General features: G+C 38.9%; 1 long non-coding RNA gene across 1 annotated transcript; it reads right to left on the reverse strand.

The window, feature by feature from the left end:
- Positions 1-27,274: 27,274 nt before the first annotated feature.
- On the reverse strand, positions 27,275-38,097 carry LOC118880669. The gene is made up of 3 exons (XR_005016362.1): positions 38,013-38,097; positions 27,975-28,092; positions 27,275-27,824 (listed from the first exon to the last, which is right to left on the reverse strand). It is a non-coding gene; the product is annotated as an uncharacterized LOC118880669 (long non-coding RNA).
- Between the last annotated feature and the right edge of the window lie 33,992 nt (positions 38,098-72,089).

Raw genomic sequence — 72,089 nt, forward strand, 5'->3', positions numbered from 1 at the left:
GCCGGGGGTGGGGTGTGGGGGTACAAAATTACACACTGATTCTAATGTGCAAAGAAATATAGCTCATTTTCTCCTTAACTCTCATGAGTTTAACTATGAATGAGTTTCCATCTCCTAGACAGTTGAGGGGTCGGGGGGACTATATCCTAATCCAGTCTGCTGCACGTACATCCTGATGCAATAAGTCAGCAGTCCTTTGTGGTTAGTTTAGCTTCCTTTGGGTGAAACTCAGTCACTCATATTTGGCCCTCTTCTCCTGCTTCTGTCTAGGGTGCTATCTGGGGAGAGGACCGAAGACAGCAGAATGGCGATGAGGGCTGTATCCCTGGGGACCCTCAGACCATCGCCAGCCTCTTCTGTGGAGGGGCCATTGGGAGCTGCTCACTGGACTGGCCACCGCTATTACTTCTGGCAACTGCTCCTGCGCCTGGGCATTGCCCTGTCCTCTGCCACCAAAGGAGGCACATAGGCAGCTCAGGGTCTCTATTTCTCTCTCCCAGCCCCACCCTACCTCCTCCCCATCCCCCCGGCCAGCTTCTGAACGTCCTGGGGTGCTTGCTAACAACTCAGCCTTGTCTCTGACACCTCAGGTTCTGCCGGCACCTCACCTCCAGTCCATAGCACCGTCTCCATCCTGCCCCTGGCTCTCCTCACTCGCTGCAGCAGATCCTATGGCAAGCTTGCTGACTCTCAGCTCAATCACTTTCCAAGCCCAGGGTCATGTGGGAAATTTAGGTCACCTGATCATAACACACAGGAAAAACAGGTGGTTTGGAAAAGCCTAATTTTGGTTATCTCTCTCTCTATTCTGTACCGATGAGTTTGCCTTTGCACCTCCTTTCAGAGTCCTAAATATAAGGCCAAGAGCAGTGCCTCTTTCTGTTATACCACTCACATAACACCTACTGCTCTCCCTACACTGGACTGAGATGCAGAGAGGTAGGGCACAATCTGCCTGCCTCTCCTATTTCTCTCTCTTTCCTAGAATCTTTCCAGGTGGAAGGCATAGGCCTCAGGGCTCCCATTTCCTGCACATGTGTTCTTCCACATCAAGGCAGCCAGCCTCAGGGCCTGGTTGCCACAGGTGGAAGTAGTAGCCTTCCTACAACTACAGAAGAAACTATGACCTAAGAGGCTCAGGATTTGTTCTTCATATGACAAAGGAATTTTAAAAATTTTCTCTGTAGTCACCAACCCAACATGTTCTTCCTTACTATAGATCCCCTTTTTTATTCAGGGTCAGAGTGTGCCCCAGACCCAGTGGTTGCTAGGGCTGGTCATGTGACTGAGTCCTCCCCAGTGAGCTACAAGTGGAAGGCGCTGGAAAGAGAACAGGCTTGACTGGTGTTTGTTTTGGGTTTCTGTCCTTTTTCTTTTCCCCTTCTTCCTGCCAGGAATGCAGGCATGAGGCCTAGCAGTGCAGTAGCCAGCCTGCAAACACTAAAGATGGTGACAGAGAAAGGTAGCAGGAGCCTGGATCTATATCAGGCACGGTTCCGCTAGAGAAGCAGAACTAGTTTGGGGGGGTGGAGGTGGGGACCGTGACAGAGAGAGAGTTGGATTGCAAAGGACTGATGTATGTAATCAATCATGGGGGCTGTCTAGTCTAGGCAAGTCTGAAACCTGTAAGGCAGCTTATCAGGAAGGGCAGGCTGGAACTCTGGGGCACAGGAGGAAGCTGAGATCCACAGGTGAAATTCTTTTTTCTTCAGGGGAGCCTCAGTTCTGCTCTGAAGGTCTTTCAATGGATTGAATCGGGGCTACCCAGATTATCTAGGATAATCTCCCTTACCTAAAGAAAACTGATTATAGACTTTAATCGCATCTATAAAATACCTTCCCAGCACTAGATTAGTGTTTGAATGGCTAACTGGTGACTACAGTCTATAGTAGTCTAGCCAAGTTGACACATAAAACCAACCATCACGGGGTCCCAAACAGCATTGTGTTGCCACCACACTAGCTCTGGACTACCTGCCTCTGCATTTGTTGTTATGTGAAAAAAACAGAAACAAAACCACAAAACATGAAACAAAACCCTATGGATGAAGTCTTGGTAGCCAGGTTTCTGTGACACACAACCAAATGCAAATCCTAACTGCTGTATTCTTCCTCCGCAAAACTCACCTTTAAGCTTCTAGCTTGCTATGGACACAAACAAATATCTAATGTTTAAGTCATAACTGAGCAATAGCTCTGTTGTTTTACGAAGATACTAGGCTTCTCCCCAAAGCTCTGAAATTCATTGTTTCAAAGAGTGAGAAGGCCCGCAGGCAACAAGATTTATACGATATGAAAATACAACTAAAAATAAGTAGCCCTGACAAAAAAAGTAGCCCTGTTATAATACATATGTGGAAAATAAGTAATTTGATCAAGGATGGAACTCAGAACTACCTGGGGCTAAAATCTATCCCCTTTCTATTCTGCCAGGATCAGAGCGAAACTCTGTGTTTGGTTGTCTACGGGAAAGAGAATCACCGACAAAGCTGCAAGGTGAATTTCTTTAGAACTCCGTACTCATAAGAATGATCATCATAAAATTACTGCCAGTAATATTTAGCTCAATCAGATTTATTCTATATTAATTTGCTCTCACCATCACTATTAAAATTGAAATTTCGGCCTTCATATCTTATTCAGAATGACAGATGTAGGCTAATCTATGGTTGTATGGGAAAAAAAGAAAGAAAGAAAATTAAGCTGTCGAAAACCACAGATATGCACTTGGAGGAAGCAGGACGGGGCAGGGGTGAGCAGGTCAGCCAGCATTTTGGTGTCTGTACTTGTTTTTGACCAGTGAGCATGTCAAGATGGGACTATTAATTTGTATGTGTCAACTTGATTTTGAAAATATTGGTGCTGATCTGAGAAGACAGCACATACCTTCCTTCCCTTCCCTCCAAAGACCCCTGATAATAAAGAACCCTTATATTTCCATAGAGTTTTAAGGGATCTTCTCTCTCTTTGCTGATTCAGTTCCACAAACAACTTTCAGAGGTAGGCAGGGTAGAGATTTTGAGTTCCATTTTCTACATGAGGAAACAGCTTCAGAGACACGAAATGACTCACTTGAGTTCGCATGGCAAGCAAACCACAACACCCTCCATGATCCCTGGGAAAGGAAGAGAGGAAAAAACAGCCTCTTAAAGTATTTAGAAAAATCTTTTGAAAATTGAATAGAACTTGAGCCAGAACGTCCTGCTGTGACAAGAGACCAGGGAATGTGGAAGAGCATGGTCCTCTGTTCCCCTTTTAACTGGAGGACTAAGGTTTGCAACATCTGCCCAGACCAATGGACTTCCCACTACCCCAAATGTTAATTTCTTAAGAGGTCATTGAGAGGCTAGGCATATCTGCGTGGTTGTTATCCTTTAAATGCCATTAAATTCATGTCTGAATTGTTCTAAGGACGTGTATTTTCAGACCCTATTACTTCTTGGGCCAGGTTAGGGGTGTGGCAACTTAGTCACTAATGAGGTCCCCTGTGGTTGGCCATGAATGATGGGAAGAAGAAGAAAAATTCACCCTTTTCCATAGGCTAAAATTAAATTAGACCTAACCCGAAGATATGCAAAAGAATATCTTATTTTTATTTCCCTCTGATCATGTCCTAGACAGTAGGTAATAATTATTAGCATTTGTGTGGCACTTTATGACTTATAGAGCCACAATTTCAGTCAATACACTTCTCACGTAACAGGAAGCCTGACCTTGTGAGTGGGATCAGGGAAGAGTTCTCTGAAGCCGTAACTTTTGAGTTTGACTCTAAAGCAAAAATCCATCTCCTTTCTATTCTACCAAGATAGCAAAAGTCTCCACTTGGCTGCCTATGGGAGAAGAATCAACAGCACTTTGAAGTGGATTTGTTTGGAGCCCATATTCATAAGAATAATCACTATAAAAACTGCCAGTAATAATTACCTAAATTAGATTTATTTACTATTCATTTGCTCTCCCATCTCTATTGAAATTGAAATCTCAGCCCACGTATCTTCTTCATAGTGACAAATGTAGGCTAATCTATGGCTATTTGAAAAACAAACTAAAGTAAAAGCTGAAATAAATAAACAAAAATACAAAAAAGTGTGTGTTTTAGGGTAGGAAGACTGGGGTGATAGGGTGTTCAGGATGACAGAGGGAGACTCCAGAGAGAGGTTAGCCCAATTTTGAGGGTATAGTAGGTATAGTAGGTGCTTTTAGAATATATGTATATATGAATATATGTATGTATAAATAAACAAGTATGAATACATGTGTGTATAAATAAATATATGTATGTATATATATGAGTATATGTATGTATGTATTGATAGACACATCAATTCATTTTTGATTCAATTGAATACATATATTCAATTGTATTCATATAATAATGTGTGAATTCAATACATATATATTGATTTGAATTGATTTATGGCACTCTCATCAATTCCATTTTATCTACTTTTCTCATACCCCTTTGTTCCTAACGCCTACCACAGTGCTCGGGGCCATTGTACTTCATAAATATTTGTTATAGAAATTAAAATACTTCTCCCTCATTTTCTGCTTCACATGGTCTACCTCTATAGCCTCCTCCATAATGAACACAGATGTCAGCACATAGTAAGTAGCTTGATAAGAACTTGATCAGCTGAACCGGATTGACCCCTTCAAACTTTGTTTTCTGAGTTCAAAGGGCCGCACTGTCAACACCACTTAGATAACTCAGGAGCTCACCTTCCCATTGCCGAGAAGGGGAAGGTAACACGATCCAGAAAAGTCCCCACTCTGACAAGTCTGTGGGAGGGTCTGATTTCATGGTTGGAGACCTAGCAATCAGTTAGAGAAAGAGAAACAGTTGCTATTGGAAACCTTGAGGCCCTGTAGCTGTCAGAGGGAGTGAAAGGCTGGAAGCTAATCAGGCATAATGAGCTTACAGTACCATAGATCATGTCAGCTAGCATTCTTATTAATTTCCTGCCCAACGGCCATGCACAGAGGACCGATTCATCCATCAGTCCTTCCCCAGCCTGGGACACTAATGCACTTGTCAAATCAGGAATGCAGTGATGAAAATTCAGGAGTGACATAGTGGCAGAAATATCATCCGTCATCCTGCTATACCTCACCTTTGGAGAGCATCTTACCCACACTTCCTTCTGAATGGGAAGGACCAGACACTGAGAATGTGAAACTGTCAAAGACCAGAAAGAACATCTAGCCCAAGATGGCAATAAGATTCATCGGTTATAGAAAAGGGTGGACTAGATCAGGGATGGCACAAATACGGCACATGTGCTGCCACTTCCCCTTTTCTGTGTCCTTGGAAGCATTGCAAATCAATTACTCCATTCCATCTTGGGAACAATTGCGAAATCCTTCTTACTATAGCATACTTTGAACCTCCTACCACTACAAAGGCAGATTATAGGGGAAGAATACTTCCTTATTGGTAATGGACAAACAAAGGAAAAGTTTAATGTGCCCCATCTGGCTCCTTTTTTTTTAAACATCTTTATTGGAGTATAATTGCTTTACAATGTTGTGTTAGTTTCTGCTGTATAACAAATTGAATCAGCTATATGTATACATATATCCCCATATCTTCTCCCTCTTGCGTCTTCCTCCCACCCTTCCTATCCCACCCCTCTAGGTGGTCACAAAGCACCGAGCTGATCTCCCTGTGCTATGTAGCTGCTTCCCACTAGCTATCTGTTTTACATTTGGTAGTGTATATATGTCAATGCTACTCTCTCACTTCGTCTCAGCTTACCCTTCCCCCTCCCCGTTGTCCTCAAGTCCTCGCTCTATGTCTGCATCTTTATTCCTCTCCTGCCCCTAGGTTCATCAGAACATGTTCTGGCCTGGGCAGTCTCCCTTTCCATCTATAACAGTTTTCTTCTTCTCAAATCTAGGGGAAATCCATTGGGTTAGAGTGAGGCAGGAATGAGTATCTCACATAGTGGATAAGCCCAAGTATGAGGATTTGAGGTATGGCTTATCCTGAGAGGGGGAACTTTTGGGGGCCAAAGGATACTTTCACAGTCTGAGACCTGAAAGTTTAACTGGGGGATCATTACTGTGCAAAGAAATAAGATGCCATGAAGCACATCCAGGTGCGGTTCAGGGGGAACCAATCAGTGTGTGGCTTGTGAATGGAAAATAAATATCCCAGGGTCCCTTTTTATTGTATTCAGACAAAACAGAGATCTGAGGGGCACAATATGTTACTTGGAGGCCACAAGGTGATATATGAGTGGAGTTCTGAAACGGAAGGAGGAATTTGCCAATAAAGAGGCAGCAGAGACCAGGAAAGTTCATCTCAGACAAATGGAACACCAAGTAAAGTTTCAGAAGCTCCAGAGAGTTTCAAAGTGATTTCAAGTAGGTTATCTCATTTGGAGCCCAAGATGTCTTTGGGTCACAGGTGTTATGATCTCTATTTCAGAGTGAAGGAAATGAAAGCTCAATAAGGTTAATACCTTACCCAGAGTCACACATCTAGCTGCACAGATTGGAAATTAACCAGGTCGGTTAGTCACTTGATCAAGAGCCCAGGTCCTTTCCATTAGATTTATTTTATCTTTGAGCATAGGGGTTCTTAATGAATGAAGAACCAATAGGAAAAACAGCACCATATCAAACTAATGGTAAAGAAATAGTAAGGATATGAGATCAGAGTTGGCAGGCAGCTCCTGCAATGGGGGAAAACGTTTATGTTAAGTTCCTACATGTCAACAATTTAATCCACATTGATTTGGCCTTGCTATTGCAAGACCCACAGTAGCATACTATGAACGTTAATAGATGATTTCCTTTTTGCTAGTTGGAGCTGGTGTCCAAAAAAGATTGAGGCAGATTGGTAGAAACTTAAGCACTGTTTTTCTTTCTTCCATTCATTCATGCTTTTAACAAGGATGAACTGAGTTTCCCCCTTCCAGCAGTCACTGCACTAAACATTGAGAATATAGAGATGAATCAGACAGTTTCCTAATACCCAAGAGCTCAAAATCTAATGTGAAAATAGAAACAAACAAGTAACCAACAAGAAACATGTATAAGGAGAGGAAAGTACACAATCCAGAGGCACACAAAGGAGTGAGCTGCTTACTCAGCCTGAGTGGACTGGACCACTGAAAGAAGTGGTTTTTGAAACAAATTTGGAAAATGATTAGAGGTGGCCAATGGTGCAATATGAACAGCAAAACAAATAAATATAGTAAAGATTATAATTCACTGAATAAAAAAGGAATACATACATGAGTCTGTATGGGTCTAAGCAAATGGTGGAGAGGGGAAAGATCTTTCTTACAGTAGAAAGCCAAATAATAAAAGTAGACAAAATATTGGATTTAAAAGATCACCATTTGGCAACCATAACAATAATCGATTCAGGCAAGAATTATCAATGAGTGCTAAAACTAGTGGGTGAAAGTTTGAGGAGTAATGGGATATTGGCATAGTTTCAAAGTATCTCTCCAAAATTTTTAATTACAAAGAGGAAAATAGGAACTTTACAGTAGAGAAAACTGGCAGACACCACGTGCTTCCTGACATAAGGCACTGAGAAGACCATAACATCACTCTGTGATATTTTTGCCAAAAATGCATAATCTGAATCTAATCCTGAGGGAACATGAGATAACCAAATTGAGGAATATTCCACAAAATAACTTACCTGTGCATTTCAAAAATGTCAATGCCAGGAAAGACATAGAGAGACTGAGTGAAATTGCTCCAGATTAACTAAGACTGAAGAGGCATGACAACTGAATGTGATGCATAAGCCATGATTTTCTTTTGTTATAAAGGCATTATTGGGAAATTGGTAAATTTTGAATAAGGTCCATAAATTAGATAATAGTATTCTCTCAATGCTAATTTCCTGATTTTGCTAATTATACTGTGGTTATGGAAGAGAATATCATTTTGTTTTTGGAAAAACACACTGAAGCATTTAGGGATAAAGAAATATGTCTGCAACTTATTCTCAAATATTTCAGAAAACACAGAGAGGAAAAGAGAAAATAATTTTTTAAAGTGTAATAAGATATTAACATTTGGGTGATCTAGGGAAAACGGCATAAAGGATGTTATGGACTGAATGTTCGTGTTTCTTCCAAAATTCATATACTGAAATCCTACCCTCTAATGTGATGGTATTAGGAAGTAGGGGTCTTTGGGAGGTAATTAGGATTAATAGATGGGACCAAGAGGGTAGAACCCTCATGAATGGGATTAGTGCCCTTATAAAAATCATGAGATAGGGGGCTTCCCTGGTGGCGCAGTGGTTGAGAATCTGCCTGCCAATGCAGGGGACACAGGTTCGAGCCCTGGTCTGGGAAGATCCCACATGCCGCGGAGCAGCTAAGCCCGTGTGCCACAACTGCTGAGCCTGCGCATCTGGAGCCTGTGCTCCGCAACAAGAAAGGCCGCGACTGTGAGAGGCCCGCGCACCGCGATGAGGAGTGGCCCCCGCTTGCCGCAACTAGAGAAAGCCCTTGCACAGAAACGAAGACCCAACACAGCCAAAAATAAATAAATAAATAAATAAGTGAAATTCTAAAAAAAAAAAAATCATGAGATAGCCCACTTGTTTTCCCTCTCCTTCAGCCATGTGAGGATACAGGGAGAAGTGGGCAGTCTGCAACCCAGAAGAGGGCCCTCACTAGAACCCAGCCATGCTGGCACTTTACTCTTGGACTTACCAGTCTCCTGAGACGCGAGAAACAAATTCATGCTGCTTATAAGTCCTGCCAATCTATGGCACTTCGTTATAACAGCCCAAAGTAAGGCACAGGGATTCTTTGCACTATTCTTGCAACTTCTCTGTAAATCTGAAATTATGTTAAAATAAAAAGTTAAAAGAAAAAATAAATTAAAAACTTAATATAATATGATTAAAACCAGGTAAAGTTTGTAAGTGTGAATTGTCTAAGGCTACAAGAAAACTTGGGGAAAAGATGGCAGACAACTTGATGAAGTAATGGACCTATAAATGATTTATCCTTATTTGTATTACTTTATACAGCTGTTTGTATAATAAATTAAAAGGGCATCATGGTAGAGGGAAACAATGACCAGAGTTTCATTAGATAGAGAAAGCAGAGAAAGATATTAGAGAAAAGAATTTAGCGTGTGCCATACTAATTTTTAAAAATCTGGCATTACACAGCATTTACTATGCTTTAAACACTGTTCTAAGTACTTAATTCATATTAGCACACTGACCATCACAAGCACCCAGTGTGATAGGTATTACTATACACTGACCATCACAAGCACCCAGCGCGATAGGTATTACTATAACCACCCGCATTTCATAGATGAGAAGACCGGAGCACAGAGAAATTAAGGAACTTCCTCAAGTCACATGGTTAACAAGGGGCAGAGCGAGGATTTGAACACAGGCAGTCTGGATGTAGAAGATTGTAGAAGTCTGTGCCCATAATCATTATCTTATTATTAACTTATAGGCTTGCAAAGTGTATTATGGGAGGGAAGGGCCAGATACTCCTCAGCCACTTCCTGTTCCACTTTTTACAATGAACTGATTATAAAGAATTTGCAGAGAGATCCAAACTGCTGGACAATATACTCCATGAGGACAAAGAAGGTTCAAGCATTTGTGTAGCCCAGTATCTAATAAAATAACAATGCCCATGGTTGGAACCATGAAGTAGATTGATTATGACAGCAGAAGGGAGGCAACATTTTCTGAGCCCTCACTGAGTCCCACACATGCTCTGAATACTCTGCATGCTTTAAGTCATGAGCTCTCTCTCTCTCAATAACTAGGAGGTAGATATACTATTACCCACACATGACAGATGAGAAGTGACCAGCCTGTAGCAGAGCTGGGTCTTGAACTCTGTAATCTCATCCTAGGGCTTGGACACCCACCTACCAGGCTAGCATGTAAGGAGTGTGACATGGAGAAACATGAGAGCTGGCCTTCTGCTAATTGTTGGGTGACCTCTCTTCTATGTCCTATTTCCGCAGGGATAATTGAGGTGTTGAACTATATGAACTTTGGGTTCTCTCCAACACTTTGCCTCTATGCCTCTTTCAGAGATGTCCACTATCACATTAATATGAAAAGTTCTGTCTAAAGCAGGTCTGCCTTGAACACCTTGCAAGAGAGAACAGTTACTCAATGACTGAAGGAACCTCCACAGAAGATGGCAGCTAAATGGACCCTGGTGCTTGTTATAATCAAGACCATAGAACCACAGATGCTTAGAGCTACAGGGATCATGCAATCAGTTGTCTCAAAACAGGAATATCTGAGAGTGAAAGGGGACACTTAATAATTATGTAAGGACAAGTAGAGAAATTGGGACCATTCAGGACCAACCAAAACATCGTCACCACACTCAAAGCTGAAAGGCACCTGACACACTCAGGGAGCCAACTCCACATGTGCTGTAAGCTATTTGAAGTGCAGCAGATATAACAGTTCATTTGACCTTCACAGTAGCTCTGTAAGGTAGTATTTTTCATTCCTCTTTACAAGTAAGGAAACTGAAGTTCAGAGAGGTCAAAGAATATACTATCTGCTTCCAAGGAGCAGGCTCTTTCCAGTGGGTCAGACTGGGAGGGCCTCTAGGGTACATTAGGCCAGTGATACAGAACTGGGCACACTGAATAGAAACAAGAGATGAAGTAGCAACAAGCATCTAAGTTATATATAAGAGTTTTAAAAGCCTAATAGAATGGGAGAAAATATTTGCAAACAATGCGACCGACAAGGGATTAATTTCCAAAACATACAAACAGCTCATAGAGCTCAATAGCAAAGAAACAAACAAACAGCCCAGTCAAAAAATGGGCAGAAGATCTAAATAGACATTTCTCTAAAGAAGACATACAGGGACTCCCCTGGCAGTCCAGTGGTTAAGATTCCACGCTTCCACTGCAGAGGGCATGGATTTGATCCCTGGTCAGGGAACTAAGATCCCACATGCCGTGCAGTGTGGCCAAAAAATTAAAAAAATGAAGAAGACATACAGCTGACCAGTAGGCACATGAAAAGATGCCCAACATCACTAATTATTAGAGAAATGAAAATCAAAACCACAATGAGGTAACACCTCACACTGGTCAGAATAGCCATCATCAAAAAGTCTACAAATAATAAATGGTGTGGCGAAAAGGGAACCCACCTACACTGTTGGTAGGAATGTAAACTGGTGCAGCCACTATGGAAAACAGTTTGGAGGTTCCCTAAAAAACTAAAAATAGAGTTATCATACGATTCAACAATCCCACTCCTGGACATATATCTGGAGAAAACTCTAATTAGAAAAGATACATGCACCCCAATTTTCATAGCAGCACTATTTACAATAGCCGAGACATGGAAACAAATATCTAAATGTCCACTGACAGATGAATGAATAAAGAAGATGTGGTATATATATACAGTGAAATATTACCCAGCCATAAAAAGAATAAAATAATGCCATTTGCAGCACCATATATGGACCTAGAGATTATCATACTAGGTGAAGTAAGTCAGACAGAGAAAGACAAATATCGTGATATCACTTATTTGTGGAATCTTAAAAAAATGATAGAAATGAACTTATATACAAAACAGAAATAGACTCACAGACACCAAATATATATATATGGTTACCAAAGGGGAAAGGGGGTAGGGGAAGGATAAATTACCAGTTTGGAATTAAAATATACACACTACTATATATAAAATAGATAACCAACAAGGACCTATTGTATAGCACAGGAAACTATATTCAATATCTTGTGACAACCTATAATGGAAAAGAATCTGAAAAATAGTGTATATATATATATATATATATGTATGTATATGTATAACTGAATCACTTTGATGTGTACCTGAAACTTTGTAAATCAACTATATTTCAATTCAAAAAATTAACTTAAATTAAAGTCTAACAGAAAATATATTCTTAAGTGGAAAGAAAAGAAACTATCCTATTGTGATCATGGCTACTGAAATTATCACATTGCTTTGATTTTGGCCAGAATGCTGTCAGTTTAATGTGATCACACTACTTTGTTCATTCTTGTTAGAGGCTCTAGATAGAAGATGTATATATATATTTTTTCTGTGGTTATTAAAACTGGGAAAGCCACTTGATCATGATTTAATTTACTGAATCAGTGGGGACAGGCTAGATTACACTATGACAACAAACGACTTCAAAATCTCAGCGCTTTAGAGCAACAAAGATGTGCCTCTGCTTCTATGGCACGTCTGCTGAGCCAGCTAAGGCTCTGCATCACTGTCCTCACTGTAGGACCCAGGCTGACCAGGCAGCCCCATCTAGAACATTGCCTTCTTCCTGTGGACAGCTATGGAACGCTTGAGGATCTTGCACCGGAGACAAAATGTTTAACTTTCTGCTCAGAGTTCACTGACCAGAACATGGCTGGTGGCCTAGCAATAGCCATGAGGGGACTCGGCAGACCCAGGCACCATGTGTCTGAAAGAGGTGGGCACTTGAACAGTTGGTGAAGAGTACGAATGACTACCAAGCTTAAGGAAGTTTTGTTGACTCTCATCCCATCAGCAAATATCTACTAAACATTGGTTTTGTGCCAGGCATTGTATTAGGCACTGAAGATAAGACATGGCCCTTAGTTTTTTTTTATCAGGGTGTTTGAGATCAATTATTATACCAAATGATGTCTTTGGTGATAGAAAGTTTTAAAAACTCAGCTCTAGACCAGCTTCTTTTGCAGAGGGAAATACTAAAGCCCAGAGATGTGCCCAAGATGACCCAGCTGGAAGACTGGTTTCCAAACCCCAGCACTCCATTAAAGCAAGTGGGAGAAAGAAGGTTTACAAACATCTCTATGTTTAGAAGCCTCTCTTGAAAGTTGCATAAGTGGGCTAGGGTGTTCTGTTTATTCAGAATGACCAAGGAATTCAGACAAAGCAGCCACTTTGAGGGGTATAACACAGACCAGGAAGGCCATGAAACATAAATAGGGCCATGAAAGCTGGGATCAGCTGCTCTGACCTGGCACCAGGCCACATGCCAGGCTCTTGACAGAGTCACTTGTGCTAATACTTAGCCATGTGGGATGGATGATTCCCCAGTCTGCAGGAGTAGAGACTTCTCATGAAACAGCCTCAGTTATGTGGTTAAAAAAATAAGATGTCCATTCAAAGTGTCTGAAAACAAGACTGGCACATACCAACTTATATGATGCTTTCTTTGCCCCCATGAAATGTCTATGGACGAAAGCAATGTACTGAACATCTCCCCAGGGGCAGCATGGGGTGGGCAAAAGAGCTTTGGACTTCATCAGGTTTGCCTTGAATCTCAGTTCTCTCACTTACTTGGGCAATTTCCATTACCATTCTCTATTTCAGATCTCTCATCTGTTAACAGGAATTATAGTACCTAGCATTGTGGGCTTCCAAGACAACTTATGTGGGAGGAATTGTGCAATGCACCTGCCACTTGCCAAGTATTAGTTCTGGTACTCAGTGAGCCCAAAAGGAATGTTAGTTTCCATTATCCTTCACTTCGGTAGCTCAACCGAACTTGTGGTCATAATTTTCTGGACCAAAAATTCGATTTGTTTATGTACCCAATATTGTATTATGCTAGGCTGTGGTAATAAAGAGACAAAATTTCAGTGGCTTAACACAATCAAAATGTATTTCTTGCTCACTTAACAGTCCTGAGTGTGTGTTGGCAGGGTCACTCTCCTCCATACTGATGGAGGCTTGAAATATTTACTTTGTGGCTTCCAAGGTTACCCTAGGTGTTGACATCTCAGTGGGCTGGAAGAGAGAATGAGCGTGGAGAAGCAAATGTGGGAAGTTGATGTGGGCCAGGCCTGCAGGCGGAGCCATCACTGTGCTCACAGCCCCTGGGAGAGAAGTCTGACATGTGGTCACACCTAATGTAAGGGCGATTAGGAAACCTCATCTAGCTGTATGCTAAAAGGGAGAAAGGATTTTTGTGGATAGTTTTCAATCCTGATTATCAATTAAGAGCAAACTGTGTTCCACTTATAGCTTTTACCTCCAACCAGGCACATAGAGAAAGATGAGATAGACTTGCCCTGGGAGAATCTAGAGGCGCAAAGGTAGATTTGATCTGAGCCTTGAATTTTAAAAGAAAGTACTAAACTATGGTTCTAATTATGCTGTTAAACAACATTTGTTTAACTTTTATTAGACGTCACACACTGGGGATACAAAGACAGAAAAAGAGATAAGTGATGCGAGCTGGAAGGATCAGAAAATACTGATAGGTTAGCTAGAAAAGCATGCAGAAATCCAACTATTTTATTAAATCATGGTTAACAACAAATGAAACCAGACTTGTCTAACAAATTTTCCATCAGCAAACACTGTTATGTGTAAAAATATCACCTATGTTGTTTTTTCACACCTCAGCATTTAGGAGAACTGCCTAAAAGATTGTACATAGGATGTTAAATCTAAGTTAATTTTTTTCTTACTCTTGAAAGGGGCACTTCGTAGTGAAAGCAGTTATTAACAAGCTTTGCTTTCAACCAGCTAAAATTTTTTAATATATTTCTCTAGACTGTTGCCCGCCACATTCTATTGTCCTAATTATACTGTTTTCTGCTTTGTATTTATGTCTTGAGACAGTAACATTTTGAAAAAATTCAAAGACCCTACAGTGAAAGAAAGAAAGAAAGAAAGAAAGAAAGAAGAAAGAAGAAGAAGAAAGAAAGAAAGAAGAAGAAGAAAGAAAGAAAGAAGAAGAAAGAAAGAAAGAAGAAAGAAAGAAAGAAAGAAAGAAGAAGAAAGAAAGAAAGAAGAAAGAAAAAGAAAGAAAGAAAGAAAGAAAGAAAGAAAGAAAGAAAGAAAGAAAGAAAGAAAGAAAGGGAAAGAAAAAGAAAGAAAGGAAGAAAGAAAGAAAGTTGAGCTGGACTGGGAGCAAGAATGAAGAAAAGGAAATACTTTGTCTTAAGATAACTCTATGAAGTAGGTTTATCATCACCCATTTCATAGGAAAAGAATTTAATGATGATGATTATAGTGATAGCAGACTCTTACTTAGTGTTAACTATGCACTGAGCACAGTTCTAAGTGGTGTATGTGTGGATATATTTATATAAGTGTATATACAATAAATAAGTGATAAAAATAAATATATCTCTACATATATGTATATATATACTTATCACCTATTTAATGTACATATATACATATTAAATGTTTATATTTAATATATTTTATTGTTACCTTTATTCATTATTAATACATCTTATTTAATCCTTGCAACAAGCAATGAGAGAGGTGCTATTGTTACCCCCATCCTAAGTATGGGGAATCTGAGACTGAGCGAGCTCAGTAACATGTCCAAAGTCACAGAGCCCACTGGCAGTTGGGATTTGAAACCAGGCACTCTGGTCCATGCTCTAATCATCATGCGTACTGCCTCAAAGAGATCAAAATAGTTAAGTACATTCCCGAGGTTCCAGTGTGAGACAGTAGCAGATACAGGACTGAATTCTGGTGTGTCTGGCTATGAAGCACCATTTTCTTTTCTGCTCCACACTGTCTGTCAGTAGGATCAAAGGATGAAGCTGGGAAAGGATATTTTCAGTGAGGGGTCAACACAAGCAATCACCAAAAGAAGGCAGAAAACATCCTGAGAACATACACCCTTGCATTTTCTGACCACCAGTGCCTAAATGCTAGCAGCTAATTTTGCGATTCAGGGGAAATTCTTCCTTCGTTACACAGGTCACAACACCTGGTCCAAGATATATACATACCACCAACGTGTTTGTTCACATGGAGAGAGGCTCTTCTCAAGTTGGGGCCTGAGTTGTCATGGCAACAAGGAAAGCCTTGAGAAACATCAAGAGGCCAAGAAAGGGGTGACTGGTTGTGAAAGCAAACAGCCCAGAGCAATCCTGGTACTGCCATGGACCCCAAGAACATCTGAGCCAGAAGGGGTCCTACATCACACCTATACATGAAGGAACGGAGCTTCAGGAAAGTGCCAGGTACTGTGCTAAATGCTTTAACTAGGTTATATCATTAATTTCTAAAAAAAAAAAAAAAAAAAAAAATTAGTCCCCAAGAGTAAGATATGATCCCCATTTTCAGGTGAGGAAACTGAGGCCCAGATATAGGATGCAACTTGCTTAAGGTGGAACTATGATTCAAGCCTAGAACTAATTCCAGGGCCTTGGTGCTTAGCTGCAAAGCCATATTCCCTAAGGACTGTAACTTGCCCAACAAGCACAGAGCTATCCAAATGACAGATCCAGAACAAGTCCTGTCCCCTCTGTCCTCCAAGGACCTTTGATTTCCCCAGCTATCAAATAGCAAGACGATCACCCACCTAGAGATCAGCTATGTATTTCATCAGCACCTCTTAACATTCTGCCCTCCATTGCCCTGGAATGGATTTTTTTCAAACTTCCCTTCCACAGTTCAACAAATAAGCAAACAAAAATAAAAAGTTTTGCTTTCCATGAAAAGGCAGTGTAAACATCTGGCAGGTTTCCTGGGTCTCGGCTTCCTCTGGCTGGGTCTAAGTGCACAACGTGAGTGTATTTGGGTTTCAACAGAAGAGGCCTTGCTAGACATTACTCACCCTGCTGCAAAAGCAAACCAGCCCAAAAACTTAGTGAAGGAAATATAAGTGCTCTTGTTTGTTGACCAAAAACTAAACAAACCATTTGAGGTTTGGAGTTCAAAAATCTTTCAAAAATGCAATTTCCACATATTCAGTTGGGATATGGGTGAGTATATGTGGGTGTTTGCTTAAATCTTGGAGGAAGATGGAGAAGAAATATAAATACGTGCAAATAACTTAAATCAATCCAAGGAGAAAACCATTTTTTTTTCAGTGTTATGAAATGGGCCAAACTGGATCTCAAATATGGACCAGCCTTTGACAAAACCATCCAGTTGGTTAAGCTTTCTCGACCATCTGGGTAACTTGGCGAATCACTTAGGCTCTCTGGGATTTAATTCCTCATCTGTAAAATGAGGATAGTATTAGCATAGTGTCAAATCGGCTGTGATAAGGATGGATTTAGAAAATGACATGAAAGACTTATAAACTGTAGAGTCCTTTGCCTAGGTGAGAGGTTGTGTGTACTCCTGTCTCCTCTGGCAGGCACAGGTCCCATTGTGGCACCCTCTCCTCCATGACCCACCACTCAAGCTGGCCTCATACTGATCCTTGACTACTCAGGGGCCCCAGGAAGACCTCTTCTCCATAGACCTCCCCTCCCCCTACAAATGCCAGAAATGTTGCAATATATAGGTGTCAGGTGAATTTGGTTGTGGATGGGAGGAAAAAGAAAACTGAGATCTCTAGATTCAAGAAAGTACAAGTTAATTAACCACTCATAGTCACAGTACTAACTAGGTTTTCCTCCCCCCAAGAGGGGAAGGCCTTTCTAAATAGCAGAGCAGAACATTCATCTTTCTGGAGGGCATGGAAAGAGGAAATGTGTAGCAGGCAGGTGTAAATGGATAGCACAGGTAGCATGGGCAAGGGGGAGGAGTAGTGTAAGCAAGACTGAGAGAGACTTGATCAGCACTGGGTTTTCTAATAGCAGCCACCTGAACCCATGCCTCAAGAAGCATTGCCTAATAAATACTTAAATACATGAATGAATGAATGAATAATTTTAAATGAAACAATATAAGAAAAGTTCTGCTCTGGTAAACTGATCCAGAATGTTCTAATCCAAAAATGAGGGAGGAGTTGATTTTAATTTCAGCTAGCCTATCAGTTTTATGTTTTATGGCTTTATTTGATTTTAATTTGATTTGCATATGAGGGAGGGACACCATAATCCTTTCTGTGCTTCGGATATCTAGTGAGCCTGACCCTGATCCGGGAGGCACTGGGATACTGAGTGTCAACAAGAGATCCTAAGAGAACATCAAATCACACCCTTACAGTTCTACTGCCTGATATGCCAACAGCAGAGAGGCCCTGATTGTAAGAAATGGCATGCTTTAGGGGGAACATGGGGCAAACAGCAGTGGGGACCCTGTAGAAGGGACCAATATTCAAGTCATGAGGACAGACAGGGCTAGCGGATGAAGCACAGTTCTGGGGAACACTAAGAACCAAAAGGAACAGGACAGAGGTTGATCTTAGGAGCCCAGGTTGGAGAAGGTAGCAGCTCCAGAAAGAACAGAATCAGCCAGAAGGTTGGCAAAAACACAGAAGGAAAGATATTCTGGATGCAGTACTGGCAAGAAACAGAAACAACAGTGTCAAGCTTGGCTGGGATTGTGGGTGGTATTTCCCCATCCCTCCATTAGGCCCTGAGTGGATGGAGAAACCCTGATTATCCATATCTCAGAGCCCTCTGGTCAGGGAAACTGAGGCACTGTCCTGGTGTATGGGGGTCTTTTGTCATTAAACTTGAGGGGAGGAGGGAGTGGCAGTTACACAGAAAGAACCTAGAATAGGAAAGATCAGGTGAATACACACCAGTTAAAAACCAGTGGCAGAGAATAAGAGAGTAGGAGACAAGGCCAAATAGATAGATGTTGGAGCTAGATAGATGTTGGAATGGATAGGAGAATGAGGCCAAAGGTAAGGACAAAGTAAGAGTTTTCACGATCCTTTTTCAAGGACACATGCTATTTAGTGTGGGTTAGACTAGTTTTAATGCCCAGGTCAGTGTGAATACCAAGCAAATATTGTGATAAAAGCAAGCCCAGACCACCCAAGCGTGGCCTGCCACCTGATATCATTGCTGAAATTCTCCAAGCGGCAACCACATGTGGATCTGAGATCTGAGAAGGGGAATGGAGATGGGAGTAGATGATAGATGAGAAAAAAAATGTTGTTTCAACAGGTAGAGCAAGAATTCCTCCAAGGGAGAATCTTTCTTTGTTTATTAAAAATTTTTAAAGCAGCTTGAAATGAAAGTACCATTCTGGGGAATGCATAAGCAGAAGCTAAGGCATGAAAAGAGAGAAATAATGTACACTACATGCAAAATTAATAGGAGTTTGGGGGTGTAAGAAAGAGAGAAAATTAGTAAAAAGGAGGGGAAATGGAGAGAAATTAGTTAGTGAAATGGCATGAGACTAGGCCACTGTACAGAAAGAAGAGAACAGTGGAAACTCCCCAAGGCCAAGGTTGCCAAAAAACATTCAAGAACAATGAGACCTTGTGTCAGTTAGATATTGCTGCATAACAAGTGATTCCAAAACACAAAACAACAATAAATAATTATTAACCCACATCTGTGAGTTAGCTGAAAATCTAGGCTGAGTGTGGCTCCAGGCCATGTGTTTGTTTCAGGTCTATGACACATGGCCTTCATTCTTCTGGCACCAGTGGGATACCTGGTGCACATTTTTCTCTTGGCAATAGCAGAATTACAAGGGCCAGATCCCTTCTCACAAGTATATTTCAAGCCTCTGCTCATGTTACCTCTGATAACATTCTGTTGGTTGAAGCAAGTCACATGACCAAGCCTATTATCAATGGAGTAGAGAGGTAAACGCCTCTGATGGAGGAGAGGGTAGTAGTAGGAAGTAGATATTTGCTAAACAATGATCTAATCTACTAAAAGCCTCACGCTAAATTTGAAATTGTTTTCACTGCTGCAGTATTAATTCCTTCTTAGAACCCTCTGCTAATCTTCAATAAATGTACCACAAATTCAAATTGTTTGTGCTGATTTTGTACAGAAATCAAGGCAAAGGAGCAACATGATGCAGAACAGAGAAAGTAGATGGAAATAGTGAGGTGATTCATAAGAGAAAAAACAGTGTCAAAGATGGTCATAATCACCTAAGTCTCCTGAAAGTTAGAGGCATCTTAAGAAAGGCAGGGAAGTAAGGATTGGAACCAATCTTCTTTACATCTCAAGGAGAGCTCAACTGTCAACTATGTTACCTAGGAGGTTACTAATGGCATTGGTGAATGAGGCTAGATAGCAATTCATTGCTGGCAGGAAGCTATGGCTGGACAGGAAAAGCTATAGAAGCCTTGGGGCTCATTCTGAAGAGCTGGGTGGAAAGCACCAACTAGGTCAAGACAGGAAAAAGAGAGGGACCTAAAGTTTCTTGAGTACAGGGTAAGGTGTTTTTCTTCAGAATAAGATTAAAAGACCAAGTCTTTAGAAATGAAATATACAGTCATTGCAGAACTATTAAGTAGGCTAAACTGAAGCTTAATCAGGGCACTTCAAATCACCCCTGAAATGGACAACATTGAGTATTGACCTTCACAAAGATAGAGAAGGCACGAATGACAATGTTGAAAACTTGCTCAATATCAGGAACTGGATACACTACTTTATTATCTGATTTAATCCTCACAAGACCTCTTCTCCCCAAAGGTAGGAATGATTATTCCTACTTCATGGACAAGGGAATAGGATCAGAGTGGCTGGCTTTTTTCTAATGGAAAGGCCAGGTTAAACATGCAAGATGGTAGTGAGACCACTCAGCTGTAGCCAGAAGAGGAACATGGGAGCAAAGGAGTCCGTGGATTGCCGCATACAGGTCTTTTGTTGGGTGGATTTATGAGGATTCTCTTCATGCTATTAGAGCTTGAAAGGAAAGAAAAAGCCTAGATGAGCTTTTATGATTATGAGTCATGTGACATTCTACAACCTCAAAGCCTTTACAGTTGCAAAGCAGATAAAGTCTGATCCCTTTGGCCTGAATGAAGAAAACATATCTCAAGTTATGCATTAAACTCACACCCTCCATCCATCTTGACAGATTCCTCATCTACTCTATCTCCACAGCCAGAAAAGGAAAAAAGAGCTGGGGCAGGGGAGAGCTCTAACATTTAATAAATGTTCTTTTGTGCCATCTATGTATAAGTCAATAGATTTTAAAATGCCAAATGATAAAGATTATATGAGCACCTCTATAGCATGATGCTACTATGGGCTGGTAAATTTAGGAAGAAAGGTAAAGTCACATAAAAATTATTTTGTTGGCTTTTAACACACTTACCTGTGCTTAGGATACCTAGATAACCATCTTCCATAAGTTAAATGAACATTTGTTGACACCAAAAGAGTAAAACAAAAACAATCAAATAAACCCTCAAAATGGTCCTAACTACTTGATTATCCAGTCTTTGTTTGCCTTCAATATGGCCTGTAATTAATGCAATTAATGATGACATATAGAAATATTTTAGAAAAAAACAACTTTCTCAATATTATGAAATAGCATCTTTCTGTCCATACCGCTGGATCTCAAGCTTCATGGCGTTTCTCATAAGTTTGTTTCAAAATTGCCTGGAGAAAGCCAGTAATTGAACATTTTTAGAGAAGGTGAGTTGTGCAATTTGCTTTTACGTTTACTACACACTATCCATTTGCCTTTTGGAAGTCTTCAGATATGCATCCAAATTTCTGTGGCAAATCTTTTCTGGTCTCAGTTTTCAGAGCACCTTGAAACAAGTTCAGTACTCCATAACACTGAGGCTTCATAGGTGCCAAAAACTGTCTGCAGCTAAAACAAACAAATAAATGAGCAAAAACAATTTATGGGATTTTTGTTAAGAAGAAAGAATAGCTCCCAAAAAGCAGAACATACATTCCTCCTTTACCATGATTCTCCTTAATGTGTTCTCTCTTCTGTTTTCCTTAGAGAACTCATTTGATGTCAAGTTTATCAAGATAACAGCAAAAGCTCAGAAGGGAGATCATATTCAAACCTGTTGAAGATGAAATCCATTTCTACAACAAGACTTCCATTTTTTATCCTGGATTCCTTCTCATTGCTCAAGTGCCAATAGCATTGGTAGCTGACTGCTTGTGTGTTTCAGAGTCTAACAGAAACTGTTTTTATTGCAGTAGTTTGGTCTTATCCTGATCTGTTACTTGCCAAGAGCTATTCATGGAGACTTATCAAGCTTAACTTCAAGAAAAATGCCTGCCTAGTAAAAGAATATTATTAGGGATGTTATCAAGGCAAAGATCTAAGAATTCCTTATTCCACTTTACTGTTCACTTGGTAATGCTCATATTAAATGAAGAAATAAAATAATAGATATTCAATGCTTTCCTCCCTTGGACAAGTACTTTGCTTTATAAATGTCAAATATCTCAATGGATAAATACCATGTCCACTTGTAAATGTATGTTTTTAGCCTCACTTTTTAGAGGTTTCTTGGATTTTGCTAACTCAGGAATATAATGCCTGCCTTCCTCTGCTCTACTAAGTATCTAAGTTGTCCTCTCTCCTTCCTGTATACCACTAGACCCTGTACTCCCAGACAGAACAAGGAGGAGAGCTTAGGTTGAACTTGTATTTAACTGAAAGCCTGTGAGTTTAATATATTAAAGAACTGGGGTAAGAGTGTTTGACTGGTGACTAGTGAAGAGCCCCCTCCTTCCTTTCTGCATTGCAGTGTTTGATACAAAAGCATCATGTTAATTGTGAGTCTGTATCAGAATTTCTACTACACCAACCTTCTATCAGGCAGAAATCAGATGCCGCTAGTTTCCTTCCTCCATCCCTCCCATTTGCTTTGCATTCATTCATTATTAGTTTGGAAAACCTAGCACAGATTCACCAAATGGGACAAAATATGTGAAAGCAAAGACATAGAAGAGTCTCGACCAAACCATGTTTAATTTAATCACCCCCAAATCACCTTCACAGCAGACCATAATATGAGAAATTTGATTTGTTTGTTTATGTCTTTGTTTTCCTATCAAGAAACCTATGTGATTGATCAGGTTTCACTAAGAAAGTCTATCTTCTCAGAGTCTAAATTCCCTGGTGCCCTAAGTTGTCCTTTGCTTTATCTCTCAATTTCATTTTTAAAAGGAAACACTTCTACAAGTCCACAGGGCTTTGACACTGCAATGGATTAGAGGGTGAAGGAACCCATAGGCTGAGACCATGTTTTTGAAACAGGAAGGAGGATGGTGATGGGGTTGGGTAATGGAAGCTATTTATTTACCACCAGCTGCCTCCAGCTGTGACACCCTGCTAGGTTATGGAATAAAGCACAGTAAATAAACACCCTGAGAAGACACGCTGAAGTACAGCACACATGGAAATCCATCTCCTCACAAATCCTGGAAAAATATGTACTCAGTGATCGAGCCCGTCCAAAATAAACCATCCCAAGCCGACGATTTGGAATGATTTCCATGTTGCTGCCCGAGATCATTCTCAGGTCACTCTGAACAGGGACCCTGTCCTTCACCTCTCCTTACAGGGCTGGCTCCTATTCATCCTTCAAGACTCAGCAAAGGCATCACCTCCTTGAGGATGTCCTCCCACCAAGTTGCTTCCTCAGAACTTCTACAGCCCCCAGGGTTCTCCCATCACATCCATCACATTATACTGAAGTGATGTACATGGTCTCTGTATCTCCCACTAGACTGTAAGAGTCATTGGAGTCATGGACCACATTCTAATCATCTTCATATCCCTAGGACTTAGTACAATAGCTGTTTGTAGCTGTTCAGAAAATGTTTAGCTGAGTGCGTTCTCCTTGGAAGCTTCATAATTTGTTAGTCCTTAATTAAAAAAAAAAAAAAGGAAAAATGCTGGAAGGGACCCTAAGCATTAGCTGGAGTCCATGGACCAAAGACACAAAATACCACTAACTTTATCCTGCCCATTCCTACTTCTTAGCACAGTGATTGTACCCAGTTTCTCCCTTCTCTATTCTTCCTTTTATCTCCCCTCTCCCTGGGTCCCATGAAGAAAATGTAAATAACTTGGCAGTCCATAGTCATCCACCTCTTTATTTTACAAATGAGGAAACTGAGTCTCAGGACATCCTAACTCCCATTTCCACCTTTAGTTCTCCTTCTCTCTGCCCATTTAATTCTTACCTCTATGAGAGCTCACACATAATCCTCCGTCCATGGAGAACTCACCCCACTCTTCACTCCATCCCATCCACAATGAGGAATGTGGATCTAGATCTTGATATTCTAAGATGTTGTGTTGGCCCACCCTCCCAATGGATAAAGCTCTCAGAGAGGTTCAAATGTAAAGTGAATATGATTCTGATACCTTCTGGATTATATCTCTTCTCTTGTGGCTTGTAAATCAGGTTAAAAGAGAACTGTCCCTCCCACCCCACTCTGAAGTGACTGAAATAAATTTATAGGGAATACATACTTTCCAGTAATAATAAAAGATTAGCAATAATGTCACCTTTGTTAAACACCTACTAAGCATTCTGCATTTTGCTGGATGTTTTGCATCCATGGTCTCATTTCAGTACCATAAGAACTCTACAAGGCAGATACTATCCCCCTTTTATAGATGAGAAATCTGAGGCTCAAAGGGGTTAAATAGCATGCCCAAAATTCAAAACTGGCTTACTGGTTCCAAAGCACACATTTTCTCTATCACTCAATAGTGAAGACATTTAAGTGAAGAGAAAGCCTGTTTAGATGCAACATCTAATTTCTGTAACCCTTTCTAGAAGCTATCTTGTTTCCTCCTCTGCCCCTCTAAAAATGTGTCTAGGAAAAGCTGGTTGCTGAAAAGGTAAAGTGCCCCAAAACACAGAAACCACAGAGCTGAAGCCAGGGATCAGAAACCAGGAGCCTGTTCAAGAAATAGAACCCAGTAAGATGGGAAGAAATTGCAAGGACAGTCACTCCAGCTCATTTTATGAACCCAGAGAGCATGGTTCCCTCCTAGTTGTAAAGCTTTGAATGGGCTTCTCCCCAGCACTTCAGCTCTTGCCCAACAGCATCTGAAAAGTACCACTAAACACCTGCCATAGTGCTCTCTTTGGGCCTTGAAGGATTGTCCTGAGGGCTCTGCAATTGTTATTGAAACTGTGGAAACTCTTAAACTTCCTGGAAATTGCAGGTTCAGCCATAATGAAGTGATCACTTTAGCCAAACCAAATTAATTTCCCAAATAGTATTCCCACTAACCCTAAACAGTATTCCCGCTAACCCGAAACTCTCCAGACTTTAAAGTAGAGAATAATAAAGGCCCTACAAGGCCACTTTGTTCTTTCCCAAACATTTTCTTTTCCTGAAGTCCAAATTCATGGTCAATTTTTAATCTTTGATTTTACTTTTTCAAAGACATAGTTTAGAATCAAATTGCTGGTTGATTCTGAAGCCAGAAGTCAGAGTTCAACGATGATTCGGCAGAGTTATTCCAAGAACTTGATGCAAAGAGTATTATGCCAGGTGACTTCTTAAACATTTATCCTCATAACAGCCTTATTGGGTACAATTATATCCCCACATTGTGAGTGAGAGATCAAGTACACTGCCCAATGTCACTGAAGGGAATGAGCAGAATTCGAACCCAGGTTTTGTTTTTTGTTTTTTTGATGGAGTGTTTTCTTGTTTGTTTTTATTTTTTTAAACTCATTTTACTATTTCATAGCACTCTCCCCACATAAGGAAGCAGCACTACAAAACAATGGGTAGTTGCAGGAAGTGGCAAGATGCACATCATGGGCATTGAGACATGAGACAGCTGAGGATGTGTGATTCAGTGCACTTTAAATAAGAAACTTCTGGTAAGTAACAGAAGAGGAGTCTGGACAGGAAGTCAGGGCTGGATCATTGAAAGCCATATTAAGGCACTTGGGCACTAGGCAATGCGGCAGGTTTGAATAGCTTTAAGTAATGAATTCATCATTCTTTCAACAAATATTTTATGTAGTACCAACTATGTGGTAAGCCCTGGGGACAAAACTGTAAACAGAACAGATGTTTCCTGTCCTCATTGGATACACAGTCCAACAGAGACGATGGGTCATTTCCATATAGAGTGGAAAGTACTCTGATAGGGGAAGAATAGGGTGTTAGAGAAGTACTAGAAGACCAATGAAGAGAAGGTTTCCCAGGGGAAATGATGCCTAAGTCAAGACTCGATGGCGGGGAAGTCTGGGGAAGGCGGTCGTCAAGGAGATTGTTAGAGTCAGGGGAAAGAGCATGAGCAAGGCTAGAGGTGAGAGAAAGGACACACGTTAGAATAACTGAAAGATGGTAGAGTGGCCGGTGAGCAAGGCTAGAGATGAGGCTGGAAGGGGCAAGAATAAGAAGCCAGGGACTATTATGAGTAATTCTTGTTTTAGAATTACCAAATCTGCATGTGGTGACAGCTGGACCCATAAAGCCATTCAAAATAGATTCAAGACTCTCTGTCTTCAAAAACACCATGAGGGTATGGTTCAAAAAATTGATGGGACCTCAGGAAGCAAATTTTGTCACCTCTTCCAATCAGTATGCTTTCAGCTGCAAGCAACAGAAATGCAAACTGGCTTAAATAATAAGGAAATGCAATATTTACATAAAAGTCTAAGGATAGGGAGAGTATAGTACAATCAGAGGCTCAGTGATATAATTGAGCACTTTTTTTTTTTATCTGTCCAATCAGCCATCCCCAACATTGGCCTCATTCTAAACCTGGTCCCCCTCCCCTTGAAATTGTAAAACGGATGCCAATAGCGATCGGGGCTCTATACGTATTTGTTATCATCTATCAGGAGAGAGAGGGAAAATCCTTTTCCTCAAGTGGAACCTAAGTCCCTTCCTTTGTCTGATTATACCAACAAATTACTCCTGGATCACTGGTTATGGGGGAATGTCATGTGTTTATTGGTTTAGATTAATCAAGATCTACCTTTGAAACTGGGAATGGTGTCAACTTTCCCTGTATCTCGTGGCAGTGGAGGATACTGATACCTGAAAAAAAAAAAAAAAAAGATTGTGTTGGAAATGAAGAAGTTGAGGAATGGGAGCAGAGTCTATTATACTCCACTTACAAACTGGGTACCTTGGGTTTTGAACAAGTGAACACAGCCCTGATACCTTGTGTGCTCTGCTGGAGCAGAGAGACCTCAGGTCAATCCCCCACCAATTATGCATTCAACAGCAACAACAGCAAAATGGTAACTCTTAGCCCCTAACCTGATAACTTTAATTATATGGAAGTGATTGTGTGCCTAAAAACCCACACACTGGACATAAGCAATTCTAGATAAAATAGAAGTTTATTAAACTCGTCTTCATATTCACATATATTTTTAAAAAGGATACTACCTAGGCCAAGACCTTTTTCTTTTTTCCTTCATAGAATAATGTTGAGGATCAATTTCTCCAGCTTAACATCACCAGCCTTGGCAGCAGCTTCTATTTGGAGTATAAATGATGTCATCTGGTTGGCCTTTTCCCATCACAAACAGTAAATCTCTGAATCTGGAGAGATCTTTTATTTGGTTACACATATTGTACAGCATCAAGGGGTTAGAACCCATGTGCTGGAGATTATTAAAATCATCTGGAGGAGAATGGCTTATTATTGGAAAGCTCAGAACTTACAACCCTTTCATGCCTGGTATCTCCATCAACTCTTCGTTTGCTTCTGCCTTTTCAAAGCAACAATTACAGCCTGTGGGCTCATGATCCTTTGCAGACTAAAGTTTTGCTGGTGCATCATGTTTCTTCTCTAGAAAAAGATACCCCTAACATAAAGATAGAGCAAAGAAGACAGGATTAAAGGTCAGAAAACCAACCTCAGCTTGGCAACATGGCAAATATATAGCTTTGGGCAAGCAACAAACTCTCTTAGCTTATGTTCCTCAGCTGTAAAATAGAGACAATGATAAGCAGCTTCACAGCACTCTTTGAGAGGAATAGTAAACAATTACTGAATACTTGACTATCACTTTAATAATTTGCTAAAATCTTTCAATTACTTAGCATTAGACTCATCTTGTACAGGGAAGACGCTCCATAGATGTTTGTTGAATGACTTGTAACTAGGTGGTAATGTGGTTCGATGGATTCTGAGTCATCAAGTCATTTCACATCTCTGAACTTAGTTTTCTCCAGTTATAATGTGCATTCAATTTTAACCTTCCTATTAGAGTTGTTGTCTAAAAGAATAAACAAAATAACATACATGAAGCATTCACACTATGTCTGACACACCAGTGTGCTTGAGAAATAGAGGTTCCCTTTTCTCCAATCCCTTCCTCTCTCATGTTCCTCATTCCACAGAACTGGTAACAACACTAACATCCTACCTATTAAAGGGCAGAGCTGTGGAGCAGAAAGAATAGCAAGGCCAGTCTTTGTTCTTGGCTTCCCAACTTCCCAGCTGTGTGAACCTTTGCAATCTCCTCAGGGTCTCTGTTCTCCCACCTGAAGGAGCTGGCTGAAGTTCTTATGTTCTAACTCTGTAGTTCTCAAACTTTTGAAATTTATGGATCAAACAAAGGAACAAGCAAACAAACACCACAAACCAGAAGCCTAACATAGAATGGTCAAGTTTTTGATTTGATATATAGATCCTTTTCAGAGAATTGCCACTTACCATTACAATCATTTCAAATAAAAGGGTAGAGAACATCAGAAAAGAAGGAAGAGCAGAATTTCAGGATACAAGGCATTTCTTTAAATGGAATGAATTAACTTTATAAAAAATTGCTGAGTTATCTCATTGTCTCCATTTTTCTGTCATTTTTCCACAGACTGGTGAAAATTTGTCAGGAACAACAAGAACCTTTAGGGTAGCATCCGGGAACCAATGGTCTCTATCACCAGGAAGGTTTCTTCTAGCATGAATATCCTGTGATTCTCTCATGATTCCACCATGGTGAGAAGCTACTGTGCTAAAACAATAGTTTATTTGGGTAAAATTAATCCAGAGAAGAAATAAATCCAATAACCTATTTTGTGGAGCTGAATCATTCTGAGTCTAAATAGAGAGTTTAATTTAGTCAAAACATTGTAAGATATTATATGTGGATCCACAAATGGAAATGCCCCGCAGGTCCTCAAGACATTTCCATGTCCCTAAGGCTAATCCTTCTGACTCAGGCTTCGTTCTCCACTGACTGCAAAATGATGAGGAGCACACTTGCACCCACCTATATTAAAACAGGAGAGAGATGTGAGCAGACCAAAGATACCTAAAGTATTCCAACCTCAGGCACCACATGTCCACTCTGAGGTCAGCTTTTCTAACACCTTTCATTCTCTTATCTCAGGCCAAAAAAGATCTCTGAGCTCTACCATGATGCTCTCAAATCCCCTGCACCAATACTACAATATTTTATGACTGAGAGTCTAAATAGAGACTGGCTTATTCATAGTCAGCACTCAGTAGGTTATCTGGTTTTGACCGAATTAGAAATAGACAAGCAGATGAGAGGGAGGAGAAGCTTATTCATACGGTTCTGTGGTTGAGGCTATGCTTCACCTCCCACAAGGAGAGAAAATCAAAACAAACCCACAAACGGAACTGACTCTACTGCTACTTAGAACAATAGTAGGTTTTTATAACTTTGATTCTAAGTCATCAAGGAAAGTTGAAACTTTAGTCTATAACCTTTTGATGTCAGTTACAGACTTTACCCAAATTAGTTGAAATAGATGCTCAGAGAGGCACACCTCAGCTCTCAGGTAGGTGAATGCTAATTCTCCTATGATCCCAGATAAATGAAGTAGTAACAGCAATGGAAACAAACAACCATGACTGGCTGTTGTATTATACTTTGCCTCTTATGAAGTGCTCTTTACAGCCATTTTCTCGTTTACTATTCAGATCAACCTTGTGAAGGAGAAATGATAATTTTTAGTATCCACTCATTTCTTCACATGAGGAAACTGATCAACTCAGTGTAGTTAAGTAGCCTGCCCGAGACAGTAGAGTTAGTAAGTGGCAGGCTATGGAAACCCAGGGCTCCTGGCTCTAAGCCCAGTGTTTTTCCCACCCTCTGATCCTCTCTCATCCTTATGGCTATAACACTAAGAGTCCAAAGGAACTTCCTTCTGGTTCTCAGGCCCATGATAAATGCCACTTGCCCTGGGGAGGAAAATAAAGTCCATGCTCTTTGCTGGCCTATGTGCTAAGTCATTGGCGCCCAGAAATAACCTCCTGGAGACTACAGGCCTTGTATTTACCACAAAGCAGTGGGTAAATAACTAGTTGGTGTTTTAGTGTTTTGTGGTCACTTAATCTGTTGTGTTCCTTCCCAAGACTCTGAAGGTTTCCTTTTTCAGTTAATTTTTATTTACGTTTGTGAGGTCTGTGTTGTTTGGGGTTTGGTTCATTGGATGTTTTTCTTGGAATGTGTTGCCATTGGCTTCAAGATGTTCCTGCTCTGCTATTTCATGGAATTTTCCCCAAGTGTGGATTGCTATGTATTTCTTCAGGGCAGTGAGCCAAGGCAGTGCTGGTATGTAATCTGTTTCTCTGGCCAGAGGACTTCTTGTCACCCGTCCACATGGTGCTTGATTGTATTTCTCCACTGATAATTCCCCTCCCCTCTGTCAATGTGCAGCGACCCTGGAGTCCAGCCGTCTTGTGTGTTGTGCGTTATTGGCTCTGGATAAGACGAGCCCAGTTGCTTCTGATAGAGATTGTGTCAACTGATTCTCTTAGTTTGTCCTATCAGCCCAGAGTTGGAGAAGGATATATGTGCCAAATGTTATGAAAAGAGTAGAGAAGGCTCATAGGGTTAATGCTATAGACAAAGCCAGTGTGTGATTGAAAAGGTCCAGCCCTCCGCACAGCTCTGTGCCCCAGTAGGAGACAGATCCAGGAATGCCAGGTGCATTGCAAGCACTACACGCTCCGATGACCCTCAGCAAAGTCTTTCTTCCTCTGTCTTTTACAAGCCCATAAATGATGTGCCAGAGAAAAATAAGAATTTGTTCCATATCAGAAAGTTTAGTCCCTTAGATATTTTCTTGTGGATAGAAAAAAAAAAAAAATGAGAAAGTTCGAGTAGTGTTTGGTCATTAAAATGGTATGTTTCTCTCAAGGCTTTCAGCATAATTAAGACACAAAGCACACATTGAGACAGAAAGTTGTCCTGGATAAATCCTTTCTTCGGCTGTTTTATTTATTGTACTTCACTTCATTGTTTTGTTTATGTGCTCTGCACCCCTACTCTTTCCACAAAGAATTTCGGAGAGCTTACAAAAAATATGTCAATACAAAATAAAAATATCGCTAAATCATTAGAAGAAGCAGAGTGAATGGATAATATTAAAGAAATGCATGAGATTAGCGTTTAGAATTTTATAACGAATACCCTTGTAAAATTGTTAAAAGCAATTAACAAAAGTGACTCCCAGAGCCTACTGTTTATCATCTAAATTTGGCGGTGGCTCTCTAATCTGTCAAGTGAATTGGATGCATTTAAGAATCTGCACCCAATTTAATCTTAACTGGGAGGTCCAGGAGGTCTACTTCAGTCTCCATGTCGACTTCTCGTGCTCTGAACACACCTCTGAAGGCCAATAGTTTTCTTATTTGCAAGGAGATAAAAGGAGAACTACTATTCATTAGGTATCTAATACATACTAGGCATTGTTGTAGTAACTTGACATTTAATAATTCATCACATTCTCTCAACCATTCTGTGAGATAGGACTTATCTCTTTTGGACAGATGACATAACCAAAGCTGAGTAACTTGCCCAAGTTCACCCAACTATCAGAGATAAAAGCAAAATAAATACAGGAATGTTTGACCTCATAAGCCAATGTTATCATTTCATTAAAAGGTCCACCTGAAAGACAGGTAAAAAATTGTGGAATGTGCTTCCCCCAGTTGGCGAGTATTAAAATATTAAACAAAAATAGTTCATTCAAAGATTGCCCTCAAACTGTAGGTTGACAAGAAAATAACTACAAGTTAAAAGAGGATTACAATTTCTGGTGGTTAAGGTCAGCAGGAAGGAATATATATGGTTATCTATGGGCACTGGCACTGCCATGCAAATATCCTCCAACCAACCCAGAGAGAACATACCTCAAGCTCCTCCAAATTAGAGGCCATAACAAAACAGAAAGAGTAATAAGCTATGGTCCTGATGCAGAAGGAGCAGCCCCACTAATCAGGGAGAGAGTGGTCACTGGTATTTGTTGGGTTGGCAAAGTCACTTTCAAGAACAAAAGAGATAGGAAAAATAACACTGCCATTTGTAATAATAGCAGCCACTTACTGGCGCCTGTTATGTGCCAAGCACACTCTATGTTTTATTGCTAATCTTCATAATGGGTCTCTCTGTATGCTGTTGATTTTTGTCCCCTTTTTTCAAATGAAGAAACAGAGGCTCAGAGAAGTTTTGTAGATGGCTGCGGCAAGACCACCAATAAGGTGCAGAGCTACGTTCTCAGACATAAGCCTGTCTAACTCTGAAACCCACACACCCTCTACTGTGCTTTGCTGCTGCTCTTGTACCAGTCAGGTCAACCTAAAAGATGAAGGCAAACTGAATAACACTGATGCCTCGGATCAGATTCTGAAGGAACAGCTGCACGTGCTGCTGAGTCTTCCAGGCATCAGAGATGTCTACAGTAGCAGTAAATGTTGATGGCCTCTTGGTGGGCATGATGGGGTGGGCCATGCCCTCCAGCCCACTGCCAGGGAAAGGAAAGAGCCTTGAAGAGAGAGAGCTGGGAATTTTGAGGTTCTTATAAAGGGAGGGGCAGGCGTTTCCCACTTTCTTAATTTAGTGGCCCTTTCTTAGGCTTGCGGCACAAATAATTTTACCAAGCTATCTATAATGTAAAGAAAAAACTATATAATTGTCTCCCTTTCTATTGGTCTGCTTGGACTGCCATAACAAAATACCATGGAATTGGGTAGCTTAAATAATGGATATGTATTTTCTCACAGATTTGGAGACTGGGAAACCCAAAATCAAGGTGCTGGCAAATTTGGTTCCTGGTGAGAGCTGTCTTCTGGCTTGTAGATGGCCTCCTTCTCACTGTGTCCTCACACGGCCTTTCCATGTGCCTGGGTGGAGAGACAGTGAGCTCTCTGATGTGTCTTCCTGTAAGGACACCAATCCTATTGAATCAGGACCCTAACCTTATGACTTCATTTAACCTTAATCTTTTCCTTAGAGGTCCCATCTCCAAATATAGCCACACTGGGGGTTAGGACGTCAAAATATGAACTTGGGGGGATACAAGCATTCATTCCATAACATCTTTCTACTCTAGACCATCAGTGAGCCTATATTCCCTTCTCCAAAGGCAATCACTGTTACCAGTGTCTGAGTATTCTGCCAAAAACCTTCTATGTATAACATGTGCTTATTCAAATGAAGGGACACTATGTGCTGTGTTTGATCTTTTTTTTGCCTCTTATAAGTAGAAGATGGAGACTGTCCCATGTCTGCACATATTCCTTTCTGCTTCATTCTTTCTCATGATTGCATAGTATCCCATTAAATTACCATAATTAATTTAATCAATACCATACTTATACATACTAAGTTTATGTTCAGTCTTTGGCCATTACAAACAATGCTTTAGTGAACATCCTTGTTCAAATATTTCTGTAAATGTGTAAATAGAGTTAAATATCTAGAAGATGAATGTATAGATCAAAGTGTAGGTGCTTTTCAAAATGGACAGATTTTGCCAAATGGCCCTCCTAAAAGATTGCTGCAATTGACAGTTTAACATTAAAGTATAATTAACTGTGTGAATAAGAACTCCAAAATAACTTTGTGAATAGTAATTCAATAAGCCTTATTATTAATCACCTAATGAGAAGAAAGAGCAAGAGTGAGAATGTCTTTCTCAGCCTCCTGACTCCACACTTTTAATTCATTTCTTCAAAGGTGGCAGACTGTGAGTCTGGTCTTGTCACTCTCTATTCCTTAGCACCCACAGGATGAGATCCCAGCTGACACACAGGATCCAACAGAGCTGGTTGGTTTCTGCCCACTCCTCCATGTCATCTCTGACCACCCACTCCCTCCCACAGCTTGTAGCTTTCAGTCAGAGCAAGTCAATAACTTTAGAAATCCTCACAGTCCCCAGACCTCTCACACCTCTCCAAGCCTTCTCAAGGGCCATCCATCCTCTGTCTTTCCATACCTGTCTTCCCTGTACTTATTCTATAATCTCTCAAATGTCACTTCTTCCACAAAGACCTCATTCTTTTTCCCACGTGCTCTTAGGAACTCTGTCTTCTATGAAACTACTCAAGTCATGTACATCCACATCATAAAACATTATTGCTATAATTTGTGTATGCTTCTCTGACCCCTTATTGGATAGTGGCAAATAGATGAGAAAAAAAGCATATTTTTATCTTATTTTTAATGAACTCACTTAATCTCCAGAACAACCCTTTGATGGAGATACTCTTACTATTCTTATTTTATGGATGAGGAAAATGAGACATAAGATGTAAAGTAACTTGCTCAGTCATAGAAAAAATAAGTGGTAGAGATGGGACTGGTACCCAAGCATGTTGGTTCCAGAATCCTTACTATACAGAAATCCTCATCAGACATGTCTGAACTCCCAAGTCTCCTCTTTTTACTCTTTTTCCAGAGTAGGTTCTTCTTGTCCTCTTCTCCCTCAGCCTACCTCTTCTCTCACTACAATTCAATTTCTTCCTCCTCATAAACTATAGTGACACCCTCCTAATTATGTGGATTAGTTCAGTCCTCTCTGTCTTCAGCCTCAAAACCCTCTTCTTACAACCATCAGGGTACTCAGCATACGAAGGGCCCCTTGGCTACTAGGGCCCACCCAAGGAGTAGAGGGTTATACATAATAATTATAATATTAATAAATTATCTGCTTCAGGTTGAGTTTACCAGAAACCAGACTCTTAATTGAAACTTAGCATACAAGTTTTCCTTCAGGAGTACTTTTGGATTGACATTAGTTGAAGGGGAGGGAAAAGACACAGGGTGGGGCACAGTGAGAGGTTGAACAAGTCCTCAACTGACCCCATGAAGAATTCTGGAGTTGAGATGGCCTTTCAGAGCTACACCAGGTTGGGATGAGTTGGCCAGACCATTGATCAGTCATTGGAAGCAGGTTGCCCCTTGAGAGGAGGAGTGATTTTGAGCAAAGCAGTTTTCTTCTTTCGCCAAAGACTGACACTGAGGGCTCTCATCAGTAGAACTCCCTGCAGCTGGGGAAGTAAGTCCATTCCTGAAAGGGGATATACATGGCCCATGGGAGCATCCACCCAATGTCCCATTCTTTAAATGCCTAGCATCATAATACTCTAAGCACTGTAACTTCATTTTCCAGATGGGACAATTAAGGTAAGGTAACATGGAAGAGAGGACATAGACAGTAGCAACTGAGCTGGCATTAGAACCCAAGCCTGGCTGAGTGCAAAACCCATGTTTGTTTCTTCTCTACATTAAGTTAACTTTCTCAGGTACATTATAAATTTATGACAGCATGTATGTGGTAATCTTTTGAAGACCAGAAATACACACTCATAGAACTGAACTCCTTCCAGAACTGCACTCTCCCATCATCCCCCAAACAAGCAATTCCCTCTGAGCCCACACACCCACTTGCTCTCATTTTCTACATGTTTCCTTAGATGTAGTCACCAGTTACATACTAGGCAGATGTCATCTGGACCGAAGGCCTGGTCATTGTCAAAGAAAAGTGCGAACTGCCTTCAAATTACACTTGATATCTAGTCCACAGTTGAGAAGAGCTCAACTTAGCTCTGTCAATTAGCAATGTCTCCCAAAATGTGGTCCATGGACCTTGGGAATGCTCAAGATTCTTTCACAAAGTTTGTGAAATAATAACTATTTTCATAATAATAGAAAGAAGTAATTGCTTTTTTCACTGTGCTGACACGGTGTTAACTGATGGTACAAAAGCCACAGTAAGTAAAACTGCTCAGGCTTTAGTAGGAGTCAAGCCAGTGGCACTAAACTGTATTAGTAGTTGTATTCTTTAATACCACACACTCACAGTTTAAAAGCAAGAATAAAAATAAAAGCCAGTTTCACTTAAAAGTCTTCTTGACGAAGCAATAAAAATTATTTTTATTACTTGTAAGAGGGACTGACAAACTCTGGATATTCAGACTTGGGAATATACCAGACTTTCTCAAAAATGTGTGAAAAGAGCCTACCACTTCAAAGAAAAAAACTCATGGCATTTGTTGCCAATGATTAAATGCAAGCTTTCAAGCAGAAATTTAAATTTTGGAAAACCTGTGTTTGCCATCACGAGCTTGACAACATCCTAATACTCACAGATTTTCTGAGGAGCTTGGTGGTGATAATAAGAAGTGTGATTTTTTGATTTTGTATAATGAAGTGAGTCAACATTTTGAAAATCTACATAACTCAGAAAACTGATATTTTCCATATGACCAGTACATGATGTTACAAAATTATTCATGGGCAAAACAATCCATTTAAAAAATAGACCAGTGGATTTCAATGTAGTAAAATGTGAAAAGCTCATTGACATGGTTTCAAATTTCACATTGCAACTATACTTTAAGAAATTAACACTTGTTAAGTTTTGGTGTAGTATCAAAGAAAACTATCCATGATTATCTGAAAAGGTTATTAAAATCAATCCTGCACCCAACTACTTATATGGATTTTCTTCATAACTTCAACAAAACAAAATATTGCACAGATTCTGACTGCAGAGCAGTTATGAGAATCCAGCTATCTTTTATTAAGTGAGACATTAAAGAGTTGCAGAAATATAAAACAATGCCACACTTTTTGCTAATTATTTTTATTTTGGAAAATATATTTATTTCCCATTAAAAATGTAATGAATTTATTATTGTTATTTAAAAATAAATTAATAAATATTCTTTATAATTTCACAGTTTTAATTTCTAATATTCATAGATATATCCCACATAAATAAAAGTGGTTTGCATTCCTCAATGATTTTCAAGAGTGTAGTGGGTTCTTGTGACCAAAAAGTTTGAGGACCACTAGTCTGGGATCTCTTAGCCAACACTGAGAGAGCAGAGGTAGGATTTTTCCAAATGAATTATTTAGCTAAAAAACTGAATGAATAAATAGAATAATTTTTGTAAATGAATGAATGAGGAAAGGGGAAAAAGGTATGAAGTATTTGAATAACTATGTGAGGAGAGTCATAGAGAGTATTGTCTGAAATTGACTCTGTGGAGATATAAACCCAAAATATGAAAATAAAAGAACTGGATGATCACATAAGGTAGAGAGGCAGAAGATGATTTATTCAGCATCTACCAAGTGACAGGCACTTGAACACTTATCCACATCTTCCCACAATGGCTTGAGGAGCCAGGTATCATCATTCCCTTTTTCCACAAGAGTCATTGAGATTCAGGGAAGTTATATGACAAAGAGGACTTGCAACATAGCTGGGATATTGTCCCAGATATGTCTGATTCCGTGTTGTTCCTATCTGTTTCACCACACTATGGTACTTCCCAACTGGTCTCCCAATCCCTTCACACCCCTTATTTTACAGAAGAGGTGAGACTTAGAGTTAGGTGGTACACCACGCTGAATGCTGGAGCTTCAGGGATGAATCACAGATACTTCCAGTGTTGGAAGATCTCACAGTCTTGTGGGGGACACCAATGGAAACAGAACACCAATGCAGTGTAAGTGATCAAGGTTTTGACAGCAAAAAGCACAAGGTGGTATGGGAATCTAGAAGAGGAATTTAACCCAGACTGGGCCTGATAACACACCACCTACATCAAGTCTTAAAGAACTTAATAGAATTAACTAGTAGAGGAAGGAGACAAGGTAGAAGAAATATAGTGTGTGTTAGAGTGTGACTTTTTGGAGAAATCAAAATATTTCAGTGTGACCAGAGGAGACTGGCCGCATGCAAGTTTGGCAACAGCTATTCACACCCTTCACTCCATACTTGGTCATTCTGAAATACCTTCAGTTCAGGTTTAAATATTTAAAATAACCATGGATCCATCCTCACTACCATCTTGGACCTCTAAAGGTCTAGGGATCGCGGGCTGGCTAGGGATCAGTGGGTCAGATGCTGTAATTTTCTGGGTTTGCACAAGAGAGATATCACCCCATATACTGCTACAGGTTGATTCACCCATTGCCTAGCCCACAGTTGGTGCCCTATAAATGTCTAATGATGGAGTGAATAGTACTCCTCAATTCTGCTTTTTTCTTTCTTCTAATATTTTTATTTTAGCTTTGCTTCAGAAGAATCAGCCACTTCACCCTATTCATGCTCAAACTTCCTTCCCTAAGGGAAGATTTCTCTTTTCATTTGTCTTGGGATTCTCATTTCTCAGGCCTGGGGAGTACAGAACCAACCTGCAAATTTCTTCCACTCCAGGGGGTCTTGGTCTTTGGTTTTTGGTCCATATTGTTCACATCTCTATCTGACTACACCAACAATTCCTTGAGGACAGGGAACTTGACTTTTTCATCTCTGAATTTCCACCTTAGAGCAAAAAATTTTATTTAATAAGGCAAAAAGAAAGAAAAGAAGTAAAATTTTTAGTCCTAATGAGGCCCTCTTGCTCTTTCTCTGCTATAACTGCTACCCAGATGCTCCACTAAAACTGCAGAGACATCTTTTCTTTCCCACATGGACAAGTTTGTCATGATTCCTGTGTTTATATTTCCAAACCCACTCTGATTCAGAGGAAAAAAATAAGAAGGAGTCCATAGGAAAAAATAAAAAGGACTCCCTAGACAAACCCCAAGCACAAGAAGTCGGGTGTGAGAAAGATGCTGAGTATGTGAGTCAGCTCCCAGACACAAACGGATGTTGGATATTGGATTCCTCTCACCGAACTCTGCCTCAATGTCCTTTCTTCCCCACTCCATCTAGGATACATCCTTAGCTACATCAGCTGATAGAAACCGGGCACAGAAACCTATGGAAAAGAAGAGACAGGATGAATCTTGAGCCAGGTCTTTCCAGAAGGTAGGTGACTGTGAGGGAACTTCCAGCTGCCGCTAAAATGATAAAGTTACAACCACTTCCTCCAGTGTCTGGTTAAGTCTTCTCTAAAATCTTGCTCGATCAATCATCTCCTCTTTGAGATATAACCTTTCCCTCCTTCCTGCAGTATAGAACCATGATCAAATCTCTTTCATCCAAAAGAAATAGCATTTTTAAAAAATACTAGGGCCAACAACGAAACAAAGCAAAAATTAAAATCTGCTCCTGAAACTTCCTTTATCTTTTATTTAACTTCTTGTCTTTCTTTCTCACCCAATTTTCTTAAAAAAGTGGTCTACACTCTCTGGCTCCAACTCCTCATTTAAATCCACTGGTTTCTGGCTCTTCTTCCTCTCTCCCTCCTAGTCCCCAATTCCACTGTGCACATTCCTGCCTTTATCTTCTGCAACATCTTGGCAGCAGGTGACCCTCTTGGCTATTCCTTTCTTTCCATTCCCCTACTTCGACTTTGACAGCACTCTTCCTTATTTATTTATTTTTTTCTGTCTCTCTCTGGCCACTCTTTCACAGAGCTTCTCATTTCTTCCCTTGCTCCCCCCTTAAATATTTGTGTTTCCTATATTTCATTCATTTCATTCTTGGTTAGTTTACTCCTTTCTCATTCCGCATTTAAGAAATATTTTTGAGTACTTTCTATGTACCATGCATTGTTGTACGTAGCTGGGGATTAGCAAATAAATCCACTGCTGTAAAGTATTACATAACTTTGCTTCCAATTAGTGAAAACACTTTATAACAAGGGAGTATGACAGTGAGTTCCACAGAATTCACTAGTCTTATCATGTACTCCATTATGCACATACAGTTGGATTGGTGGAATGATGGAATGGCCTAATAAAGGCTCACTTTTGGCACCAGCTGGGAGGCAACATCCTATGGAGATATTTTTGCTTGCCAAATCATTATCTTGGGTTCAATGGGTTTGGAGTTCCTACTGTCCCAAAGGAGAAATCTTTTCACCAGAGAATAAATTCTATTACTGTTGAATGAGATGCAGAGACTACTACTCCCCCATATTTTCTGGGCTTCTCATGCTGCTGAGCCAATAGGCAAAGAAAGGTGCCATTGTGCCAGCAAGGATGTTTGATTCCAATTACCAGAAGGAAATTGAGATGCCACCACACAATAGTGGTAAAGACGACTGTGTCTATAACCTAGGGGATTCACTGGGGCACTTCTTGTTCTCCAGCCGTCCTGTTCAATGGAAAACTGGGGAAACCCAAAATAGGATTTTCACAGTTACCATATGATCCTGCAATCCCACTCCTGGGCATATATCCAGAGAAAACTCTAATTCGAAATTATTACATACACCCCAATTTCATAGCAGCACAATTTACAACAACCAAGACATGGAAGCAACCTAAATGTCCATCAACAGATTGACGGATAAAGAAGATATGATGTGTGTGTGTGTATATATATATATATATATATATTATATATATAATATATATATATATATATATATATATATACAAAATGGAACATTACTCAACCATAAAAAAAGAATGAAGTTGCCATTTGCAGTAAAATGGATGGACCTAAAGATTATGATACTAAGAGAAGTAAGTTAGACAGAGAAAGACAAATATCATGTGATATCACTTATATGTGGAATCTAAAAAAATAATGCAAATGAACTTATTTACAAAACAGAAATAGATTCACATACATAGAAAACAAACTTATGGTTACCAAAAGGAAAGGGAGTGGGAGAAGGATAAATTAGGAATTTGGGATTAACAGATACACACTACTATATGTAAAATAGATAAACAACAAGGACCTACTATAGCACAGGGAACTATATTCAATATCTTGTAATAACCTATAATGGAAAAGAATCTGAAAAAGAATGCATATATATGTATATGTATAACTGAATCACTTTGTTGTACATCTGAAACTAACACAACATTGTAAATTAACTATACTTCAATTTTAAAAATGGTTAAAAAGAAAAAAACAAAAACAGGATTTTCAAGGCCTTAGATCTCATAAAAATAAAGCTTTGGTTTCCTTCAATAGGTAAAGAATGCCATCTGGGGACTTCCCTGGTGGTCCAGTGGTTAAGAATCCGCCTTCCAATGCAGGGGATGTGGGTTCAATCCCTGGTCGGAAAACTAAGATCCCACGTGCCATGGAGCAACTAAGCCTGAATGCCGCAGCTACTGAGCCCGCATGTTCTGAAGCCTGTGTACCACAACTAGAGAGCTCACATGCCACAACTAAGACCTGACATAGCCAAATAAATAAATAAATAAATATTAAAAAAAAAAAAAAGAATGCCATCTGGCTGAAGGACTGGCAGTGAGTAATGGAAATACAAGTGGTAGTAGAAGAAGGCAACTATAATTGACTACATAGGCTTCATGATCAGTTATATGGAAGCTGAGGTTATACCTGCATGTTTTATTTAATTAATATTTCTCTTATTCACCCCTCATTTCCACCCACCTTTCATTAAGAACCTGGTAGTTGCTAGGGCTCATTTAAGCTTCAGATGGGAATATAACTGAATTGAAATCCCCATGTGATGTTATGTTATCTGATAGGATTCTTGTGTCATCTCTGTTGAAGACAGCAATCTTTTACCTGGACAAAGACAAGAGGGGAAGGTGAAGGGCAAAGGCAGTGGACAGTGCCAATTCTCTTCCAATGGGACCTTTATAAGCACTCTCCACCTTTCTCCAACCTGCTCTGTGCTCCTGGACCTTGGCCTTTATGAGCCCATCAACAGGCTCCCATGATCAACAGCTTCCTTGGGTTCAGCTAAAGGGAGGCAAGAGATCAAAAGATAGAAAGAAAGTGAGATTGGGTGTTTACCCTAGACTCTCTCCATGACAGATCACCTCAGGCTGGCTGTGTCCCTAATTTGAAGGTCCTATCAGGTACCCTTTCCTAAGATGATCCTCTCTGGATTCTAGTAACCACCTCCCCTCTACCTTCCTAACATAAGCCTAGAATCACTTCCTGTTGTTACTAGCCTCAGGGTACTTCACCATTTCTTGTTTCCCTAATCCATGACTATACCATGTGAATAATCATTTTTTAAAACTATTCTCAAATCATCCAGTTTGAGAATGTCATCTGTTTCTAGCTGGGATGTTGACCGATACAGCTGGTGCCCCTCACGTTGTGGAAGAATGGTTTTGATTGCCTGAGAGTCTTAAAATGACTGCTGTTACAGATTTACACTCCTGTGGAGGTCCCAGATTTCTGGATGGAATGGCTCTTGGGGAGACTTAAGAAACAGTCTTTTTTTTTTAGATGGAGCTGTTAATAGGACTTCCCACCACTACCTCCCCCCAAAGCCAAGAGCTATGCCAGGCTATACTAAATGGAGGTTTGGATTTATTTAAATTTGCTCTGACAGTGAATTCCATAGCTGTGGGCCTTGGACTAGGATGGCTGTCACGTAGCTGAGGCCTGACAGTTAGCGGCTGTTCTTGGCTGGCTCGAAAGGGTGTATATGAACAGCTGGCCACAGGGTCAGGCTGCAGTGTAGCAAAAAGAGGAGGGTGTGCTCTTCTCTCAAACCACTGAGTACATTGCCAATAAAATAATTCTCGATATATTAACAAAGAGAATTGAATCATTGGTGAACTAAACCATAAGGGAGAAAGAGGTCTCAACTTGAAAGAAAAACATGTCAAGAGTCAAACTCATTTATTCCAGCCCCTCCACACACCTTTTGACCACTCCATCCTGATAATGACCCAGTGCACTCTATTGTTTGTAAGAAATTCAGGGGTGTTCTTTGCCTCTTCATCTACTCATTTCAAGTTCTGAGTGAGCCTGACATATTGGAACAATCTGGACAGACTGTATCCACACAATCTGGACAGACGGTATCTAATCCATACTTTAGAGAGCTGTGACTTTGGACAGCATATGTTCCATTCTTTTGTTTCAATTTCTTCATGTGTAAAGTGGAAATAAAGATATCCAATAACCCTTGATTAGAGACAACATGAGAACAATTAATACGTTGAATAAGCGTGATTTGTAGAATAATTAAAATACAACTCTGTTTTCCAAAATTCTTTTAAAATATTTTAAGTGGAAATAATCTCTCATTCTCCTAGATTAAAAAAAACAAACACACACATGTACAGATCGCACGATTTTTCCCTTATTCTTTCTCTCAGTCTTAGGTACTAGATAGTCCCACAGTATTCTAAGGAACACCACATGGTTCCTTAGAGACATCAGACGAAGGGAAGAAACAAAAATAATTAGGCCTGAGGAAAAAAGAAGAATATCATATTTGAAAATTATATAACTATATACAGGATTAAAAGAGTCTATGTACCAATTATTAGAATAATAAAATAATTTTTAAATGTGACTCCTTATAATATCAATATATAGAAATTAATTTCATTTCTATAAACCTCCAGAAAGTATAAAGAACTCCTATAAAACAATAAGAAAAATCTAAATATCCAGAAAATATAATTTAAATAAAGACTTGAATTAAGGGAGAAATATACTATACTCATGAAAAGAGAGACTGTTGTAAATATATTAATTCTCTCCAACTGATCTATAGATATAATACGGTTCCAATTAATAGTTCATTAAGATGTTCTAGGGAAACAGACTTCCTGATTCTAAAAATGTATATGGAAGCGCAAAGGTCAAATAATAGCCAATTCAATTTCAAAGTGGGAGGATATCTTCTACCAGATATCAAGACATATTATAAAGTTTGTTAATTTAAACAGTATGGTATAGGTTCAGGCACAGACAAGTCAACTATAGAATTAGAATAGAGATTCCTGAAACAGACCTCCACATATATAAAAACCATCATCTGTTAGAGGGGCCTCACAATTATTTGAGAAAAACGGATTTATTCATTAAAGTGTGCTAGGACAGGGGTCCCCAACCCCCAGGCCACAGACCGGTACTGGTCCATGGCCTATTAGGAACCATGCTGCACAGCAGGAAATGAGTGGTGGCCGAGCGAGCAAAGCTTCATCTGCCGCTCCCCATCACTCGCATTACCGCCTGAACCATCCCCCCGCACCGCGTCCCTGGAAAAACTGCCTTCCACAAAACCGGTCCCTGGTGCCAGAAAGGTTGAGGACCACTGTGCTAGGACGATTGGATGTCCAAATAGACTAAAATGAAATTGGATCCTTCTTACATACCATACACAAAAATCAGTCCCAAATGGATTAAAGGTATATTTGACAGACAAAACTTTAAAATTTATAGCAGATTATGTACAAGATTATCTTTATGACAAAGGGGTAAAACTTATTTCTTAAGACATCAAAAAATGCTAACATAAAAGAAAAAAGTGATACCTCCAACTATATTGAAATTAAAGATGTCTATTCTTCAAGATACCATAGAGAAAGTAAAAAAAAAGGAAAAGAAAAAGAAAAAGAAAAAAAAGCCACAAACTGGGAGAACATATTTGTAACACTTTTAAGTGATAAAGGATTAGTGTACAGAATATGAAAAGAACTGCTTAATGAGAAAAGTCAAATAACCCAAAAGAAAAACGAGCAAGAGATATGAATTGGCATTTCACAAAAAAAGCCATACACATATGGCAAATAAACATTTAAGAAGATGCTCAACTTTTTAGAAGTCTGGGAAATGCAAACTGTGATATGATTTTTACTCAACACACTAACAAAAAATCTTTAGGTCTGACAAGTGTTGGTGAGGATATGAAGGAAAGGGAATGTAAATAGGTACAAAAATTAGTTGGCATTTTTAATAAAATTAAATACTCACATAACCTATGGTCCAGAGGAAGTTCCATTCCTAGAGATTCCTCCCTAGAGAAATCATATAAGTGGGTACCAGGAGACAAGCAGAAGAATAATCATAGATAGCAACATTGCTTATAATAGAAAAATAAATAAATGAACAAAAACTGAAAATAACACAATCTTAATCTACAGGAAAATGACATTTAAATTGTGGCGTAGTTATACACTTAAATATTATACAATGAAAGTTAATTCACTATAGATGTAGACTACTATACAGATGAATCTTAGACATTATGTTATAAAATTAGTAAAAATTTCAAAATATTAAACTCACTATTGTAACGAAAATAATGTTGACACAAATTATTTGGAGAATAAATACATATGTGACAAAGCTATGGGGAAAAAAAGGAATGAAAAATACAGTAATTAGGAGAGAGGTTACCTCGGAGAAGTAGGCCTAACAATGGGAAAGGGCAACTAGTATATTAGTACTGTTCTACTTTATTTTTTGCAAGTGAACTTTATTGGAGTATAATTGCTTCAAAATACTGTGTTAGTTTCCGTTGTACACCAAAGTGAATCAGCCGTGTGCATACATATGTCCCCATATCCCCTCCCTCTTGAGCCTCCCTCCCATCCTCCCTATCCCACCCCTCTAGGTCATCGCAAAGCACTGAGCCGATCTCCCTGTGCTATGCTGCTGCTTCCCACCAGCCAACTATTTTACATTTGGTAGTGTATATATGTCGATGCTACTCTCACTTCGCCCCAGCTTTGTCCTCCCACCCCATGTCCTCAAGTCCATTCTCTATGTCTACCTCTTTATTCCTGCCCTGCAACTAGGTTAATCAGTACCATTTTTTTTTTTTTTAGATTCCATATATATGTGTTAGCATACGGTATTTGTTTTTCTCTTTCTGACTTACTTCACTCTGTATGAAAGACTCTAGGTCCATCCACCTCACTACAAATAACTCAATTTCATTTCTTCTTATGGCTGAGTAATATTCCACTGTATATATATGCAACATCTTCTTTATCCATTCATCTGTCGATGGACATTTAGGTTGCTTCCATGTCCTGGCTATTATAAATAGTGTTGCAATGAACATTGAGGTACATGGCTCCTTTTGAATTATGGTTTTCTCAGGGTATATGCCCAGGAGTGGGATTGCTGGGTCATATGGTAGTTCTATTTTTAGATTTTTAAGGAACCTCCATACTGTTTTCCATAGTGGTTGTATCAATTTACATTCCCACTAACAGTGCAAGAGGGTTCCCTTTTTACCACACCCTTTCCAGCATGTATTGTTTGTAGATTTTTTGATGATGGCCATTCTGACCGGCATGAGGTGATACCTCACTGTAGTTTGGATTTGCATTTCTCTAATAATTAGTGATGTTGAGCATCTTTTCATGTGCCTCTTGGCCATCTGTATGTCTTCCTTAGTGAAATGTCTATTTAGGTCTTCCACTCATTTTTTAATTGGATTGTTTGTTTTTTTGATATTGAGCTCCATGAGCTCTTTGTATATTTTGGGGATTAATCCTTTGTAATACTGTTCTACTTCTAAAATTTGGTTATAAGTTCCTAAGTATTCATTTTATTATGTTGCATCATAACTGTATTACATATATTCTTTGTGTCCCACAGATTCCTAAGGTTTTTAAAATTTTTTTCAATCTTTTTTCTCTTTCCTCTGTTCCTTCCATTCTGCTATTGAGACTATACCGTGAATCATTTACTTCAATTGAGTATTTCAATTTTAGTTATTGAGTATTTCAGTTGAGTTATTGAATATTTCAATTTTATTGAGTATTTCAATTTTAACATTTCAATTTGATTCTTTATTATCATTTCTATTTGTCTGTTAAAAGCTTCCATCTTTCCATTTATTTCTAAAGTATTCACTTTTACCTCATGGAGAATAGTTCTAATAGCTGCTTTAAAGTCTATGCCTGATAATTCCAACATCAGGGTTATATCATGGTTAATATCTATTGATTGTCTTTTCCCTTAAGAGTGGACAACAGTTTTCTGGTCCTTTGTATGTAAGGTGATTTTGGATTATATCCTGGACATTTTGAATATTTTGTTGTGAGACTCTCGGTCTTGTTAACATCCTCTAATGAATGTTGATTTGTTGTTGTTGTTGTTTTAGCAGGTAATCAATCCAGTTAGGTTGAGACCACAAGTTCTATCTCACCTTCTGTGAGTGGTGATTCCAATATCAGTTCAGTTTTCAAAGCCTTTGTTTTGTTTCATTAGGTCTGTTACATGCATCTCAGGGTGAAATGTGCATTTCAGGGGTGGGTTAGGGACTTGTGTCAGTTCATACACAGATGTAGGGGATCCCCTTTGCCAGAGATCTTCTCTCCAATATTCCCCTCACACTCTTTGGTTCCCATGAGAACCAGAGGACTTCTTTTCTGAGTCCTCTAGCTAGAAAGTCAAGATAACTTTTAGAACGGTATCCCCTTGTGCTGTTGAGAAATTCCACAGAAATATGCCTACCCTTGTGACAAAGTACTTCGAGAAAAGAGAGGGGGAAAAGATAGGAATTTCCATTGTATTCTTTGGGCCAGAGGGATCCTTTTCCCAGTTCCTTTGACCAGAAAAGAAAAGTTTGCTTTTCATCACATAGATGCCCTCACCATGACCACCACTTCTTCCCAAATGGGACTGGCCTCAGGGAAGAACCAAGCGGGGGAAAAATAAGAAACAACAAACCCCAGGAATCTCTCCCTACATTTGTCAGCTCATGGAGGTCCCCTATTCCCAGTCTTCTGGTTAAGCGGGAAACTTTTCTTCAGAACTTTTGGTATATGTATCCTCTCTGCAATCTGGGACTCTCTGTACCCTTAGGTCAATGCTGGGAGAGACAAAAGGAAAAAAAAAAAAAAACCTGAAACTCACCCCCATTATGAGTCATTACTCAAGAATGGACTTCCCTCCCAATCTGCCTAACTGTTGTTTCAGAGTTGTTATGTTTTGTATATATTTTTTCAGAAGTTTTTACTTGTAGTCAGTGGGGGAGAGAGGCTGGAGTGAACTTACTCTATCTTGGCTAATGCCAAAGTCCATATATTCCTTTTAATGTATCAAATATTACATAATACAATTAAAGATAACAAAAAAAAGTTCCATGCCCAAAGGATCTCATAATCTACTGTAGGGAGACAGACTTCTAAACACACTCTTTTAGGGAGTTTGGCTCTGACAAGGAGAAAAGAAATAGAATCAGGGCTTCCCTGGTAGCACAGTGGTTAAGAATCTGCCTTCCAATGCAGGGAACATGGGTTCGAACCCTGGTCTGGGAAGATCTCACATGTCGCAGAGCAACTAAGCCCGTGTGCCACAACTACTTAAGCCCGAGCACCTAGAGCCCACGCTCCTCAACAAGAGAAGCCACCACAATGAGAAGCCTGCGCACCACAACGAACAGTAGCGCCCGCTCGCTGCAACTAGAAAGCACGCACGTGGCAACGAAGACCCGACACAGCCAAAAATAAATAAATTAATTAATTTTAAAAAATAGAATCAGAGGTAAAAGGAGACAGAGGGTAAGACCGAATGAGTTTGTCCTTTGTTAGTAAGGGTTAGCTAAGTGGGTTCAGAACTTCTCCTAACCAACACTTAACACATTTAAATTATTACATATTTATTTGGAATAACTTATTTCTGTCCTACTGCCTGGATAAGAAGCCGCATGAAAGCAGGTCCACATCTGTGTGGTTCACCCTTGTGCTATTTCACGCAGTAGGTGGTCAAGGTGTTTGTTGACAGGTTCCATAGTATTTGGCACTTAGTTGCCAGAGCAGGTGCTGTCAGGGCTCTGCCCATATCCTCTTGCCCTTTACTTCAGTGCACAACAACCCAATCCCCAGTTGCCAGCTCCTGAATATCTCTGCCTAAATAAGGTCTTTCTCAAACTTATGAAGCATGTTTTGTCTCCCTGAATGGCAGGTAGTGCCAGAAAATTAACATCTGCTAGAAGAAGACCTGAACCAATGACTGGCAGCTTTGGTTTATAAATATCCCAGCTCCTTCCCCCTTGGGTGGGTTAACTCTGTGCCCTGTGTCCTACACTGGCTCTCAGACTTTCCCCAGCAGGATTTAGTTCCAGTTGCCCACAGTGGCAGCTGGTTTGATAATGCACAATGTATTGGTTACCTTCCCTTCTCTGAATCACTTTCCCATTCTCTTTTGGTGTTTCCTTATCCTCTTAAAATAAACAACTGTAACCTAAATCCTTGTTTCAGGATCTGCTTCTGGGAAAACCCAAACTAAAACAGTTGCATACTCTACATACATGGGCATGGGTCTTTTATTAAGAAATTTCCTCATAACGTTAGAGTGGGCAGAGCACTGGACTTCAAGTCAGAATGTCCTAGTTCATCCACCTACCAGCTAGGTAACCTTAAACAAGTCACTTGATTACTCTGAGGCTCAACTTTCCTCGTTGGGAATGTGGAGTTCATAAAATCTTCCTCGAATGTTCTTGTGAGTATTAAATAAAATAAAATAATATATGTGAAAGAACTTATCATGGAGACCACTGTATAGTGAGTGTTTAGTGCATCAGTGTGTGATGGTTGAGTAGAAGGATAAAGAATTCTTTCTTGTGTTGTGAACCATCATGTCTGTTTTATTTATTTTCCTGATGGAGAGTGGGGTTGTATTAACATGTCCAGTCAACATCAGGAATTGCTAATGGTGGGGAAATGTTGAAGACTTTGTATTGTTTCATCTTGAAGAGCATGCTTCTAATTAGCAAGAGCCTGTTTTCTTTCAACATAAATGGGCAATAGCTCAGCAGATGGTCCCGCTATTCCTGAGTCCCAGTGTGCCCCAGAGGAAATGTACAACAAACACTTCAGAGAGAGCGCTCATTGTCTTTTAATTTATATGGATTTCTCTTTTACTTGAGAATTGTTCCATGAAGTTTTCACGGCTTCATAGACTTTTAGGTCATAAAGAGACATTGGTGATCAGGAGTAGTCAGACCCTGTTGTTTTACAGTTAGGGAATCAGAGACTCCAATAGCCTCCCTTCTCCAATAGCGTTTTAAGAACCAGGACAACTGTCTTCAAATACTTAAAGGATTAATGAATGAGAGAGCAGACGTCTTATTAAAGTGACTTCATAAATTAAGGGTGGTGGGAGCATTTTGAGTGTCACTTAAGAGGGAAGATTCTATCAAGTAGAGCTGTTTAACAACCAAAGGGATGACTGAAGTAATAAGCTTGCCATCGCTGGAGGTATGTAAGAGGATACTGCCCTATATTCGGTGTTATACAAGGGATTCTTGCTCACGGGAGGGAGACTTAATTGGGCACTCAAGTTCCTTCTAATTTTAGGGTTCTACAGTTGGGGGTTTCCAAAAGCAACCACCATGCACAGTACAGAGCATATTGTATATGCTCAATGAAAACATAATGATTCATTACTTAAGGTTGCCCTAGAGATACTTAATTCTATCTTCTATAAGTACCTTCTTTCTTCATGTTGACACTCCATTCAGGGCCAGTCAGATCCCTATTGCCAAGCAAGCTGGAAGCTCAGGCATTTGACACAGGTCAGGGATCCAGGAGGCCAGAACTGCATATGGGAATGAACATGGCTGTAGCAGTCACAGAAGTGCACCACTCAGACCTCCCTTCAAGAAAGAACCTGCCATTCTGCTGCAAAAAGCAGTGAGCTGACAGCCTCCAGCTGTTAGCATCTTTAGAATCCATTTCAGCTTTCAAACTGAGGCCCCATGATTCCCAGGGAGCTCTCACTAAGCATAAGCATGGCAAAGGTACTAGGGCCTGGCCATTTCAGCCTGAATTTGGACTCCTTTCAGGTTCTTTTCTCTATAGCTCACTGTTGGATCCGTGAATTTTCAGAGCTGCATTGTGACCTCAGGCTATCTCAACTCAGTCTTGCTTCTTCCCTCCTTTCCTTTCCCAGGTGTCAGATCTACATCACAACCTGAGGCTTTCCCTGCCCAATCCTGCTTCTCTTTCTAGTACCTTCCATAGACATTACTCTTAATAAAGCTCTTACACTCCTAACTCAGTCTCAACCTCTGCTTCTAGGAAAACCCTGCAACTATGGAGCCCACAGTAAAAGGAAACAGAAGTCCACATCCCACAGAAGGAGAATCTGGATTATCAATGTGTCTGAGGAGACTGAGAAAACAAGAAAGACACCTGAAAAATAGGATGTGCAACAAAGACCAGAGGGCAGCAGGGAGGCTTTAAGAGGCAGAGCTTAGAGAGATCCCTTGAGGGAAATGTGCTAGAGGGAGGGAGCGTTTCCTCTGGGTCTCCCAACCACCCTGCCAATGCTCTTCAGCCAGAAGCCATCTAATAGTCTTGTGTCTTTATGGCAGCCAGGGAAAGGAAGAGAAACCGCCATGCTCGAGCCATTGACACGATTCCACAGCACAATATGGCGACATCGGCAATGAATTTACAGATGTGGAAGTGCCAGTTTTTAGGGGGCAGGTGATAAAGACAGCTAATATTTAATTGCACGCTCAGTATGCGTCAGGCACTGTCACTGTTGTATGGTTTTTGAGGATTAGGAATCTGGGAGCAACTTGATGGATTGTTTTGGATCGGGGTCTTTTGTGAGGTTGCAGACAGGCTGACAGTCAGGGTTGCAGTCATTTCAAAACTCCTGGGGCTGGAGGGTCCATATCCAAGATCACGCCTGTGGTTTTTGGTGAGCCTCAGTTCCTTACCATGCAGGACCCTCCATAGGGTGGCTTGACACAGCAGCTGCCTTCCCCTGAAGTGAGTGATCTGAGACAGAGTGGTGACTCAAGGTGGAAGCCACAGTCTTTAATGGCCTAATCTCAGATGCATGATGCCTTCATTTATACCATATCCTATTGTCACACAGACCAACCCTCGTACAGTGTGGGAGAGCACTATACAAGAGTGACTACCAGGAGACAGGGATCATTGGGACCACCTTAGAGGCTGGTTCCCACAACCTCCAGAGGAACAATATGAAGCAAGTATTTTACCAGTGAGGAAACCGAGGCACAGAGATGCTACTGGACAAGATATGAACTGAGAGTCTATGTTCCAAACCCTTACATGAAGCTGTCTCCCCAAGTGGAGGAATGGAAGTCAAAGAAGAAAGAAGACAAATGTGTTTAAACTTCTTGGTGGTTAAGAAAAGAATGTCTTAGGTGGTCATAATTTGTACGGAAGTATAGACCTTAACAGAGCAGTTCCTCATTATCAAGGGTAATCGTTACATCAAACGTATAAGTAAGGAATTACTTTCCCATTTTCCAGAGGACAAAAGAAAATTCAGAAAGACTTAGTGCTTTGCCCATAAAGTGCAATGAATACAGAGTGGAGTTCAGCTCAGGTCTTCATTTCCAAGTCCAGGGCTCTTGTCTATACCTTAGCTGTTCTCTCCACTAAACCAAAGGACCAACTGGTGTGCCCAATTCTCTGGAATAGTAAATAAGGTAACTGAAGTGGGGAAGAGCACCTAGAAACCTAAATGCTTAGGTGTGACATAGCGAAGTCCTGCACCAAAGGAAAAGAATTTGCTGGGGTTTTTCCAATGTTTCTTAAAGTATAATATACTTATTGAGAAGTGCACATAAGTACATAGCTTGCTGAATTTTATAAACCAAACAAACTAAATGAAGAGGCAGACATTACCATTCACCCCAGAATCCCCTCTGTTCCACTTTTCTGTCACTACCCCCGACGCAATAACCACCATGCGAACTTACAGAATCATAGATTCATTTGCCTGCTTTTGTAATTTATATAAATCTAATCTTATACTTTTTGCACTTAGCTTCTTTCACTTGAAATCGTATTCATGAGATTCATCCATATTGTTGTGTAGTATACTTGTAGTTTTCTCTTTCTGTTGTATAGTATTCCACTGTGTGAATAAATAATTTATTTATCTACTCTACCAGGTGTTGGTAATCTATTTCCAAATTTGCCCCACCTCCTATTTCTGTACAGCCTGCAAGTGAAGATGATTTATACATTTTTGAATGCTTAAAAAAATCAAAAGAATAATGCCTCCTGGCATGTGAGAATTATATGAAATTTAAATTTGTATTCATAAATAACATTTTATTGGAACACATCACATTCATTCTTTTTTGCATTATCTGTGGCTGCTTTCACATTACAATGGCAGTTAAGTAGTTGCAGCAGAGACCAGTGCAGCACTGTGTTGCTTTGCACTGCTGTTGGGGCACTACAAAGAGAAGTGATGAAATAATAAGTTGATTTTTCTTCTTTGCCTGAAGAGTCTAAATATTTACTATCTTTACTGAAAATTTTTGCTGAGCTCTGTACTATACTATTGGTGGGCATTTGAGTAGTTTCCAGTCGGGTGCTGTTATGAATAGTTCTACTTTGAACATTCTGGTTCATGTTCTTGGTAAACATATGTAAGCATTTATTTTGGGTACATACCTAGGAGTGGAATTGCTGAGTACTGGGCTGTGTTCAGCTTAGTAGGTATTACTGCAGGTTTGTACCAATTTTATACTTTAAAGTATATATGTATGAGCTGTGTATGAGAACTCCAGTTGCTCCAAAGTCTCACCAATAATTGGTATAGTCTATCAATTTCATTTAACCATCTGATGAAGGGGTAGTGGTAACATGAGAATGGTTTTGAAATGATAATTACAACAACGTTTATTTTAAGGTTATGCCAAATGCTGTGCTAATAATTTCACCTACATTATCACATTATAGACAAGTCCATTTTACTGATGTGGGAATAGTGTTCAGCAAGACTAAGAAACTTTAAGATCACACAGCTATTAAATAGAAAAACCAGCAATCAAACTCAGATCCAGTTGACTTCATAGCCTGTATCCCTTCTATTGCACGGAGTCGTATCCCCGCATGACAATTTAATAAGACTTTCACTTTTGGAGAGTATCAGCAATAGGAGTGTCTTTAACTAGCATTCAAACAGTTGTTAGGAAAAGGGATGAAGTGGAGCTATAAAAAGTAGGTATGGGGAAAGTATGGGCAAATACACCCTCATTTCTGCTGCCATCTGCTACAGTGGTTAACTGTATGCTTTCTGCTTCCCTCCAGCCCTTTGGCTGGTTATGTTTATTACATGTTCTGACAGTTGAGCCTGTGGTGAAAAAGGATAACAGATTTGTATTCTCAAGATCATCTCCAGATGCTGGCCAGAAGCACCTCTGGATTCATGAAATATTTGTCTTTAGTATTTCTTGAAGATGGATGATTGGAAGAAAAAAATGTTTGAGGACCATTTCAGTATAAATCATGGAGAATTCCTTTCTTTGGCAATCTGGAATGCATTTCTCTATTTCTTTTAGAAGAATAATGCATGTATTAATAACTTGGTTGGAATGGGGTCTGGGCCAAGATGAGATGATCACGGAAATCATTATTGATGGTTTCTTGTAGCCAAACAATCTGTTCCCCCAAACCTGGAGTTTGTCATCTGTAGGTGAAGGACTGCTGAAAGGTCACATCTGAGTCACTTGCATGAATCCTCTCCTCTCTATCCCAACTGCCATTCCTCTACCCAGGTTTTGGCTGGGGTTTTTTTTTTGGTCTGAATTACAAAACATTTATATCAGGTTTATTAACTTTCTCTCCTGTTTCAACACAAACAAGCATTCAAATTGACACTGTAGTTGTCCTGCTAATATGATTATGCCATTGCCTTGATCAAATACTTCTGGGACTCATTATTGCCTATAGCAGTGCTCTCCAATTTCTTTTTATTGATATATAATTGACTCTCCAATCTTTCTTTTGATTCTGTACTACTACACATGAAAATTGCATTTATTTATGAATATATTTCATTTATGGATGAGATGTTTATTTATAAATTTATATATTTCATATGTAAATTTTGAAAAAATATATATTTTTAAAGGATGAGATAATATATACCAGGAGTTAGCAAAGATTTTCTAAAAAAGCACCAGATGGTTAATATTTTAGGCTTTACAGGCTGTAAGGTCTCTGCTACAACTACTCAGTTCTGCCACGGTAGCACAAAAACAGCCATATGTAACAAACAACCCAATCAAAAAATGAGTAGAAGAACTAAATAGACATTTCTCCAAAGAAGACATACAGATGGCCAACAGGCACATGAAAAGATGTTCAACATCGGTAATTATTATAGAAATACAAATCAAATCTACAATGAGATACCACCTCACATGGGTCAGAATGACCATCATTAAAATGTCTACAAATAACAAATGCTGGAGAGGGTGTGGAGAAGAGGGAACCCGCCTACACTGTTGGTGAGAATGTAGGTTGGTGCAGCCACTATGGAAAACAGTATGGAGGTTCTTTAGAAAGCTACAAATAGAGTTGACATATGACCCAGAAATCCCATTCGTGGGCTTATATCCAGACAAAACTATAATTCAAAAAGATACATGCACCCTTATGTTCATAGCAGCATTATTCACAATAGCCAAGACATGGAAACAACCTAAATGTCCATCAACCAATGAATGGATAAAGAAGATATGGTACATATATACAATGGAATACTACTCAGCCATAAAAAGAATGAAATAATGCCATTTGCAGCAACAGGGATGGAAGGAGAGATTATCATACTAAGTGCAGTAAGTCAGAAGGAGAAAGACAAATACCATATGATATCACTTACATGTGGAATCTAAAATATAACACAAATGAACTTATCTATGAAACAAAAACAGACTCACAAATATAGAGACCAGAATTTGGTTGCCAAGGGGGAAGCAGGGTAGGGGAGGGATGGATTGGGAGTTTGGGGTAAGCAGATGCAAACTATTATATATAGGATGGATAACAACAAGGTCCAACTGTATAGCACAAGGAACTATATTCAACATCTGGTGATAAACCATAATGGAAAAGAATATTTTTTTAAAATGTATATATACGTATAACCAAATAGCTTTGCTGTACAGCAGAAATTAACATAGCAAATACCGGAGACTGGGTGGTTTAAACAAAAGAAATTTATTTTTGCATATTACTGGATGATAGAAGTCTGACGTATAGGTGTTAACAGGGTTGATTTCTTCCAAAACCTCTCTTAGATAGCTGTCTTCTCCCTGTGTCTTCACAAGGTCTTCCCTCTTGCCTATGTCCTAATCTCTTGTTACGAGGATACCAGTCATACTGGATTAGGGCCAGCCTATATGGTCTCATTTTACCTTAATTACCTCTTTAAAAGCCCTTTCTCTGAATACAGTCACATCCTAAGGTACTGGGGTTAGGATTTTAACATATGAATTTTAAAAGGACACAGTACAGCCCAGAACTCTGTGTGATCTGCAGCAATCTCTTCATCAGAGCACTATGAAAAATAGTCTCTTTATTAGTTCCAGATGTAGCTTCTCTTGATCCAGAGACCTCTGTACTAAAAAGACAAATTATCTGTTCTCCACACACCCGATATACAACAGAATGGAAGAGCCACAATAAATAATCTCATTTAGAAAGGGAAACTATAGGAAACACACAGCAGACACTGTCCCATAGTAAATCTGAAATCCTACTGGGCAGAAATCTTGACAGTCCCTACTTAGGAGTAGGGAATGGGCCTAAATCATGTCCTGAGTCCACACTTGCAAAGTAGGTCCCTTGTACTTCTTCTCCATTGTCCTTGGCTCTGATGTCTGGATATTATTCCTTTTCTATTATTCTTTTGACCACATATGAAGTAAGTATTGGGCAATATGTTCTGGGGTTGCAGAGGCTAAGCTGTTTTATCAGTCCACTGTCTGCCCGTAGAATTTAGTGGTCTCAGGGATTATTTTAAAGCTTGAACAGTCAGAATCACTTTTAATATAGTCAAATTTTTGTTGTCCTTTTTGCATTTTAAGGGTTTTGTTTTTGTTTTGTTTTGTTTTTGGCAGTACAACTCTTCCAAAGTCTTTCTTAATCTCCTGTTTCTTTGATGGCAATCAACTTTATGTGCAAACAATCAACAGGCATCACACTTTTGGAAACTTTATTTTGCATGCAAGAAGGAGTTGAATTTTATGGGTCAGAGAAAGGACTGTTATGAGATGAATTGTGCTCCCCACCACCAAATTCACATACTGAAATCCTAAATGCCTTATATAAGAGATTAAAAAATAGGCAAAGGATCTAAATAGACATTTTTCCAAAGAAGACATACAGTTGGCCAACAGGCACATGGAAAGGTACTCAATGTCACTATTCATCAAGGAAAAGACAAAACCAAGATGAGTTATCACCTCACACCTGTCAGAATGGTTATTATCAAAAAGACCACAAATAGGGCTTCCCTGGTGGTGCAGAGGTTGAGAATCTGCCTGCCAATGCAGGGGACACGGGTTCGAGCCCTGGTCTGGGAAGATCCCACATGCCATGGAGCAACTAAGCCCGTGAGCCACAACTACTGAGCCTGCGTGTCTGGAGCCTGTGCCCCGCAACAAGAGAGGCCACGACAGTGAAAGGCCCATGCACCGCGATGAAGAGTGGCCCCCACTTACCGCAACTAGAGAAAGCCCTCACACAGAAACGAAGACCCAACACAGCCAAAAATAAATAAATAAATAATAAATAAATTTTAAAAAGACCACAAATAGCAAGTGTTGACAAAGATGTGGAGAAAAGGGAACCTCATGCACTGTTGGTGAGCATGTAAATTGTGCAGCCACTAAGGAAAACCATATGGAGATTCCTCAAAGAAATAAAAATAGAACTACCATATGATCAGAAATTCCACTCCTGGCTATTTATCTGAAGAAAACAAAAACATTAACTAGAAAAAAATATTGCACCCCTATATTCATTACAGCATTATTTACAATAGCCAAGATATGGAAGCAACCCAAGTACCCATAAATAGATGAATGGGTAAAGAAGATGTGGTATATATACAATAGAATATTACTCAGTCATAAAAAAGAATGAGATCTGGCCATTTGTATCAAAATGGATGGACCTAGAGGGCATTGTGCTAAGTGAAATAAATCAGACAGAGAAAGACAAATACTCTATGACTTCACTTATATATGGAATCTAAAAAAACAAATGAATAAACATAATAAAACAGAACAGAGTTATAGATACAGGAAACAAACAGGTGGTTGCCAGAGAGGAGGGGACTGGGGGCAGAAAAGAAATAGGTGAGGGAGATTAAGAGGTACAAACTTCCAGTAGCAAAATACATGAGTCATGGGTATGAAATGTACATTGTGTGGAATATAGTCAATAACTATGTAATATCTTTGTATGGTGACATATCATAACTAGATATATTGTGGTGATCATTTTGAAATGTATAGAAATACCAAGTCACTAATGTTGTATAACAGGAACTAACACAGTGTTGTAGGCCAATCATACTTCAAAAACAAACAAACAGACTCCTGGAAGAAGAATATCATATTTGTGGTTACCAGAGGTAGGGGGTTAGGGGAGGAGGAATTGGATGAAGGTAGTCAAAAGGTACAAACTTCCAGTTATATGATAAATAAGTACTAGGGATGTAATGTGCAACATGAAAAATATAATTAACACTGCTGTATGTTATATATGAAAGCTGTTGAAAGTAAATCCTAAGAGTTCTTATCACACAAACAAAATGTTTTCTCTATTTCTTTAACTTTATATCTATGAGGTAATAGATGCTCACTAAACTTATTGTGATAATCATTTCATGATGTATGTAAGTCAAATCATTATGCTGTACACCTTAAACTTATACAGTACTGTATGTCAATTATATCTCTAAAACTTGAAGAAAAATAAATAAATAAATAAATAAATAAATAGGAAGAAAAAGATTAAGACACAGAAGGCTGACCAAGTAAAGACAATGAAAGAAGATGGCCATCTAAAAGCCAAGGAGAGAAGTACCTCAGAAGGAATCTTTGCTAACATCTTGATCTTGAACTTCTGGTCTACTGTGAGAAAAAACAATTTCTGTTTTTAAAGCCAACCAGTCTGTGGTACTTTGATACAGCAGCCCTAGCAAACTAACACACCCAATAAAATGTCAGTAAAAGATCTGAATAGACATTTCACAGGGAAAAATATAAGAATGGCCAGTACATGCATAAAAAGATACTCAACATCATTATTAGTCAACATGAAAATGTAAATTAAAAATACAATGAGATACCACTCTTTGCTAATTAGAATGGCTAAAATGATAAAGACTGACAATGCCAAGTGTTGATGAGGTGATGGGGCAAGTAGAACTCTAACTTGTTGATAGAAAAGTAAAATGGTAAATTTACTTTGGAAAAATATTTAGCAATTTCTTAAAATGTCTAACACCTTCCATAATTCCCAGCCATTCCACTCCTAAATATTTTACTCAAGTAATTAAAAATGATTGGATTATTAATACACACAACAATATGGGTGAATCTCAAAATCAATATGCTGAATGAATGAAGCTAGTCACAACAGAATGCATATTGTATGATTCCATTTATACAAAATTCAAATCAGTTCATGGGGGAAAAATAATATCAATGGCTGCTTAGGGTTGAAGAGGTAGAGAAAGGGATGAACTGCAAAAAAAAAAAAAAAAGAGCAACCTTTTGGGGATGATGTAAATGTTCTGTATCTTGATAGTTGTGATGGCTTCATAGGTATATACAATTTTCAGCATTCGTTAGATTACACAGTTTAAATAGATACAGTTTGATGTATGTAAATTATTCCTGAATAAAGTTAATAAGAAAAACATTGAAATTCTACATAAGATTTGCTAACTCAAGGTCATGAAGATATACTCTTATATTTTTGTCTAAGAGTTTTATAGCTTTTAGCTTTTACATTCAGGTCTATGACCCATTTTGAGTTAATTTTTGTGTATAGTGTGAAGAAAGTGTCCAACTTCATACTTTTGCATATGAATATCTAGTTGTCCCAGTGCCATTTGTTGAAGAGACTCTTCCTCCCTCATTGAATGTTTTTGGGGAAGAACATTTTTAACACTCTTGTTAAAAATCAGTTGAGCAAAAATACAAGAGTTTATTTATGCACCCTCAGTTCTATTCCATTGATCTATCTATCTATCCTTATGCTAATACCACATTCTACATTTTCTTGCCTAATTGTCCTGGTCACACTGCTAATACCTTACGAATAGATGTAGCAAGAGTGAACATCCTTTTCTTGTTCTTGATTTTAGAGGCAAAGCATTCAGTCTTTCATCATTGATTATGATGTTACATGTAAGTTTTTGTACATGTCCTTTATGAATTCAAATGTTTCTTTCATTTCTAGTTTCCTTTGAGTTTTTATTGTAAATGCGTGTTGAATTTTGTCAAGTGTGGTTTTTTTGCATTTATTAGAATTATCATATTTTTTAAATCTTATATTAAGTTAGTATGGTGAGTTGTACTGATTAATTTTCAAATGTTCGACTTTGCATTCCTAAAATAAATCCCATTTGGTCAGGATGCATTGTCTTCTTTATTATATCGCTGGATTTAATTTTCTAAAATTTTCTTAAGGAGTTTTGTGTCTATGATCATAAGAAATAATGTAGTTTCCTTTCTTTACAGTGTCAGCCTGGTTTTGCCAATGACGATGATGGACTTACAGCATGAGTTAGGAAATGTTTCCTCTTCTACTTTGTGAAAGTATTTGTGTCAAATTGTTATTACTTTTTCCCATAAATGTTTGGAAGGATTTTCTAGTAATTCCATCTGAACCTGGAGTTCTCTTTGTGTGAAAGCTTTTAACAAACAATTTAATTTCTTTAATGTGTACAGAGATATTCAGGTTATCTATTTCTTCATGAGTGAGATTTGATATTTTGTGTGTTTTGATAAAATAGTCTATTTCTTCTAAGTTGTCAAATTTGTTGGTATCCAGCTGTTAATTGTATTCTCTTAGTATCCATTCAATGTGTATGAGATTTGCAGTAATGTTTTTTCTTTTATTCTTTTTTTTTAACATCTTTAGTGGAGTATAATTGCTTTACAATGTTGTGTTAGTTTCTGCTCTATAACAATGTGAATCAGTTATATGTATACATATATCCCCATATCCCCTCCCTCTTGTGCCTCCCTCCCACCCTCCCTCTCCCACCCCTCTAGGTGGTCACAAACCACCGAGCTGATATCCCTGTGCCATGCAGCTTCGTCCCACTAGCTATCTATTTTACATTTGGTAGTGTATATATGTCCATGCCACTCTCTCACTTCGTCCCAGCTTACCTTCCCCCTCCCCATGTCCTCAAGTCCATTCTCTACATCTGCGTCTTTATTCCTGTCCTGTCCCTAAGTTCGTCAGAACCTTTTTTTTTTTAGATTCCATGTATATGTGTTAGCATACAGTATTTGTTTTTCTCTTTCTGACTTACTTCACTCTGTATGACAGACTCTAACTCCATCCACCTCACTACAAATAACTCCATTTTGTTTCTTTTTATGGCTGAGTAATATTCCGTTGTATATATGTGCCACATCTTCTTTATCCATTCCTCCGATGATGGACACTTAGGTTGCTTCCATGTCCTGTCTATTGTAAATAGTGCTGCAATGAACATTGTGGTATATGTCTCTTTTTGAATTATGGTTTTCTCAGGGTATATGCCCAGTAGTGGGATTGCTGGGTCATATGGTAGTTCTATCTTTATTCTTATATTGCTGATTAGTTTTCATTCATTATTTAGCTTAGCTACAAGTTTATCAATTTTATCCATCTTTTCAAAGAACCAGCTTTTGGTTTCATTGAGCTTCTCCAGCATTTGACCTTTCTCAAATTTCACGGGTTTCTCTTCTTTTTCTTTTTTATATTCTTCCTTCTACTTTGCATTTCTTTTTGCTGCTTCTTGAGGTAAAACTTGAGGTTACTAAAGAAGGCTTTTCTTCTTCTCTAATATAAACATTTAAAGCTACAAATTTTCCTCTAAGCACTGCTTTAACTGTATTTCATAGTTTGATACATTGTATTTTGATTATTATTCAATGCAAAATAACTTTCATTTTCCTTTGTGATTTCTTCTTTGACCTATGGAATATTTGGGAGTGTTTTACTTATTATAAATATATGGGTTTTCACAGGTATTTTACAGTTACTGATTTCCAATTTAATTTTCTCAAGGCCAGAGAACATATCCTGTATAATTTCAATCCTTTTAAAGTTATTGAGACTTGCCTTATGACTCATCCTGTAGTCTGTCTTTTTTAACATACCATGTGCACTTAACAAGAATGTGTGTTCTGAAGTTATGGCATTTATATATACACAGTACTTATGTATATATAAATTTTAATGTAATTATTTATACTTATATAATTATACATAAATTTATATATTTATATATAACTTAGATTAAACACATACATAAAATTAGATTAAGGTGACTGATCATGTCTTTTAATAACTTTTTTGGTCTAGTTGTTTTATCCATTGTTGAACAAAGGGTGTTAAAATTACCTAATATTATTGTGGACCTGTCTATTTTTCTTTAATTCTATTATTGTTTCATGTATTTTAAAGCTCTACTATTCAGTACATATGTATTTATGATTATTATATGTTCCTGATGAATTGGTATTTTTATCACTATAAAATTATTTCTTTCTTTGGTAATACTCTATCTTGAGGTACACTTTATCGAATAGTAATATAGCCAGTCTAGTCTTACAGTTACTGTTTGCATATCATATCATTTTTATCAATTTTGAGAAAACTGAACTTTTAAAATTTCGAGTTTTTCTAGGCAGCATGAAATTGGGTCCTGCTTTTTAACCTATTCTTAAAAACTACCTTTCTATTGGAGTATTCAGTTTATTAACATTTAGTGTAATTGTTGATACATATGAATTTATTATTGTTTGTTCCCTCTCTGTGTTTTGTTCCACTATATCCCCTTTCTTGCCTTTCTTTAAATTATTTACATATTTTTAAATTCCATTTTAATTCATTTATTGGCTATTTAGCCATAGTTCTTTACTTCATTTTTAAGTGGGTTTTCTAAGGATTACACTATATATCATTAACCTTTTACTCTACCTAGATGTGATATTGTACTACTTCATATATAATATAAAAACCTTGCAACCATTTAAGTCCATTTAACTCTTTACCACCCTTTATGTTGTAGCTGCCACGTTATCGTCATACATTATAAACATCTCAAGACAACATTATAATTTTTGCTTTACATGTTGATATGTATTCTAAGGCTATTAAGAGAAAAAATAGACTTTTATATCCACCTATATATTTACCAATGCTACCCATTCCTTCCTAAGGATCTGAGTTCCACCTGGTTCCATTTCCCTTCACCCTGAGCAACTTTCATTACCATGTCTGGTAGCACAGTTCAGATGGCAACACATTCCCTTGGTTTCTCTTTATCTGAAAGATGTCTTTATTTTGCCTTCAATCTTGAAAAACATTTTCATTGGCTATAGACTTCTGACCAGTTTTTTTTGTTTGTTTTCTTTTTTTCTTCCATCTCTTTAAGATATTTTTTCATGGGCTTCATGAAAGTCTTCCTTTGATTGTCATGAAAAGCCCACAGTTATTCAAACCTTTGCTCCCCTTTCTGTAGTGTGTTAATTTTTCTCTGGCTATTTTCAAGATTTTCTCTTTATCTTTGGTTTTTAGCAATCTGACTATACTGTGCCCAAGTATCATTATTATCAAATTTATAATATTTGGAATTCACTGAGCTTCTTGAATCAGTTTATTTCCTTCACACACTGTGAGGAGTTTTCAGCCATTATTTCTTTAAATACTTCTTCTGTCCCATTCCCTCTCTCCTTTCCTTTTGGGACTCCGATTACTCACATGTTTGACCTTTTGAAATTCTGCACTGGTCTTGGAGTCTGTATTAATTAAAAATTTTTTTCTCTTTCTTCAGGTTGGATAATTTCTAGTGATCTATCTTCAAAATCGCTTTTTCCCCTGTCATCTCCATTCTGCCAGTAAGTTTATCCAGTAAATTTTAAATTTCAGATATTGTATTTTTTCACATTAAAATTTTCCTTTTTTTAACATTTTATATTTCTCTGCTGAGAATTCCTATCTTTATATTCATTCAAGCATATTTAACTTTATCTCACTCATACATTCTTTAAAGTCCTTATCTTATAATTTGAGTATCTGGAATATCTCAGAGTTTGGCATCTATTGATTTTTTTCTTCCCTTCAGGAAAGGTTTATATTTTTCTGACTTTTGATTCTTCTGACTCACATATGTTGAGTAATTTTGGGCTGTATCCTGGGCATTGTAAGTTTTCTATTTTGCAGATTTTAATTTTGTTAAATTCCTCTAAAGATCGGGTGTTTTGTTTTGGTTTGGTTTAGCAGGCATTTAACTTGGTTATCCTAAACTTACACACTGTCATACCTGTGATGGGTGGAGGCTCATATCTCATATTAGATATTTAAGCCTTTGCTGGAAGCTGCTTTCCATTGCCCCACACATACATGGTTCAGGGGTCATCTAAAAACTTGAGGTTGAGTTTAAACACTGAATTAGGGGTTCCCTATTCTTTGACTCTCTCCTTTTCAGGGTTTTGCCCTAACTCTCTGGTCGTTCTGGTTGCCCCAGGGCTCCTTCACCCAGTCCATTTGGCCAAAACCATGGCAGGGCTTTCTATCAGAATTTTATTCAGTGGCATCATCTCCACCATGATTGTGAGTGCCTTCAAAGCGAAGACACACAAAAAAGGAACTCATTCTATTTAGTTTCCTTTTCTCAAGTTTTAATTCCCCTCTAAAATCTGCTGCTTTTGTTCAGTCACCAAAGCCTTTAGTTCATGTTGTATATATTTTTTAAAGTTCTATTATTTGCAGCAGTTTACTACTTCATATTGGAGGTGAAATTTTAATTCTGTTTTTCAAATTTAACAATTTTCATATATTTCATGTGCAAGTTTATAACTTTAAACTTTTATGAAGTCATTAACTGAGAACAATAGGGATGTTTTCCTAAACATACAAAGTCTGAAATTACATTTTATGATTCCCAAATTGCCATCTTACTTCATCCTCAGCATCCAATTTAATTTCTTATTTTGTTTTGGTTGCACAGTATTGAGAAATCCTGTTTTATATGGGTATATTGTTGCAAAACATAGGGGTTTTTTAAAAACAATTTATCTTAGGATATCAATCAATAAAATGGAAGCTTTCTTTGAGGTCTGCATAAAGAGCAGTTAAATTGGCAACATGATCCTCTAATCCAAGATTTTATAAACATTCCATGAAAAGCAGACATCTTCTGTCAAATATATTTGAGGAAATTTGGCTGATGTATTGTACTAGAGAAGCATTACATATTAACAATTCTGAGGAGAAATCTTTCAAATTTAACTTTACTCCAGTGTTTCTCAAAATTATTTACCACAGAACCCTTACTTCCAACACACCCACTAACAAATTGCATAATCAGTATTCCAATTTTTGGAAAATAGAACTATATGTAATCCCAAAGAAAAGAAAAAGGAACTAGTATCTACAAGTACCTACTATATAGTAGCATTGTATTGCATGCACATAATCTTATTTAATTCTTATGACACCTAAATATGTAGGATTTTATTTTCATACATATGAGAAAACTGATGCACAAGAAAGGGAGGGTTTTTTTTCCCAGTTTCATTGAGCTATAACTGACATATAAGATTGTATTACTTTAAGGTGTACAACATAATTATTTGATCAATGTATGTATTGTAAACAATTATGACAATAAGTTTAATTAACATCCATCACCTCACATAGTTACAATTATTTTTCTTATGATGAAAACTTTTAATATCCACTCTCTTAGCAACATCCAAATATACAATATAGCACGGTGACTACAGTCACCATGATGTACATTATTACATCCCCAGGACTTATTTATTTTATACTTGGAAGTTTGCATCTTTTGATCACCTTCACCCATTTCCTCAACCCCCTGCCTCTGGCAACCACCAATCCATCGCTGTTTCTATGAGTTCAGTTTTTTAGATTGTACATATAAGTGAAATCATACAGTATTTTTCTTTCTCTGTCTGGCTTTTTTCACTTAGTATTATGCCCTCAATGTCCAACCATGTTGTCACAAATGGCAGGATTTCTGTTTTATGGCTGAATAATATTCCATTGTATATGTATACCACATCTTCTTTTTTTTTTAACATTTTTATTGGAATATAATTGCTATACAATGGTGTGTTAGTTTCTGCTGTATAACAAAGTGAATCAGCTATATGTATACATATATCCTCATATCCCTTCCCTCTTGCATCTCCCTCCCACCCTCCCTATCCCACCCCTTTAGGTGGACACAAAGCACAGAGCTGATCTCCTTGTGCCATGCGGCTGCTTCCCACTAGCTATCTATTTTACATTTGGTAGTGTATATATGTCAATGCCACTCTCTCACTTCGTCCCAGCTTACCCTTCCCCCTCCCGTGTCCTCAAGTCCATTCTCTACGTCTGCATCTTTATTCCTGTCCTGCCCCTAGGTTCTTCAGAACCATTTCATTTTTTTTTTGATTCCATATATATGTGTTAGCATACAATATTTGTTTTTCTCTTTCTGACTTACTTCACTCTGTATGACACACTCTAGGTCTATCCACCTCACTACAAATAACTCAATTTCGTTTCCTTTTATGGATGAGTAATATTCCATTGTATATATGTGCCACATCTTCTTTATCCATTCATCTGTCGATGGACACTTAGGTTGCTTCCATGTCCTGGTTATTGTAAATAGAGCTGCAATGAACATTGTGGTACATGACTCTTTTTGAATTATGGTTTTCTCAGGGTATATGCCCAGTAGTGGGATTGCTGGGTCATGTGTTAGTTCTATTTTTAGTTTTTTTAAGGAACCTCCATACTGTTCTCCATAGTGGCTGTATCAATCTACATTCCCACCAACGGTGCAAGAGGGTTCCCTTTTCTCCACACCCTCTCCAGCATTTATTGTTTGTAGATTTTTTAATGATGGCCATTCTGACTGGTGTGAGGTGATACCTCTCTGTAGTTTTGATTTGCATTTCTCTAATTGTTTGGTTAGTGATGTTGAGCATCCTTTCATATGTTTGTTGGCAATCTGTATATCATCTTTGGAGAAATGTCTATTTAGGTCTTCTGGCTAGTTTTGGATTGGGTTGTTGTTTTTTTGATATTGAGCTGCATGAGCTGCTTGTAAATTTTGCAGATTAATCCTTTGTCAGTTGCTTCATTTGTAAATATTCTCCCATTCTGAGGGTTGTCTTTTCATCTTGTTTATGGTTTCCTTTGTTCTGCAAAAGTTTTAAGTTTCATTAGGTCCCATTTGTTTATTTTTGTTTTTATTTCTATTTGTCTAGGAGATGGGTCAAAAAGGATCTTGCTGTGATTTATGTCATAGAGTGTTCTGCCTATGTTTTCCTCTAAGAGTTTTATAGTGTCTGGCCTTACACTTTAATCCATTTTGAGTTTATTTTTGTGTATGATGTTAGGGAGTGTTCTAATTTCATTCTTTTACATGTAGCTGTCCAGTTTTCCCAGCACCACTTATTGAAGAGGCTGTCTTTTCGCCATTGTATATTCTTGCCTCCTTTATCAAAGATAAGGTGACCATATGTGTGTACCACATCTTCTTTACCCATTGATGGGCACTCAAGTTGTTTCCATGTCTTGTCTATTGTAAATAATCCTGCAATAAACATGGGAGTGCAGATATCTTTTCAATATCCTGTGTGATTTTTTAACTATAAACATAGTCTCATATCCCATGGTGCTTAGTCAAATCCTGTTGCTTCAATCCTACCCAAGTGCCAAAGTGGATGCAGTACGAATGGAGATAAGAAGGGGTCAGGAGTCCAAGAATTATCAGACTAGTAGCCAGTATTGATATGGGTAATACCCAAGGTAGTGACCAGGAAAATGGTGCTGAGCAACAGAAATAAAAGAGTTCGGAAAATTAAGAGGGAAATACAGCTGCAATATGATTACTTGGGAGATCAGGAATAAGATAGACTTAGGAAGGACAAAAGTGAGAGGGAAAGCAATCCAAAACTAAGGCCATTTTACAAGGGGATTAGAATCTTGTATGAGCATAACAGTTTTAAAGAATTGCTTAAGAAAATATGCAGCTTAATAAAAGAGAGAATAAGTTTTCAAATGAGTGCTAAGGAAAGAAATGCTAAAGAATGTCATTAAGAGGGAGTGAAAGTTATAGGTTAGAGTAGTTATGGAGGCAAGATATGAATCCAGTCTTGAAGTCAGGGAGGATTCAAATAGCCAGAGAGAAGAGGAAAAAATAATTATATAGTACTAGTTATATAATCATCAAGAATTTTACCCTTACCTGTCAGATGGCAGATATGTATCCTTCCCAGTATAAAATTTCCAGGAAATAATTTGTAAATTTCAAACTTTATTGAGGATCTACTATGTGAAAATTCTCAAAAAATGTAATTGATATTTCTGTAATTTAAAGCATAATGATTAATTTTACTTTCATAATTTAAGTAATTTTAGCAAACTATTTTTCATCATTCAGTTCCTTAAGATCTGTATTTATAAAGTAGACTTTGCAGGGTGGAGAAGAAATTAGACAATTGATATAACCCAGTGTACAACTTCCTGGCTTTAGAGTAACTTTCCACTCTAAAATTATCTTTGCAAGACAAGTGACAATTTGTTTCACTGTAATTTTTTTAAGTGGAAACTTTATTTTTCCAAAGTATTTCAACTTTTAGTGAAATGTTTTCCCAGCCTGGACTTCTATAAGACCACATTCTATTTTCAATCATCAACTTTGTGCTAGGAATTCAATCATCAACTTTGCGCAAGCTCTTGAAGGTATATATATGGTCCTATATATGTTTATTTCCCTTTAAAGATCATTTTCATTATGAAGGTGATTAAATTCAGAAAAATAGAGGAAATGTCACGTAGTCTTAGTATGCAGTATAACCTCTGTTAAGAGTTCGCTGTACTTTCAAAAAACAAAAAAAGGGTTCACTGTACTTTCTTCCAGTCTGCTTCTATAGCATATTTTTTTTACATATTTGTGATCAAATATCACATACAAGACATAGTATGCAGATTTTAAAATATTATGTTTACATTTTCTGATTATAATACTATTATAGACTAATTCTAGTGAATTTGGAATTTTTGAGGAGTAAAAAAGAAAACAAATGATATGAAATCCATTTACCCAAAGACAAAATATATATATATTGTCATATTCCTTTAGGATTTTTTCTTTCTTTTTTTAAACCTAGTTAAATCTATATTGTGTTATAGAGGTTTTTAAGTATAGTTAACACTGAGACACTTTATAGAGAGAATCTGGATGTGGGATTATATTGAAAGGGTTGGTGAATAATGATATCTACAACTAGAGGGTAAAACAGCACTGTTTGCCTGAGACTGTGCTAACCACTTCATATCAGTATCACTTGTATTCACCCATGCATTCAAAAAATGTGGGCTACCTTCTAATTTTGGGGAATGCAATAATGAGAAAAGAACCAACCTGAGAAGGACCTTGATTTGGTCTCATGGAGCTTAGAGATTAGTGGGAAAATGAAATGATCATGCTAACAACTAAGTAATTACAAGTTGGTTGAGGACTCTGAAAGAAAGGGTCGTTGTTTTTGAGAGTATCTATAGCAGATAAACCTTCCCCAGACTAGGGATGTATAGGAGGTTCCCTGGGGAATAAACATTTACTAAGGTCTGCATGTGAGAGGCAGTTAATTCGGCAAAGGAAGAGAAAGTATGATTGAAGGAAAAACATGAGTGGTGTGAAATCAGGCTGTAGACGTAAGGAGAATCTAGACCAGGCAGGGGCTTATAAGCTCTGCAAGAATTTTTGTCTTTATCATAAAAGCAATGGAATGGCTTGCAAACATGGAGGTAATATGTTCAGATCTACATGTTTAAAGATAACATTGCCTACAATGTTGTGATGAGACTGAAAAGGCCAGAGTAGATAGGGATAGTTTGCACAAGAGTGCTGGCAGCAGGGGTGATAAGTACACAGGCTCAGGAGAAATTCAAGGATGCGTTTGACAGTAACTGGGCTCTGTTATGGTTGGACACTGGAGGGCGAGGGGGTGGCAGGCAGGTGAAGAGGGATCCAAGTGGAATCCAAAACAGAAGTGAAGGAATCAGCCTTCAGTAGGAGATAGAATACGTGTTCCAATTTTCCTTTGAGGAATTTTTCCCTTTCTCATATTCAGCTCCAGGTTTGGGCTCTGATTAGTTGAAGCCAATCAACATCTCCCAGCTCAGACCACAGCGGATGAAGGTGTGACTCAATCAGAAGCAAGGAGACACAGGCAGACAGTCACAGGTGCTTTGGGGAAAAAGAAGGGCCTCTGTGAGCCCTCCCATTCCCTGCATGGGGTAGCTTGAGAGTACGAGGCTGGAAACTGCCAAGGCAGTTCATAACAGTGGGGAGGAGCTAAAGATATCAGAGGCACTGTGTAAATCTGAGGGTGGAGGTGTAACCCAGGAAGTCAGAGACAGGGGAGAATCACAGAAAATAAAGACACCAGAATCCTGATGACATCGTTTGAGCCTTTACATTACATATTTCTTGAAGCCAGCCTTACTTCTGGACTTTTCAGTTACATCAGTCAATAATTTCCTTTTTTGTTTAAGTCAGTTTGAGTTGGATTCCTTATCGTTTTCTTATGTCAGTAAAAGCAGTTAACTGCTTTAACAAAATACCATAGACTGGTTGGCTTAAACAATAGAAAATTATTTCTTTCGGTTCTGAAGGCTGGGAAGTCCAAGATCAAGGTGCTGGCCAATTCAGTTCCTGGTGAGAGCCCTCTTCCTGATTTGCAGATAGATGGCCATCTAACGTGGAAGGTGGAGAGGTGAGGGGCTCTCATATGCCTTTTCTTATTAAGACACTAATCCCACCATGAGGGCTCCACCATCATGACCTAATTACCTCCCAAAGACCCCATCTCCCAAAACCATCACATTGGGGATTAAGGTTTCAACATATGGATTTAGGGAGGGACACAAACATTCAATCCATAGCATCCTACAAAGGCCTGATAGAGATACAATTCTCCCCTATCAATTGATTTATTCTAGGAGCTTCAGTTCCTCTGATGCAGATGAAGAGAAAGGAGATAGAACGTTAATCCAGGGTTGAAATTTGGCCAAGTGGCTATGATACAAGAGAAAGGAAGAAGGTATGTAGGGTATTGGCAACAGAATCATGGAGCTGATAGACCATTCAGTCTAAACTTGATAAGGAGCAAAGTAAAAAAAATACAGAGGGATGATGTATTGGAGTAATGAAGAATCAATTCACTGGAGCCCCCAAAGAGATTAAAGAATGATTGTGTTAATAGGAATTTAACAAACACACTGGAAGGGCACAAGGTTGTAGAGAGAAAGCAGTATGACTGAACTAGTTATTTTGGAGGTGGGGATATTTTGAATGGTGACAAGGTACAGAATAGGACTGACAGAGTAGATGGTTGAAATGGAGTGAGGAAGGAAATGGAGCAATTGAGATGTCAAAGCACTGGTGCTGTCACCCTTGAAATGGTGAGATCTCCTGGGATGAGAGAAGGGCTTGGGATGGGGAGGACTCTGATTCAGGCTGCGAATGTTCAGTGAGTGAGTGGGAGAGACTGAGAGATCAGGAGATGTTAGCTGTGAGGGAAGGATGGTATAGAGGATGAGCACAGGCCCCATGGGCACCAGAATCTTAGAGGATACTGGAAGAAACAGAAATCTGGGAGCAGAAATAAGATACAAGGTACTCAACCATCCCACTCCAATCTCAAGATTCATGGGAGAGAATAAAGAGCCCCTGCTCGAGGACTCTGCTTGAGAGGATGGTCTGGGATGTAAAGTGCAACAGGGGAAAGCCAAGTCTCAGTTCAGGGAAGGAGTGAATTGAACTGTCTGAGAACAGACTGGGAGGAGGACTTGGTGGATTCTGGGGTGGCGATTCCACAGACAGGAAGGAAGAACTTGGAAGGTTTCAGCGAATTAGTGCGCTGGGTCAGGGATGAAGGCTTTAATCTAACCTATGGTGATGCTGGTATAATTGAAGACAATAGGACAGCGGGAACAGCATATACTTTGGGTGCTAACTGTTTAAAACAGAGATGAGGACCATAGTGGGGAGATGTACTTGGTTGAGTGGACGCTGGACCTCATGCAAATGGCATGACCAACTTGAGTCAAAGTCGTGGGAACACAAACAGCTTGTGTCTGAACTCCTTGGCCTGCTTAGCTGCTGTGTTGAAGGAAAAAACTGTTTCCACAGGAGGTCTGGGAATGGGCTGGGCTGTACCCAGTCCCTGGGTCTGGGGATCAGAGACCAGGACCTACACACAGTGGAGCTGCTGTGGCCACATTAGGCACCACCAGTACCAGCACAGAAGGAGTACTCAGGAGATGCCTGGTCTTTGACGATGTTATCTTTGATCCATAATCCCTCATTTGCAATTGTGAAACTCAAAAGGCTTTGAAAAACTGAAGGGGTTGTTTTGTTTGCAAGTCTGTGGTAAACTCATTTGGCAGCAAAACCCACCCTAAATTTATGTGAGGCAATTTGTTGTATTTATATATCCCACTTAGAGTAACAATTCGAACATTTTGTTTCAGAGAAATAAAAGAAGTATGTGTCTCATCATGGGGTGTTCCCTAGACCCTGTTGATGGTATTTTATGATACTGC

The sequence above is a fragment of the Balaenoptera musculus genome, chromosome 1 (genome assembly GCF_009873245.2).
Source record: "Balaenoptera musculus isolate JJ_BM4_2016_0621 chromosome 1, mBalMus1.pri.v3, whole genome shotgun sequence".
Taxonomy (NCBI): domain Eukaryota; kingdom Metazoa; phylum Chordata; class Mammalia; order Artiodactyla; family Balaenopteridae; genus Balaenoptera; species Balaenoptera musculus.